This window comes from Nicotiana tabacum, chromosome 5, assembly GCF_000715075.1.
Source record: "Nicotiana tabacum cultivar K326 chromosome 5, ASM71507v2, whole genome shotgun sequence".
NCBI lineage: Eukaryota > Viridiplantae > Streptophyta > Magnoliopsida > Solanales > Solanaceae > Nicotiana > Nicotiana tabacum.
The window spans coordinates 78,174,579-78,246,667 of NC_134084.1; the positions used below are offsets into that span (position 1 = coordinate 78,174,579).

A 72,089-nucleotide genomic window follows, 5' to 3' on the forward strand; every position below is an offset into this window, starting at 1 on the left:
GGCATAGGGCTTGGTGTACCTCCTGTAAACCCTGAGGGAGTGCCAAACGTGGAGCCAGTTGATATCAGCTCCCACAATGCTCTAAACGCGGAAGCAGGTGCAAACCCTGTAAGGAATGGACATTGGGAAGCGCAGGTTGGAGGCCAAGAAGTACGAGGAATGGAAGAAGAAAGAGTCAGACTCCAAGTGATATTCGAGATGTTGCAGGCCAGCAAGTCGCCATCACTCAACTTCAAAGTCAGAATAGAACCCCTAACACCGCCAAACCAATAAACATGCAGCACGAACCAGTGCTAGAAAGACCCGATGAAAGCAGCTCGGGGACTGACCCCACAATCATAAAAATGCTCGAGGAATTGACTAAAAGAATCAAGTCAGGAGAAAAGAAGATAGAGGCCAACGATAAAAAGGTGGAGATTTATGACTCGAGGGTCTATCAGATCCCGGGCGCACCCCCCATTCTGAAGGGTGTAGATTCAAAGAAGTTCATGCAGAAACCATTCCCATCAAGTGCGGATCCGAAGCCCATCCCTAAGAAATTCAGAATGCCCGATGTCCCGAAGTATAATAGGACCACAGACCCTAATTAGCACATTACCGCTTATACTTGTGCTGTAAAAAGGAATGATGAGATTGAATCCGTCTTGCTGAAGAAATTTGGAGAAACACTGTCGAAGGGAGCCATGATGTGGTATCACAACCTACCCCCAAACTCGATGGATTCGTTTGCCATGTTGGCAGATTCTTTTGTGAAGGCACATGCCAGTACCATCAAGGTTGCTACAAGGAAGTCCGACGTCTTCAAGACCAAATAAAGGGAAAATGAGATGCTGAGGGAATTTGTATCTCGCTTCTAGATAGAGCGAAGGGAATTACCGCCGGTCTCCGATGACTGGACAGTGCAGGCCTTCAATCAGGGCTTGAACGAGCGAAGCTTGATAGCTTCGAAGCAGCTAAAGCAGAACTTGGTTGAGTATCCCTCCATGACTTGGGCAGATGTACACAACAAATATCAATCGAATATCAGTGTCGAGGATGACTAATTAGGAGCCCTCTCTGGCTCAGTATATCCAAGCAGGCTCTTAACAAAGGAACAAAGGTTTACATAGAGGGAGTCGAGGCCAAATAAGGAAAGATACCAGCCGTTTGTGGAAGATCGAAGAAATACCCCAAGGCGCAATATATCTCGAGGCGATCGAAGGACAGATCGATGTCAAAGTTCCCGGGAACTCATGAGTAAAGCCGGGTTCGATAGGCACACTGGCCGGTAGAGGCAACCCGATTATCTGAGTACAACTTCAATGTCGATGTCTCGGACATCATATCGGCCATAGGTAAAATCAAAGATATCAGGTGACCAAAACCCATACTATCAGATCCTTCACAGAGGAACCCTAACTTGATATGCAAATATCACGGCACTCACGGTCATAGGACCGAGGATTGCAGACAGCTTCGAGAAGAGGTAGCCCGACTGATTAGTGAAGGGCACCTTCGAGAGTTCCTCAAGGACCGAGCTAAAAACTAGTTTTGGGAAAGAGGGGCGAACAGGAAGAACGAACCAGAAGAACCACAGCATGTCATCCACATGATCATTGGAGGGTTCAACTCCCCACGAGGACCCGTTGTCAAGCGAACAAAAATATCCATCACCAGGGAAAAGCGAACTTGGAGTTCCATACCAGAGGATGCTCTCACATTCAGCGAAGAGGACATCGAGACCTTGTCTTAGCCTCATAATGACGCACTAGTAATTTCTTTTCTTTTGAATAAGTTTCAAATTAAACGTGTGCTCGTGGATCCAGGTAGCTCGGCCAACATAATCAGGTCGAGGGTGGTGGAGCAGCTCGGACTGCTCAACCAGATCGTACCCACCTCTCGAGTCCTCAATGGATTCAACATGGCGAGCGAGACAACGAAAAGGGAGGTCATCCTCCCGGTCAACGTAGCTGGTACAATCCAAGATACCAAGTTTCATATTATCAAAGGTGACATGAGATACAATGTATTACTTGGAAGGCCGTAGATACACAGTATAAGGGTAGTGCCCTCAACCCTTCATCAAATGATGAAGTTTCCAACCAAGGATGGAGTAAAAGCAGCGTACGGGGAGCAGCACGCAGCAAGAGAGATGTTTGCGGTGCATGACTTGGCACTAGCATCGATGCCCTCTACATCGAAGAAGCCAAAAGACAAGCAAACAACCAAATAGCAACCACAACCTACATTCTCGGCTCCACCCGAATGAGTAAATAAAGGACTGTGCCGCGTCCTCGGAGCAAGTAATTGAAACATATCGAGGCTCTAACGCTATCAAGTCTAAGGTATAACCTTCTCCCTTTTAATTTATGTTTTATGCTAACTTATTGCAGGCGTTCGATTGAGAGGAATCGAAGCACTCTCCAGCTTGAAGACCTTGGATTTTAAAGCATGCGTTGCGCTCTTTTTCCTTTAGACCAGGTTTTATCCCAAACGAGTTTTACCGGTGAGGTTTTTAATGAGGCAACATCCATATGCTACCTAAGGAGAACTCATCAAATATCCAAGGCTTCTCTTCAATCAACCTCAAATACTAGGGGGCATCACCCCGGGAGGTCACCTATTCAAAGAAATCGAACTATGCCTAGGAAGACCTCGATGGGAGAATGATGTATTGGGCCAAATGGTCAAATGAACTGTGTCCATGTAGAATAAGTGAGCCTCTAAAGGAAAAAAACATGTACACATATATCAAGTGTTTGGGGAAGCCTCTTTGCTTACCGAAACACTTTGTGCCTCGAAGAAATTCATTACTTTCTCATAAGACTGCTCAAGGGCCAAAAACTCTCGAAGACTTGGGGACTGTCATTGACAGTCAGCTCATCGAGCCATCGAAAACTTGAATTCGTAAGACCTCGATCATGCAACTTCGAGCTTGTAAGCGCTCAGTGAGGCAACATCAAATCTGTAAGACCTCAACGAGGCATGCCCAAACTTATAAGACCTTAAAACAGGCATAACCCTGATATTAAGGCCAATGTTATATATCTGAACTTGTAAGACCCTTAAAAAAGCATACCCTCGATATAGACACCAAGGTCATCTCACTGGGGGACTAAAGTCTATGGCCGAACATAAAGACTACGGTCATATCAAAAGGCTTCGGCCAAATTAATGCAGCTCGGAGACGTCCGACCGCCGCCATAAAATTAAAGGTCCTTAAATACTTTGAAAAGAACCGGTTAATCAGGCTACCCCCGACATAAGCAAAGGAGCTTCAATCATATCAGCTCCAAATAATGAAAAGGCTTTGAGACAATCAGCCTTCAGCATAAAAGCTTCAAAAAATCAGCCTTCAAGATAACCTCCGAGGTACTCAATTATCGTCATATATCGAGTCATAATCGAGGTTCTTATTTGAGCCGTCGAAGAGTCAGATGAACACAAAACATGCCAAGGCATAATCAAAACTTCAAAGTCTTTAGCTGAAATGGGGAACACTATAGCCATATTAGAGGTCGCATCGACCCAATCTAAAAGTGCCTAAGGGCCAATGTGTAAAAGCCTAAGGGCTAGCCTAAAGAGCCTAAGGGTCAATGCGTAAGAGCCTAAGGGCCAGCCTAAAGAGCCTAAGGGCAAGTACGTAAGAGCCTAAGGGCCAATATGTTAAAAACCTAAGGGTCAATGAGCCTGAGTCAAAACTTGATTCGAGGACCAAGCCCTGAACGGTCAACTATTATCAATTACTCATCAAGCACAACCTAAGGGTTCCTATCTTAAAGTCCAACATATCGGACTAATTATCGATAAACATCAACACTCAAAACATAAACAAAGACACAAGTAAGTGGAAATTCATATAAAGGAAAAACCAAAGGTTTCCTTTTTTATTATAAATAATGGTACAAAGTTACATTTGCAACACTCCTACAGGGAGCCCTATACGAAGAACAAGAAAGAAAAACCTAGTCTACCCTAGGGAACTTAGCCTTTCCCCCCTCGGGGACTATGTTTCCATCGGCTCTCTCGGGACCAGCTCCCTTATCGGCCTCCTCCTCATTGTCTTCAGCATCGGAAACGAGGAACTTAGCGTCGAACTCGTCCACCTTGTTATGCTCTATCTCCTCCGAGAGATCGAAGCCCATACCATGAATCTCCTCGAGAGCTTCCCTTCAGGATTTGCATCGAGTATATTCATTGCTTCTCCTCTCTCTATCGGAATCCCCCCTCAACTTCGTATGAGTTTTAGCAACATCTTTCAAATAGATGGCTACCTTCTTATCGGCCTTTGTTCGGACCTCTTCGGCTTCAGCTCAAGCATCCACAACTTCAGCTTTCATTTTCAAAAGATCTGTTTCAAGCTTAGCAACCTGCTCGCCTGGACCAAGTTTCTTTCTCGAGCATTATAAATTTATATCTCGAGGACGGAGGCCTTAGCCAAAGAGTTCCTTTTGGACGCAACATAAGCATCTATTTGTGCCTTCAAGTCGTTGCATTCAGAATTAACCTGGTTGGCTTCGCCCCGAAGGTGCTCCAGCGTCTCTATCTTTCTCTGTAGCTGAGATACCAAAACATTAGTTTCTAAAGATGGGAGAAGAAACATGTATTCCCTCAAAATAGATGTAACCTGTTTCTCGAGGTTGCCTTCATAATCACGACTTTGGTCCAACTCCGATCGAAGATGTATCAGCTCTCTTGTCTTTTTATCACAAAAAAGCCTGAGAGATTTCTCCTCATTCAAGGCTTTACGCAACTTAGCTTCACAGCGAAGCAGCTTAGACTTGAGCTTATCAAAGGCCTATGAGAAAGAAAAGTTCAGTTAAAAAGAAGAAAGAATGATGTTGGAAAAGTTATAATGACTTCAAAACTCACGATATAGCAATGTCGCTGAGCCTCCTCGAAAGTCAATTTTGCATCTACCGGCTCGGTTTCATCGGCCCCGGTAGAGCAAACCGAGGCGCTCTGATTGGCGGAGATGCGTCGAAGCCCATTTACCTCGGAGTACTTCCCGACGTCCGAGAACCAATTGCCAAATCAGGTAATGAAGTACCTTCGCCCCTCCTCTCTTGTGGAATCTCTCCCTCGAGACTAGGGGCCTCAAGCCCAACAAGCTCAACAATCTTGGGAGGCCTCCTGGTTCGAGCCATCAATGTGGAATCATCCTTTCCAGGTGCAGTGATGTCCACAGAATAACCGATAAAATGAGATCTTCATCAGCGGCAACATCCTCCTCACGTCCCCGGGCGGATCTTGCTTTGCTATGAGAATCCTCGTTCTCCGAGGACCTTTTCCTTTTATTATCCTTCTCTATATCAGAAATTGAAGGCCCTTCCTCCTCCTCGAAAGGGGACGATCTCACCTAAAAAAACTCACTGATGCATGCGACAAAGAAATTAGTGTACGAAAGGGAAAGTACTCCTCGAGAGAAGGACTACATAACACGTACCATGGTGCTTAGCCTCCCATTTTCCCTTCGACAAATCTCTCCAATTATGCTCGTCATAAGTTGAAGAGGCCGCCAGTTTATAGGCTCGGTACACAAGATCGGGAACCTTATTTGGCATCCACGGGATCGCTGTGGAAAAGGAAAGGAAATGTCCTTACAGAGTCTGGCTCCACCAAGAACAAAAATAATAGTGTACAATGTTTCACTTACGCTTGAAATTCTATTTCTCGGGAAACAGCAGGAACTCCACATGAATAATGTCAACAGTCCTCACTTGGACAAACCGACTCATCCACCCTCGATCCTTGTCCTCGTCATCACTGGCAATAAAGGGCTTGGTGGATCATCGTCGTTGTGTAATTAGACCTCGATGATGCAAAGACCGATACAATCTGATGAGATGGCTGAGAGTGAACTCGAGCTCAGCCTTTTCAGCGAAAAATCTCATCATCAACACAATCCGCCAGAAAGATGGATGGATCTGAGCCAAAGTAACTCTATATATTCGACAGAATTCGAGCACGAGTCGGTTGAGAGAACCCAACATAAAAGGGTACGTATACACTTTTAGAAACCCCTCTACGTGGGCCATAATATCCTCTTTCCGGGAGGGTACCTGCAGCCTCACCTTTTTTCCCCATCCGCAGTCTCTCCTCACAACCTCGAGGTGTCTCTCTTCTATTTATAGAATGAACTCGATGCATGTTCTTGATGGCCCGGAACGTTGAGAGGTTTCTCTATCATAAAATCTCTCATCGAGACAAAACAGTTCGAAGTTAGCTCACCAAATGCCAGCAATGTACTACCGGGCGGGCGGGAAGCAGAGGTGGGACTTCCCTCTTCCTGGTGAGCGGATTTGGGCATGTAGCCATAGATCCTTCAAAACAATAAAGGGAAGATAAAAACTCAGGCGAAAGCTTTGATCTGATGTGGCGCTAGAACTAGCACAAAAAATGAACTCTATAGAGAAAGATAGCTGCACAAAGCGGCAAAGCCCTCAATGAAAGGAAAACAAGTATATACAAGAAGAGCGACGACTATTCATTAACTTTGATAGCCAATCAGCTCTCACAATGCAATTATGACTTTTTGGAAAACATACCGACGGGGCCATTTTGGTCACTTCAAGGTTATGTCACAAGAATGATGTCACCACACCGTGTTCGTGGCATCGAGGAGTTAAATCGATTCCCTACCAACCTGACCTAAGGAAGGTATGTGATTGGAACCAGAACAACCCAATCTCAAGGGTCTCTAAGATCGAGCTCGAAGAAGTTAAATTCAAGTTCAAAGCTTAAATTCGGCATGAATACTAAAAGGCAAACTCCCACGCGGAGTCCACATATAGAAGAAGAAGAAGTAAAAAGAGCAAAGGTGGTCTAGTCTTCATCTTCGCCACTCCCCGAGTTGCTCGCAAAGCCCTCGTCCGAAGTAGTCGGAGTTGCTGACTCCTCTTCCAAAGCCTTCGCTTCTTCAAACTCGGCAGAGAGATCGAAACCTTTGGCATGCACTTCCTCAAAGGCCTGCCTCCGAGCTTCTAATCGAGCATGTGCAAGGGTGCGAGCCAGTTTGAGCTCAGCCTCTTCAGATATCTTCCTGGCTCAAGTATTCTCTTTAGCAGCGTCATCCCAATATGAGGATAGGAGTGCATCAGCTTTAGACTTAGCTATGGATAATGCGGCAACTGACTCAGCATGAAGCACCTTGAATTTGTGATCCTCCTCTTTAGCACCTTGAAGAAGACTCTGGGTTGAGGCCTGCTCCCCTCGAAGAGTATCCCTTTCCAAGTTCATGTTATCCTTGTACCGCTTCAGCTCAAGGATCTCGACATCTTTGGCCGCAATCTCTTCCTGAAGCTACTCCGCTAGGGCATCCTTGCGCTCAATATGCAAATTCCAAGTCAAGGTCATAAATACCAAGTTATGAAAACAAAAAGTAAGCTCATGAATACCGAAATACCTGCTCGATGAAGTTGGCCCACCCTTGGAGCACTTTCTCCGAGCTTGCTCGAAGGCTGCTCAGTTCCTCCTCCCTTCGGGCGTATAGTGTTTTTAGCTCTTTCGACTCCGAAGCAAGCTTCTCGAACTCATCCTCACAATGAGTCAATGCAGCTCTTAACTTGGAGAAGGCCTGGTCGTACAACATCGTGACCTATAGCACGGAGGAAAGAAGTTAGAAAACCAAAGATCAAAACTCAAGGCACAAAGGTTATGTCAAAAATCACCTATTTTTTGAGTTTTGCAGCCTCCTCGAGGACGACTGGGGCATCGAGATCAGCATCCTCTTCAAAACCAGTAAAAAATCTCCAAATGCATCATCCTCTCCCCAGGATGCCCCCCACATCGGGAGTCTCCCTATTCTGGGCGTCTCGTATTTGCCTTGGGGAAAACAACGGGCGTGGCTGAAGATCGCCTATGACATCAACTTCTATCGGGGCTTCTTCTTGCCCTCGAAGGGCCTCAGAGCTGGATCCTCCAAATGCGCCAACCAAGTGCTCATCGACACAAGTTGTATCCTATTCATTGGTCAGCTTAGGGACTGCATCCAAACCCTCCTCCGGGGTCTTCTCAATACGAGGTGGGACCGCATCGGCCACCTTAGACTCAGCAGTCTTCTGCTCGGCAACCTTCAAAGCATTAACACTTCATCTTACCCTATGTACCAGTGGAAAGCCATCGCCTTCTTCATCTTTAGCACGAAGACTCTCAGCAGCTTCCGAAGTTAGGATCGTTGTATCAGCCCTAGGCTTTAGAGCCTTATCTCTCTTTGGTTTCGGGGACTCCACCAGCATCTCCTTCTTTCTGTTTCTATCTTTGTCGGGTCTTTGTGTCTCCTCTTCGCCAGAAGGAGGAGGTCTCATTGAAATAGCTTCTCCGAGGCCTGCACAAGCATAAAATGCCAAACATACCGCCAAGAAATCTATTTATATGGAATTTAGAAGTGACAGTGGTGAGGGTGTACCATGATTTTTGGCCTCCCATCGAGTTTTGGCCAAATCACACCAAACACGCTTGTCATATAAGGAGGCAGAGTCTAAGAGTTTAACCCAGCCCGGGAGGTCCTTGACCGCGCTGGGGAACCATACGGTGGCTCCGTAACCGGAAGAGAATCAATTCAAATAAGAAAAGAATTAGTTCGAAAGAGGAAAAGAGGACATTCAGATGATAAAACATGCTTAGTGTAATGACATTTACGTCTCATATTCCATTCCTCAGGGAATGACATCTTCTCGGCAGGGATGAGATCCGAAGTCATGACTCGAATGAAGCGGCTCATCCACCCCTGATTTTTATCTTCGTCGATGCTGGCAAAAAATGCTTTGGTAGATCGACACCACAGTTTGACTAGGCCCCCTCGATAGAGACGAGGGCTATACAATCTAATCAGATGATCGAGGGTGAAATTCATCCCCCTGACCATGTTCGAGAAATATCTAATCAAATAGGCAATTCTCTAAAAAGAGGAATAAATTTGACCAGGCATCACTCGATACTGTTGGCAAAAATCGAGGATCACCGGGTCTATCGGTGGAGAAGAAGAATCTACAGGACCTAAGGTAAAGGGATGCGTATATATGCTAAGGAAACCAGCTCTTTGCGTGGTTATATCCTCATCCGATGAAGGGATCTCTACTTATACCGTCTCTCCCCAACGGCAATCTATTTTCACTTTCTTTTTGTCGGTTATTAGACTAATGTACTGAGACATGGGCTCACATCGACCCGGTGCCGAAGAAGGTTTTTCAATTTTGAAATCGGAGGATGTATCGAAGGGCCCAGGAATACACTCCTCAATACGAGGAGGCGCTATCTTTTTGCTCTTGGTCGAGCGTGACGAAGAAAGGGCTTCCTCTTTTTGAGGTACTGTCTTAGAAATTTTGGCTATGGTTACAGCAAAGTTTCAAAGTAAGCTGACGAAGAAGTGAACACAGAAGAAGGATAAAGACAAGAATATTAACAAAGATTAGAAGACTTGAAGATGTTGTAAGGTTTAAAAGATAGGGAATTGGATTTATAAGAATCATCTAAGTGTATTGGAGGAGTTAAAAGGGCGGCTAATAGCGGTTCTTAGGCTTTTAGAGAACCGTGTTTGACAAGACCTCTGTACAACTTTTTTGTCACGCCATTTAGTGATCTCACCTGGCTGACGTCACAATGGGAGTATCGAAGAGGCAAGAACTCAAGATAGTTTCTTATCACTTCGTTATAAGAACACACGGGGACTATCTGTATACGGCCAAAATTGGGGAGTTCGACTTTGTGGCTACTGTGGAACTCCACGCTCAACCCCGAGAATCTCGAAGGAGAATGCGAAGTGAGACCCCGAGGTGTGTCCCTCGAGGGAGCACATCGAAGGTTCACTATGGTCAATCTCGGAGCAGGACCAATCGATGATCGTCATTGAAAGGCGGGAAAGCCCCAAGTACACGTGGTTAGAACTGACCAGGTCTGCAAGAATAGTACAAATCCGTACTAGGTCATTACACAGCTGTACCAATAGCATTTCCTCGTCATTATTAGACATGTACTATGTTGGGATTCCCCCCTCCTATATAAAGGGGCCCCTTGTCATTTTGTAACAGACATGAATATTGAATACAATAGAACATTCTCTGCTTTTCTTGCCTAAACGTGCTCAACAATTACGTTACAAATTTATTACTTGTTCATTTATTGTTCATTGGTTCATTTATTGTTCTTCATTTATAGTTCATTGGTTCATTTATTGTTCATTATCATCCGTTAAAGGCCGCCCTCGAGGTCCTATATCGCCGAGCTCGAGGATCCCAGTCTTACGACCATATTGGTTTGCTTATCATTTCTTGCTCGTTTACACTTAGCATTATTCACATAACAACTAGTATTAAGATAAATCACGTATTTTTAGAACCACAAATCAAATATAATTGTTATTACCATTTTCAAGGTAAACAATATCTAAATATAAAGTGGTAACGAGTCTTTTTCTTGTACAAAATGCATAATTCCTTTTTTCCCTTTAAACATTTAAGAGAAAATATAAAAAAAATTCTTTCACACATCTATTCAAAGAAATCCCCATTGTTGCACTTTCCTAACTTCTACGTGATTTATCAATATATAAAGAAAATTTTTGTTTTCTCGAGGACCCAGCTCTAGAAATCTATTTGCAGAAAATCAAAATAAAAAAGAATCCTTGAATAAGTTATTGTTTTAATCAATGATGAAAGTTTATTTTGTTGTCAGATTGCTAAATCTAAAGCAGGACAATTGTATATAATATCGAGTGAGTTAATTTTCATAAAAAATATAAATTGAAAAATATCCGTAAACTTTCTTAATATTTAGAGTGCTTATTAGTATAAGTTGTTGCCTTAAGTATCTAAATATAAAGTGATAACGTGTCTTTTTCTTGTACAAATTGCATAATTTAGTTGAATTTTTATATTTTTTTCAAAGTTATCATAATTATTGCGTAATCGATTTGTTCATATTTACTTCAAAAATGAATATTTCGAATCGAAACCCAAATTGACCAAATCGATTAAATTTATATCTTATTTAGACAATATAAATTGTAATATGAATAAGTTAAAAAATTGTCACCGGAGCCTCTAAATCCTGCATCCGCGTGACATGTAATGTAAATATTTGCCTCTTTTGGTTTTGAAAATATACCCATACACATATGTCGTCTAGTACCGAATAGTTATTTTCCTTCTTAACAAGACTCGATGCCGTTTCGTCCACTTTTCCTTGATTTTTGAACTCGAAATCAGAACTTGATTCTTTGCACTTGCGATTTGCTTCCTCTCTCGATTTCACCTTCTCTGAACCCCGGGACACCAGCAAAGCCCTATTTCTAAACCTATATATGGCTCAATCCAGCGATAATGTAAGTTCAGCTCTTTCCTTTATTCTTTTTTTTTTTTTCAGATTAGGCGTTCATCTAAGTGCATGTGTTGTTACTTTAATTCAATTGATGTTAATGCTTGCTAAGTTTCAGGTTGTTGGAGTTGATAATACTTTTCGGAAAAAATTCGATAAAGAAGAGTATTTGCAGCGTGCTCGTGAACGTGAAGAAAAGGTTCTTTTTCTTAATCCCTATGATTAATTGCTGCACGTCTTGCTTATTTTTTAGCTTTGCTTTACTGGTTTATTTGAGTTCCTCTTAATTGATGTTGGGTTATTTACTATTTTGTGTAGGAGACAGAGGGAAAGAAATCCAAGTGTAAGACAATTGCTTCATCACTTCTCATCATTCTGTTTTATTTACTTCCTGCATTCATAGAGCATTGAACTCCTATAAACATTTTAACAATCAAATCAATGAATCAACTGTACCTCAATCCTGAATTATTCCAGATTAGGTAGGGTAGGTTATATGAATCATTTATAACCATGAATTCCTTATATCCATTCTACTCTATCAAGATCCAGTAGTCCGGAGATTTATCATAGTTAGATAATGTATACGCTGCTATCTCCCACCAGTGCTGGTGGGAGGTAGCACTTACCCGGTGGAATAGTCGAGGTGCGCTAAAGCTGGTCCAGACAGACACCACCATAATAAATAAATAAATAAGATCATTTAAACGTGTATTACCAATTTTGTGAAACCCTCTTCCTTTATCTGGACTTAGGACTGACTATCATTGTGAAACTCACATAGATGGAGTTGATATTAAACATCATACATTAGTAAAAGTGCACAATTATTGATGCAGCAAGAGGACCTCCAATACAAAGGAAGCCCTTGAAACAAAGGGATTATCAAGTCGACCTTGAATCTCGCTTGGGAAAGACTCAGGTTAGCAACTCTATTATCCTCTCCATCCCTCCCTGTGTTTAGTTTTTACTATGGTGTGTTCGGTTATCAGCGAAAATTTAATATTTTTATTGAATGGAACATTTACTTTGAAGATTTGGTGTATTCTTGTCTATGAAGTTCTGCATCCTGTGAGAAATATCCGTCAGAAAGATCATAGTACAACAGGTTTTGTAAATTAGACGAGCTGTTTTTTTGGTTTGGGTGTAACTTTTCAGACAACTTCAAGATTTTAGATATCTTTCATAATCTAATGTCACTTAAAGCTCTAATGGTTTGAATATATGATGGATAATACCTTTTCTTTCCATTTTCAAGCTACAGCGAAACCACAACTCATTCAATTGGAATGGAGAATAGTTGTGGCCTCTGGTGATTTTCAACTATCATTTTTTCATAGTGTTGAAGGGGAGCTTTGGAGCAACTATAAAGTTGTCTCTGTGTGACCTATAGTTCATGGGTTCGAACCGTGGAAGCAACCACTAATGCTTGCACTAGGGTAGGCGGTCTATATCATACCTCTTGGGTTACGACCCTTACCCGGACCCTGCGTGAACGCGGGATGCCTTGTGCACCGGGCTGCCCTTTTTATTTTTTCATAGTGTTGTAGTTCTGTTCAGCTTTTGGTTAATCTTAATGAAAGTCAATAGTATTTTCCCAAATTCTCTTCCCCCCCCCCCCACCCCCCCTCCAGCCCCCTCCTCCTGCCACTATTATAGAGATCTGAAATTGTTTTGTTGTTGACATAGGAATCAGTATCTTCTTAACCAATAGCAGAACAGCTGGTAGGTTAAACATAAATTTAAAAGGAGAGTTACTGAGATTTGGGACTACGAAGAATGTCACTCCACTTCCTTTTATCTTTTTTCATTTTGACAGTTTCAATTAAATCAGAAAGGAGACACAGAAGTCTGACCCTTGTATAAAACCTTGCTAGTGATTATATCTAAAAGTTTAAGACTATAGAAGCTAAACATAAAACAATCTACCAAAAGATAATTATCTTTTGAGATCCGTACATTCTCCAAATTTGAAGAGCAAAAGGAGACACAGAAGTCTGACCCTTATATAAAACCTTGCTAGTGATTATATCTAAAAGTTTAAGACTATAGAAGCTAAACATAAAACAATCTACCAAAGATAATTATCTTTTGAGATCCGTACATTCTCCAAATTTGAAGAGCAAAATAGGATTGAATTTGTTTCAGGTTCATTATGCTTTCTAAATACCTTCTTGGTATCTCCACCTAATTATCTCAGAAAGACACTAGTGATGTGTTCCTTGGATTTGTTTCTTCTCCTAAACAAATCTTACCAATAGAGTGGCAAAACTTGGACATAGAAGAGCATCTCCTGCTTATAGTGGCAATGCTAGTTTGATGATCTTACTAGGCAATATTTTCCATTTCTACAACAGCGAAGGGCCAAATATACCCCTCTACTTTCAAATATTGTTTACCTGTACCCTTCGTTATACTATTGGGCTATCCATACCCCTACCGTCATACTTTGGAACAAAAATACCCCTATTTTGGATGGAGTGCCACATGACACCAGATTAAAATGACCCATTTCTTTTTTTTACCCAACCCATTTTACAAAAAAAACCCACAACCCGAACCATATTTTCATTTTTTAGTTTTTTTAAAGAATTTTCTTTTTGTAAAACTTAAAAAAAATTGCAAAATATTTTCGTTTTTGTAAACTGAGTAGATACTGAAAAAATTTTGCAAAAAAAATTGTAAAAACCGAAAAAAAATCGTTTTTTTAACAAAATATTTTTTTTGTAAAAGCTGTAAAAACATATTTGTTAAAACTGAAAAAAATTGTAAAAACTGGAATTTTTTTTTCAGTTTTTAACAAAATATTTTCCTTTTTTAAAAACTGAAAAAAATATTTCCAACAAAATATTTTCGTTTTTGAAAAATGTTTTTTTTATCATTTTTTTCATTTTTTTTAAAGATTTTATTTTTGTAAAAACTGAAAAAACAAATTTGTATAAACTGAATTTTTTTTGTAAAAACAGAAAAAAACATTTTCATTTTTTAAAAACTGAAAAAATTATTTTCAACAAAATATTTTCGTTTTTGAAAAATATTTTTTTTTCAGTTTTTCAGTTTTTTAAAAGAATTTTGTTTTGTAAAAACTGTATTTTTCTTTTGTAAAAACAGAAAAAAAATATTTTTTGTTTTTTAACAAAATATTTTCATTTTTTAAAAACTGAAATTTTTAAAAAAAGCTGGGAAAAAATGAAAATAGGGGTCGGGTTGTGTTTTTTTTTAAAAACGGGTCGGGTAAAAAAAAAAGAAATGGGTCATTTTAATCCGGTGTTGCCACGTGTCACTCCATCCAAAATAGGGGTATTTTTGTTTCAAAGTATGACAATAGGGGTATAAATAACTCAATAGTATGACGGTAGGGGTATAGATAGCCCAATAGTATAACGAGGGGTACAGGTAAACAATATTTGAAAGTAGAGGCCTAGAGGGATATATTTAGCCCTTTGCCGTTTCTATAAATATTCTTACTAAGCAATATTGACAATGGAAGAATGTGAAACTCAACTTGTTTAGCATTAAAGCATAGAAAGGTTAAGGAAGTTAGTTTTCCTGCCTTTTCCTTGTATTATTGGGAGGAAAGTCTAATTTCCTCACTGATTCTTTGTTCAGTCAAAATCAAAAGTTTTTCTCCGTATTAAGTTGCACAAAGTTCTAGGGAAGTAATAAGAGCCTTACCTTTCCCCATGTCATGGCCAACTTAATTCCCTTTCCCTATGTCATGGCCAACTTAATTCCCTAGTCTTTCCCAAAAAAAAAAAAAAACAGAATATGAACAACTTTTTTCTTCAATTGATCACCAATTTTTGTGTCATGGCTTTTGTTACATCAGTTAAACAAAAAACTGACCCCATCAAATCTACCTTTTACCAATTCAATAATTTTATGTGCGGTGATGGACACTTAGCTAATTTTTGTTGGAAAAATATCATATATCAAGGTGAATAGGAGGGCTTAAGCAGTGTAAATTGATCCCTGGAATCCCCTACACTTTTGATACAAAAGAGACCTCTCACCATAGAGAAAACTGAGCAACAAAGAACCAACTATCAGGCGTCCCTTGCATTGTAGAACAAGCTTATATATGATTTCTTAAGAGTCTACACAAATGAAGGAACAACAGATGCTTTTGATAAAATGGAACATCAGTTAACATGCAGAACATCATTAACTTGCATATCTTTTTATTTTGGATATTTTGCCATTAAGTGTTGTCACTCAGGGAAGAGTAGCAGAATCATGGGGTCCATCAGATATGCACACGTTTTTCATGGAAGGATTTATTAGCTGCAGGAGACAAACTGTAGTTATTGCCTCATTGATGTCTGGTCCTTGCGGTTGAGTTAAGGAGATAGGCTAAGCTGTAGGTGGTGTCACACCTCCTTTTTACCACCCAAGAGAGGTACAAGGGAGTTTTTCCAATTAAAGTGACATTATTCGAAATGAGATTTTTATTTAAGTATCAGAGTCGCCACTTGGAATAGTTTATTTGGTGTCCCAAGTCACCGGTTTATTTTTAAATCCCAAATCGAGGAAATTTTCAACTTTATTTAAAAGTCTGCGAACCAGAAATTCTAAATAAGTAATTCTGTTAACCCGGGAGAAGGTATTAGGCATTCCCGGGTTCCGTGGTTCTAGCACGGCCGCTTAAACTATTAATATTGGCCTATTATCTGATTTACTACATGTTTTAAACCTATTGTGCATTTTAGCTTTTATAACCGCTTTTGATAATTTTAAAACCGCTTTTAGGAAGATTCAACGTTATTTAAAACATGCCTTGAACCACGCTACATGAAATGCACCCGCGGTTCGCAACACGTTCTATTCAACATTATTGAGGAATTGAAATTGGGTTACATGAAATGTACACCCGGAATTTAAAAATCACAACTACGTCACGGGAACCGTACCCGTAGCTATGTTTGAATTATTTAAAGAACGTGCCTAAAGCAACTACGAAGGTTCAAATTTAGAAGCAACATTTGTGAGGGCCATGGATAATTTAATTGATGGCACGCCTCGAATTTTCTATAAGAGTTAACTAGTTTTATGAGGGCCGTGAGTTAAGGGCTTTGTTTGGTTTGGCACACCCCAATTGATTTTAATAGAGGTTTATTTAATTAAGGGATTCTAAGGATGTTCTTATTTTAAAACTTACCTAAACTTAACAAGGAAGCTATTGATTATAAACTAATATTGGGGTGCATACATTGGACCTAAATCAATTAAAGGGAATTAGGCCAGCAGTGGCCCGCTAGGTCTTTTGGTTAGGGATCGACGTAGTGCCTGAAAGGCATTGGGCTTGAAATCAGCCCAGAAATGAGAAAACCTCAAAGGCCATCGACACCTTTGACCTTCAGCCAGGTCTGCCCATATTTGGGCTTACAATAGGTAGGCCCAGTTGTGGCTATTATTGACTGGGCCTATCCACCTTTACATTTATATGCATTGGTCGAAAATGCTAAAAAAAGAAAAAAAAACTCATTCTAAAAGATCGAAATACAAAGCTAGTCTAAAAATTAATTTCACTACATTGATTGGCAAGATTCATAAGACATACACTTGTAATTTACTAAAGAAAAAACATCTACAGCTGGGCTGAGCTGTTGAGTCCAAACTGTCCAGGCCCAATGGCCTAGATCAAACTTGCTCGAATGAACCCAAGACTTGGGCCTGTTCGCAAGTGCAACCCAGTTTATACAACCATAAACATGTTCATTACAAAAGGAAAATCTACTATTGAAAGTCCACTAACAACTAAACTTAAATTGAAATTAACAGTCCATTTACAATATTACCAGTTCAAGACTTTTTACAAGAAGGATTTTAACCCAATGAACCATTATCCTGACAGTCCCTCACAACTAATATTTAAAAAAAGTTCTAAAAAAAAGGTAAATAAAAGGAAGATGTCTTCTAGCCTTGAATTTTTGCCATCAAGCTCTTTACAACCAATGTACCAGCTTGCAAGAGATCAACTACAGAGCTGTTTCTCACAAGCTGGTTGTTTAAACACCACACCTGAAGCTTCTTAATGCCCAAATCAGCTCCTATTCTACTAAGGATTTCATGAATCTGATCACGTGAAAAGGTCAGATCAACAGAAATGCCTTTAATCATACCAAACTCAATATATTGTCAGACCCAAACATAAACACATAATGCAATAAAACAGTTATGATTCATGGGTTTAACCATGTTAAAGGTTAAACTCATGAACCACTATAGGTTTCAAGCCCAAAATCATGGCATGCTGCTTTGGTGAAATACTAGAATAAACTTAAAAGGAAGGAAAGAGGAAGTTCAATCCATGAACCTGACCATGTAAGGGTCAGGCTCCCTGGACAAACCTAGTTTTAGGGAGGGGAATCTAAACATGTTTTAATCAGTACAAGAAGAAACAGAGATGCATACATGGCATAAGATAATCAGTACTAAAATCTAACAAAGAAACAGAACATTATGACATAAGCTAGAGGTAAAGAAACTCATGCATTCTGAGAGAGAAAAAAAGCTTTAGCACTATTGTAGTTTCAGCATGTAAAACTTAAAAAGCATATACAGACAGTGTCAAACAAAAAGAAATAGCTCATATTCATCTGAAGTTTCAATTACAAAGCAATCAAACAAGGAAAGGGTCATATGTACCTTGAAACAGCAGTTAGGTAACAACTAAAATGAAGATAAGACTGTTGGAGGAATCTCAGAAGCAGAAAACAGCAAACAATGAACAACACAACTTCAGCAGACCCAAAGAATCCCAGAATTTCAAAACTAAACCAACACTTGAAAAACCAGAAATCCCAAGTAAATACTCCTAGGAAAATTCTTCATTTCAACTCATTTTTTAACTTGTTAACAAAGAGACGTTTCTTTTTTTAGAAGTTTTTCTGAGATTTTCTTTAAATCTGAAATTCAGAGAAGAGAGATAATTTTTCTGCAGAGAATGATACACTAATGATTGTTCATCCTCTTTCTTAGAATGAGGGAAACCTACCTATATAGGCTGCCTAGGGAGATTATCTTTTTTGGCATATTCCTTATCCCAGGGTAAAAATAGTACTGTCCTTGGTACAACTGTCCTATATTTCAGCATCTTTTTGTAATAGCTAGGACAACTGTACCGTTTTCTAGGAAATTTCTGATTTTTAGCCTAGGTAGAAACCCATTTTTAACCTTCAAGTTGCTGCTTATTTCAGTCTTAACCTAAACTTTTTCAGTTCAAATAGGTCCCTAAAGTTTCTATCTGTGAGCAGTTTAGAACAAACAAGGACAAAACTAAAAGGGGTGAAAATTTGGATCAAAATGCTTAAACAGGTCAAAAAGGTGCAGTCTAGACTTAATAGAAGGAAATGCTTGATCAATTAGAACTGACTAACACTGAAACTAAAAAAAAATGCATTTAAACAGTAATCCAAAAATCAGAAATGCAAATGCAAGGAACAAACTGGAATTCAAACTACATCAATTTGCAAAACTTAAACAAACGAACCTAAATAATTGCCGGTCCTCCTAAAATAAGCCTTTAGACTAGTTTAGGAAATAAGAGCAATCATTTTGAACATGCTGAATCTTAGAGATTGAGACCTAGGCTAATTGGAAACATGCTTTTCCTTTTTTTCTTTCTTTTTTTTTTTTAAAAATCTATCAAACAAAAAACCAACATCAAACAGAGCTAGGGGGGTCTGTGAATTAAAAGAAGGCGGGTATTTCAGCATCAATTTAAAACATGCAGTTAAAACAAGAACAATTAAACATGCAGGAAAGAAACAAAATAAAATCAGACAGTCAAAAGAAAAAAAAGGGATTTACCGGGTTTTATTTCAAAAACTGGATAGAACCACGAACTCGTCCAAACTCCCTGAAGTGTAAATGGACTTTGACTACCATTAAAACAATCGACTAATGGAGGTTCTAAGTCCACTTAACCAATTTTGACCGAAAAAATTAGAAAAGGGGAAAAAATTAGGGTTCGATGATTCTGAGATTCAAGATTCGAGGAATTTGGCTGGGATTTTTGAGGAATCAAGGGTGAGACAGGGGTGAGGGAAGGTCGAGGACTGTTTGGTATGAATTTGGGGGCTTTGGGGGAAATTAGGGTTTTGGAAACCTAAATTTCGATTCAAGATTCGAGCAGCTAGGCAGTGATTCGAAGGCAAAGGGTTGGGGATTTGTAAAGAGGGGATGAAGGGGAGTTCGGGGTGTTAATTTGGTTAAGATTGGAACAGTTAGGTTTTTTAGCCGGATTTTCGATCTAATATTCGAGGAGTTTGGCACTGATTCGAAGGAAGACAACTAGAGATATGGATTGAAGAGGTGAAGGGGAGCTCATGGTGTTATTTTGGGGAAGATTGGTCCACCGGAACCGCCGTGAGGTGATTTCCGGCGGTGGTTTGCGGTGGAGGCGGCGTGGGGATATGAGAAAGAGATGAGAGTGAAGACTGAAAGAGGTTAGACGGGTGGGGGGGTGGGTGGGTTTCTCTTCGGACAGTTTTATATAAAATAACTCCCTAGTTCTGAACCGTTGGATTGCTAAGATCCAACGGCTGTGATTAGGCGTTACAAAAAATGGGGTCGTTTGGGTTATGGGGGACCTGGACCGGGTATAATTGTTTTGGGCTTGGGTTGGGGGTAACAGATCTAGGCTGGTTTGGGTTAAATTAGCCCAATTTCAAAAAATCAAACTCTTTATTTCCCCTTTTCTTTTATTTTTCTTTTCTTTTCTTTTTTTTTTAATTAAAAATCCTAATAATTAAAATCCTAAATTATCTTAAAATGTGAAATTAAACTATTTAACTAATTATAAAAATTATAAACATCACTTAATTCTAAATTAAAAGAGAAAAATCAATAAACTAAAAATTAAAAGACAAAAAATGTAAAATGAGCTATTTTTGTGATTTTCAAATTTCTATGAAACAAATAATTACTGATTAATTTTAAAAAATGTAAAAACAAATCCTAAATGCAATGCATGATATTTTTGGTATTTTTTTCATGATTTAAATAAAAATTAAACATGCACAGAAATGCAAATAATTAAGAAAATTCTACAAAAATTCCTAAAAATAGCAAATAATTAAGAAAAAATCTATTTTCTTGGATTTTATAGGAGTATTTCGTAGAGGGCAAAAATCACATGCTCATAACTGCCCCTCTTTGCTCGGAAACACGAAGGGTTTTCGGGCAAAGACAAAATAAACAATTATGAGGGATTTTTGCCTGTTTGAAACTCTATGCGAAACATCTTTTGAAAAAGCCTGATCGAACCTTGCTTCAGAGGTTGCCTACCTATCCTTGGCTATAAAGGAATCAGGTCAGTGTAGTTTTGGAAGTTTTGGTAGTTGGGACTAACGAGAAACTATGATTTCACTACTGTTGCTGCTGTTTTTGCTTGCGGAGCTCCTTATTACACCAAGATGAAAGATGAAAAACTAAAACTAGCTAATCCTATCAGCTATGAGTTACAAGATTCCTATCTATAAACATTCTATGCTTGATCTTGAGTCTTGACGGGTTCTTCTTGTGGACTCTGATCTGAATCTTGATGCTCATTAGCTGCAAACACTAGTTCATTTTTCTTCAACTCTTCGGATCAAGGCGGGACACGCAAAGTTTGTGAGTTCAATCATATCTTGGGCAGTCCGCATCTTTTCTCCACTTCTGCACTTAGAGATCAACTCCTTTTCTTGTTCATCCCTTTTATTTGGGTTGAGACTTCTTCTTTTGGTCATCTCAAACCCTGTGCCTCACGTTGAAAAACCTGTTCAGGCACCAAAGCAAACAAACAAACGAAATTTTTCTGCCCTAGTTTTCACTAGGAAATTTTCGTGAGTTATTTTAACAAAATCTAAACTATTTCTTTATTGAAAGCAATAAAATCAGGATTGTGTATCCTTGAAAAAAGAGATTAGGGAGTGGAGACCCTATGTCTAAAAATAAACTCAACTATGGAGTGGAGACCCTATGTTGGAAAGGCGACTAGGGAGTGGAGACCCTATGTCTAAAAATAAACTCAACTAGGGAGTGGAGACTCTATGTTGGCAAAAGTGACTAGGGAGTGGAGACCCTATATCTAAAATAAGCTCAACTAGGGAGTAGAGACCCTATGTTGGAAAGACGACTAGGGAGTGGAGACCCTATGTCTAAAAATAAACTCAACTAGGGAGTGAAGACCCTATGTTGGAAAAGGCGACTAGGGAGTGGAGACCCTATGTCTAAAAATAAACTCAACTAGGGAGTGGAGACCCTATGTTGGAAAGGCGACTAGGGAGTGGAGACCCTATGTCTAAAATATACTCAACTAGGGAGTGGAGACCCTATGTTGGAAAAGGCGACTAGGGAGTGAAGACCCTATGTCTAAAATAAACTCAACTAGGGAGTGGAGACCCTATGTTGGCAAAGGCGACTAGGGAGTGGAGACCCTATGTCTAAAAATAAACTCAACTAGGGAGTGAAGACCATATGTTGGAAAGGCGACTAGGGAATGGAGATCCTATGTCTAAAGATAAACTCAACTAGGGAGTGGAGACCCTATGTTGGCAAAGGCGACTAGGGAGTGGAGACCCTATGTCTAAAAATAAACTCAACTTTGGAGTGGAGACCCTATGTTGGAAAGGCGACTAGGGAGTGGAGACCCTATGTCTAAAAATAAACTCAACTAGGGAGTGAAGACTCTATGTTGGCAAATGCGACTAGGGAGTGGAGACCCTATGTCTAAAAATAAACTCAACTAGGGAGTGGAGACCCTATGTTGGCAAAGACGACTAGGGAGTGGAGACCCTGTGTCTGAAATAAACTCAACTAGGGAGCGGAGACCCTATGTTGGAAAGGCGACTAGGGAGTGGAGACCCTATGTCTAAAAATAAAAACAACTAGGGAGTGGAGACCCTATGTTGGAAAAGACGACTAGGGAGTGGAGACCCTATGTCTAAAATAAAACCAACTAGGGAGTGGAGACCCTATGTTGGAAAAACATAAATAGAGATTGGGGATCCTAGGCTACCATTTTTTTTTAATTTCGTAGAATGAGTGAACGCGGGAAAGAATTTTGGAGGGGACTTTCCTTTTATGGATTGTTGCTGTAGAGCTGTTTCTAGCCCTTGCGCATTTTCTTTTCGGTTGCACCTACTTCTTGTAAGGTTGCTTTGGATTGCACCTATTTCATGTTTTTAAACAAAGAACAATTGTTAGTTTGAAACGATGGTTGATTTTGTGCCCTTGATTGTTTTTGATCACTTGATCTCAGCCCAACTCTTTTAATGAGAACCTCTGTTGCTTGCTGGCTTTCTGGGGATCGATCTCTCTTCTAAAACCGAGGACCTTGACTTTCCAAAATTTCACATGATGGTTCACCCGTGTGGGCCTTCGGCATTTTCATCTTATTCTGCCTTTATAGGCACTTGACTTTGGAGTTCTTTCATTTTCAATAATTTTGTTTTCGGAGCATCGACCATCATGGCCAGTCGGGATCGACTTGATGCACCCGCTGAGGCTGGGTGCTTTTCGTTACATTCGGCTTTTGTCAAACAGAACCCTGTAAACCGATCTTGCCATCTTTTCTTTGTATTAGTTTCGGAGAAGAATTAAACTGAAAGGGATTCAAAGAAAAGTAAACAAAGGACAGGAAAGTGAATTTAAAGAGAAGTGTCCCTTTCGGAGAGGAAAAAGGACTTATCTAGAGTGCATGCAGACTTCAATAGACATGACATGCTTCTTGGACTGGATGCGCTATCTGTGCAGCCATCCGATCTCGCAAAAACCCTTCATAATCCATATCTCAAAACCGAGGAACCTTGCCAGGACTCTTGTCCGTGCCGATGATCTTAAGGAATTCCCTCTTTTCGATCAATGGCGCCCTTTGCAGATTTTTGCCAATTGACCTCTCTCATTTGTCTTCTCACTGTCGCCTTATAGTGCTATTTACGAGTTTTCACTAACAAGACTCTCATTTTCAATTTCTCTGCTCACCATCGCCTTACGGTGCCCGTGAGTTTTCACCAATAAGATTCTCTCATTTTATTTCTCTCATCTTGATTGCATCGGATCCAAGCAGCCGCATTCTCCGATTCCTGAACATTCTCTCCGCTTGATCAGAAGGACTTGAACATGAACATGATTTAGGGTAAAAAGAGTTTGGATTGAATTACAACTTTGGAACCTTTCTGGCGAACCATCGCCGAACCATTTATAACATCTGCCCTAGTTTCACTTTTGGGGAAATTTGGATTTTTATTTTGGTGTGACTGAACCCTAGAGAGAGGCTGCCTACGTATCCTTTCAGAATCAAGTCGAACGTAGTTCAGGGAACTTTTGTTTTTGTTTTTTTTTTCCTTTTGTTTTGATTTTGATTTTTTTTTACAAACGTTTTCAAGTTCCAAAGAGGGTAATGAAAGAAAGGTAACCGGCTTAAAGGGTTAGCAAATGATTGGAGTGTTTGGGGTAGCGAGAGTGAAAGCCTTCTTCATCCCAGTCGGATAGTATCGGCGCTGCAGAAAGATTAAACATAATACCTTTTGACTGCGTCTGCATTTACTGCTGTTTCGAGATCATTTCCTTCAATGTCGCCCAAGTACAATGCCCCTTTTGGCAACAACTTTCTTATAATGTACGGGCCTTTCCAGTTGGGAGCGAACTTTCCTTTTGCTTCCTTGTGATGAGGGAAAATACGTCTCAAAACGAGTTGCCCCACTTCAAAGCTCCTAGGCCGTACCTTGTTGTAGGCACGGGCTATTCTTTGTTGATACAACTGCTCGTGGCAGACTGCGGCCATTCGCTTTTCATCAATCAAGTTTAACTATTCTAAACGGGTTTTGACCCACTCACTATCCTCAATCTCAGCTTCCACAATGACCCGGAAAGAAGGGATTTCAACTTCTGCTGGTATTACGGCTTCAGTGCCATAAACCAATAGATAGGGGGTTGCTCCGACTGATGTGCGCACAGTAGTGCGATATCCCAACAATGCAAACGGCAAGTTTTCATGCCATTGCCTGGAACTTTGGATCGTCTTCTTAAGAATCTTCTTGATGTTCTTATTTGCTGCTTCAACGGCACCATTAGCTTTGGGCCGATAAGGGGTAGAGTTCCGATGCGTAATCTTGAATTGTTCGCATATCTCCCTCATCAAATGACTATTCAAGTTTGCAGCATTATCCATAATGATGGTCGTAGGAATACCAAAACGGTAGATGATATTGGAGTGCACGAAGTCCATCACTGCTTTCTTAGTGACGGCTTTGAGAGTGACTGCCTCAACCCATTTTGTGAAGTAATCAATGGCAACCAATATGAATCTATGCCCATTTGAAGCTTTTGGCTCGATCGGCCCAATGACATCCATACCCCAAGCTACGAATGGCCACGGTGCTGACATAGGATGCAGTTCTATGGGTGGTGCATGAATCAGATCACCGTGCACCTGACACTGATGACATTTTTGGACAAAACTTAAGCAATCTTTTTCCATAGTTATCCAGTAATAGCCCGCTCGAAGGATTTCTTTGCCAGGACGTATCCATTCATTTGGGGTCCACACACTCCCGCGTGCACTTCATGCATGATTCTTCTGGCCTCTTCGGCATCCACACATCTTAACAAGTTAAGATCTGGAGTCCTTTTGTACAAGATCTCGCCACTCAAAAAGAAACCACTAGCAAGCCTTCTAATGGTTCTCTTTTGATCTCTATTGGCTTGCTCGGGATATTATTTCGTTTTCAGAAATCTCTTGATATCATGATACCATGGCTGAACATTTGGTTCCACCTCAACCGTATTGCAGTAACCATGCCTTTCTCGGATTTGGATTTCCAACGAGTCAATGTGGAGATTGCCTGGGTATGGCAACATCGAGGCCAAAGTAGCGAGTGCATCGGCTAACTCATTGTGAAAACGAGGAATGTACCTGAATTCGACTGACTTGAAACGTTTGCTAAGATCCTCCACATGTTGCCTGCATGGAATAAGCTTGACATCCCGAGTTTCCCATTCTCCCTGAGCTTGTCGGATAATCAAGTCCGAATCTCCCATGATTATCAATTCTTCCACATCTTGGTCGATTGCCATATTCATACCCATAATGCAGGCTTCATACTCGGCAGTGTTGTTTATGCAGAAAAACCGAAGCCGGGCTGTGCCTGGATAATGCTGACCAGTGGGTGAGATCAAAATTGCCCCAATTCCGACACCTTTTGCGTTCACGGCTCCATCGAATAACATTTTCCAAGCATTGGTGTCTTCTGATGTGAATTCACCTCCTCGTCGGGAAGTAAGTATTCAAGGGCTGATATTCATCATCAACAGGGTTTTCAGCTAGGTGATCTGCTAAAGCCTGGGCTTTCATTGCCGTGCGGGTGACATAGACTATGTCAAATTCAGTGAGCAGGATCTGCCATTTTGCTAACCTCCCTGTGGGCATCGGCTTTTGGAATATGTACTTTAGAGGGTCCAGCCTGGTGATGAGATAAGTGGTGTAGGCCAACAAGTAATGCCTAAGCTTTTGATAGCGCAACAAGTCCTTTCCAACAAAGTGTGTTTGGCTTCATAACTGGTCAACTTCTTGCTCAGATAGTAGATTGCTTGCTCTCTCTTTTCGGTCACATCATGTTGCCCGAGGACACATTCGAAGGAATTCTCCAAGATTGTCAAATACAAAAACAAAGGCCTCCCAGGTTCAGGTGGGACCAAGACTGGCGGATTCGATAGATAGTTTTTGATTTTGTCAAAGGCTTCTTGACACTCATCCGTCCATTTAATCGCTGCATCTTTCTTCAACAGCTTGAAGATGGGCTCACATGTGGAAATCAACTGAGCAATGAATCGGCTAATGTAGTTCAACCTTCCCAGCAGGCTCATAACCTCGTTCTTGGTTCTTGGAGGAGGCAAATCCCGAATAGACTTTATCTTTGTTGGGTCTAGCTTTGATGCCCCTCCGACTGACTATAAATCCCTAGAGTTTGCCGGACGGAACCCCAAATGCACGTTTAGCCATATTCAGCTTTAAATCATACTTACGCAGCCGCTCAAAGAACTTCCTCAGGTCCCGAACATGGTCGTCTTGTGTTCTGGATTTGATGATCACGTCGTCCACATACACCTCGATTTCTTGGTGCATCATGTCATGAAAGATGGTAGTCATAACTCTCATGTATGTTGCCCCGGTGTTCTTCAGAACAAAAGGCATGACCCTGTAACAATAGGTGCCCTAGGGTGTGGTGAAAACTGTCTTTTCCGCATCCTCTTCATCCATCAACACCTGATGATATCCTGCATAACAATCCACGAAAGATTGTATCTCATGTTTGGCACAGTTGTCAACAAGGATGTGGATGTTCGACAAAGGGAAGTTGTCTTTGGGACTTGCTTTGTTCAGATCTCGATAATCAACACACACTCGAGTTTTCCCATCTTTCTTTGGCACGATAACCACATTATCTAACCATGTGGTGTATCGGACCACTCGGATCACCCCGCCTTCAACTGTTTCGTGACTTCCCCTTTGATCTTGTCACTGATATCGGTTTTGAACTTCCTTTGCTTTTGTTGGACAGGGGGATAATCGGGGTAAGTCGGCAACTTGTGGACCACCAAATCAACACTTAGACCTGACATATCATCATAGGACCAAGTAAACACATCTTTGAATTCAAACAAAAGTTGGATCAATGCATCCCTAGTTCTTTCATCTGTGTGAATGCTTATCATGGTTTCTTGGACCTCTTCCGGACTACCCAAATTTACTGGCTCGGTTTCATTTAGATTTAGCTTAGGCTTATTCTCAAATTATTCCAATTCTTGATTTATTTCCCTAAAAGCCTCCTCTTCATCGTATTCTGGTTCTTGATTCATTATTTCACAATTAGACAGCTTGTTTGGATCTGAGCATGAAGTCCGCAAGCATGTCATGTTATTTAAAGCCGCATTATTAGAACTGAAAGAAGAAATAAGAAAAAGTAGCAAAAATCAGAAAGAATAAAGAGAGATTTATGAACGATGAAATAATGATTTCATTTCATTGAATTTTGAAGATAACAGGGTTTACATTGGAATTTAAAGACAATAAACTAAAAAGAAACATCCGAGTAACACCCTGAAATAACTCGTGATGTAGAAAAGGTGGCAAGACTGGACTACCGGGATTCCCGCCTGACTGGGAACGGAGTAGCCTTCTAGTTTTGCAACTTGGCATTGGGCCCCATATACAGCACCTCAGCGGTACTCGAGCTTTCTCCTGGCTGGACCATGTGAGTTTCATATAGCATCTGCCTCATGGCTCCACATATATCCTCAATTTCCTCGGCCGTGAATGCCTCATCTTCTTCTTCTTCTTCGTTGTACTTGGGCCTGACGAATGTTTTGTATAGATGCAGAACCGGCTGAGGTAAAACCCAACCATTGCTCTTTCGTTCATTTGCCCAGGTCACATCAGCTTCTGTGGCGCGAAAACCCACACCGAAGAACTTCTCGTTGGCGGGTAAAGTGATAGGTTCTGTGATACCTTGCAATGATGCCCCAAGTCCCTTCCTAGGCTTATAATCATGCTTGATCATTTCAGTAGTGACCATGATGGATGCATTTGACAGAAAAGGCTGAGGACAAGGGCTTCCCTCCTCACATTGATCTGCGACCACCACCTCGAAAGCTTGATAAACTATATGCTCGCTACCTTCCCTGGCTTCGAGACATGGGACTGATGGGTCCCGATAAATTGACTGCTCGTCTTCTCCATGAACCACAATTTCCTGGTCTTCATATTCAAATTTCACCATCTGGTGGAGAGTGGAAGGTACGACCCCTACCGCGTGAATCCAAGGTCTTCCCAAGAGGAAATTATAAGAAGTGTCCATGTTTAGGACATGAAATGTCACCTCGAAATCCACCGGAAATGCCGTAAAAGGCACGCACACAGACATTATTAGGCCTGATTCTGTCAGTCCCAATCTCCATTCTTTGCAAAGTTGAAAGAGGGCAGATATCAACCCCCGATCCACCATCCACCATGACTCTTTTTACATAGTACCCCTCACATTTAACTGTCAGATGGAGGGCTTTGTTATGGGCGGCCCCTTTCGGGGGCAAATCATTCTTGGTAAAGGAAATTTGATTGATTGCGAAGAATCTTTCTGCCATCCTTTCCAGTTGTTCGACAGTGATTTCAATCAGAACATAAGTCTCATTGAGGGTCTTTATCAACACTTTCTGATGTTCAGTTGAGCTTATCAGTAGAGACAGAAGCAAGACCTAAGCGGGAGACTTCCGGAGTTGGTCTATTACCTCATAGTCTGCAGTTTTCATTTTACGGAAGAATTCTTTGGCCTCCTCGGCACTGACAGGCTTCTTGAGTGGGAAACGCTTCTTCTTGGCTTTGTTCAAATCCTCCAAGTTAAGGTATTTCTCAGGTGGGTTAGTTTTATTTGCTTCTCCTGGGAGCTCTTTTCCCTTGTAGGTTGCTACCGCCTTGTTATAATTCCATGGGACGGTAGTAGGGTCGGTCATGGGCATCTGCGGTGCGCGGCCAATAACCACGGGCTCATTCAGCCTTGGTGAAATTACTGGCCCCCGTACCATATAGGCCCCTTTAGGCACGTACATTTTAGGTCCCTTGTTCAGCTCGAACCTCTTTGGATGGGCTTAATGTTATTTGCTCTTTCCTGTGACCCCGGGGAACATAGAGAATGGCATCTTTTGGGGGGATTGCCCCAGTTTTGGTTTCCACTGTCTTTTCTGCACTTTGAGGGGTGGGTTTACTTTTCTTCTCTCCCTTATCCTGCTTCGCGGCAGCCTTTGGCTTCTTCTCGACATCAGCGATTGCAATGATGGCTTTCAAAGCAGGATCAAACTCCTTATCTTCGCAAATCATTCCAATGACCGGCCTGTTGTTGTGAGCCGGTAATGGGTTGTTGGTCACATTAGGAATCTCTTCATCCTTTAGCACTATTCGTTTTTACTCTATGAGATTTTCAACAGCCCTTTTCAGAGTCCAACAGTCTTCAGTGTCATGTCCTTTCGCTCCCGAATGGTAAGCACATCGAGTACCGGCTCAACAGGAGGACGACTCTAGGTTTTGTCTGGTTTGGGGTACGGGCTGCAACAAACCCATTTGGACCAGTTTAGGGACAAGGCTAGAGTATGACTCACCAATAAGCGTGAAGTTTGTTCTCCTGGGTGGCTCCCGAGCACGAGCATTGTAGGGGAAGTTAATTTGTGGAGGTCGGGGATTATACTAAGCTTGGTGAGGAGGGTGATTTCTAGGAAATGGAGCTCGGTTTTGGTTGAACTGTTGTTGTGGCCGAGTGTATGGCTGGGCGTTCATTACCGCGTACGGTTGAGGAGCCATAACATAGGCCACGTCCTGATGAGGATAATAATGTTGTGGGGTGCTTGGAGGGAAGTAACCTCTGGGTGGACGGGGGTTTCTCAAACTTGAAGTTGCCATCGCCACCTCTTCTTTCTTCTTTCTGTTTGCTACACCTCCGGACCCGCTTTGAATTGCTTGGTATGTAGCTCTTATGGTAGATTGGCTCAATATGCACCCTGTTTTCAGACCATTCTCGACCATCTCACCAATCTTGATGGCCTCAGCAAACGGTTTCCCCATCGCAGACATTATATTCTGAAAGTAGTCAGCCTCTTAGGCTTGTAGAAAAACACTCACCATTTCTGTTTCATCCATCGGGGGCTTGACCCTGGCCGCTTGTTCGCGTCATTTAACAGCATATTCTCGGAAACTTTTCGATGGCTTTTTCTTGAGATTTGACAGAGAATTCCTGTCGGGAGCTATGTCTATGTTATACTGAAACTGCCTGACAAAATCTCGAGCCAGATCATCCCAAATATGCTAACGAGATATGTCCTGATCCATGTACCACTCATATGCAATGCCAACTAGACTCTCTCCAAAATAGGCCATTAAGAGCTCTTTTTTTCCGCCTGCCCCTCTTAATTGATTGCAATATCTCTTGAGGTGGGCTATGGATCTCGTGCCCGTCATACTTTTCGAACTTTGGGGTCTTGAAACCCAGGGGTAAATGCACATGTGGGAACATACATAGATCAGCGTAGGATACGCTCTTTTGTCCGCTCAAACCTTGTATGTTCTTAAGGCTCTGTTCCATGCTCCTCATTTTCTAGGTAATTTCCTCTTGCTCGGGGTTTTTTGTAGCCTTCTCCTGTCCCGCGGTGAACTCGTACCGGGGTTGTTGAGGGTAAGAATTGGTGGTGAACTGGGTAGGTTCTGGTGGAAAAGATGGTATTTGGAATGTGAAGGATGATGGATCAAAGCTTGGCCTGGGCACGGTCGGCTGTACCGCAGCCGAGGTTGGTGGTACGGTAAATATGTTGGAGGCCACTCCCGAAACTACCTGGGGGCGAACCTCAGAAGGTGTTTCGGCGAAGTGAGCTGAGACGGTGGGGTATCCAAGTGGGGTATTCCGGTAATTTATTGGGACATTGGAATTTCCACTTGCTCTGGGAAGTAGCTCGGGGAAACCGGGTATGGCAATCGGCGGTTCTCTCCCATTGGACCAGGCGTCCCACATTTCCAGCACTCGGAGGCATAGTGCCCTGTTCTCTTCAGCTGCCGCTGACTCTGAGGTTGGGATAACCGATAGTGGTCTATCCTCTGGGATGAAAATTGTTGGTGGATGAGCTTCTGACGACATTTCTACACTGCCCTTAGATCTTGTAAAGTATGGGTGTGAAGCCAGGTTAACACAAACCAACCACCTTAAAAACAGAACCTATACTCAACAGTAGACAACAAACCGGTTAGTTTGAAGCAATTAACAGATAGGAAATCGCACATTGGGGGTGTGATGCACCTATACAGTTAAATGTGTTTCTACATGTTTTGCAACGATTGCATGTCTCATCCCAGCTTTTGTTCATCTCCCCGATCTTCTCTCTTGCTCTCTTTTGCATTCTCATTTTCTCTTTTGTTCTCATTCTCTTTTCCTTGTTTTCTCTCTTTTCTTTTTGGTTTTCTCTTTTTCACACTCCTCTTTTATTTGAGTTATTTACAAAAATCATGACCGGATCCGATGAGGATTGCCTACGTATCACGACGCCGCGTGAATCAGATCATCACGTAGTTCAAGGAATAAATACGAAAAATAAAGAAACAATTTTTGGGGTTTTCCAAATTTTCATTAATAAAAGCTTCTAACTTTCTGAGTTACAAAAGACTCTATCATACTTTTCCTAGGAATTTAAAACTACAAACAGACTCGAAACATAATTTAAACTAGAAACTGAAATACAGACTCAAAATGAAAATCAAAAATACATAAGTGCTTCTACTCCAGGGGCCCGTGGGACATCAGTCGGTCTTGCCACGAGCCTATGTGCAAGATCCCCTTAAAGACGCTCCCGGTCACTTATTATTTGGCGAACGAAGGTCATTACTGCAGCAAAGAAAGTGGTTCTAGTCATGTCTTCACATGCATGGCACTTCATGATAATGTAGTCAGCAATTGCTCTAACCCTTTCCTTGATGATACCCTTTTCTTGGAGCAAACGCCCCATTTGCTGAGACCTAGCTTCTAGCACCTGGGTGTCATGATGGTTTTGATCCTGTAGCTGTTGCATATCTTCCTCTAGTTGGGACAATAATGCATAACAATGTTCCCTTTCTACTTTAAAGTTCTTAGCTTGGTTGGCCATCTCATTTTCGAGGGTAGTTAGCCTTTTCTTCAAATTTGTGACTGTTCCCTCATATTTCCTTTTCAACTGCCGTACAAACTCTGCCCGTCCCTCTGCGTTCTTTGTCAACTGTGCTCGGGCTCTTGCCAGATAAACCTCGGACTTTTCCAAGTCATCCTGATACTCAGATATTTTCCTTCTAAGAGCATTTATGAGCCTTTCATCTGCTTGGCTTCTTTCCTGATTCTCAGCAGCTATCTTCATTTTTTGGATCTGGGCTCGAAGGGCTTTGTTTTCTTGAGCCAACTTCTTCTTTTCCCCTTCATTAGAAGCGGTTTGTACACTATTGTCAAATTTGAGATCCCTGATTTTTCTCTCCAATTTGCTTATCGTGGCCCTGTAGCTTGCCTCTTTTGCCAACCAATCTCCCTCGAATCATCAGTGAATTGCTGGACGTGGGGTCTTTTAGCAGGCCGTTCGGGCTCCTAATGAACTTGAAACCTTTTACCAAACCAAGTCATGTAATTAGGGTCTAACTCGCCTTTAGATAGATCCCGCACCCGAGTCTTTGGCTCTAGAAATCTACACTCATTCCAAATCTGACGAACTTTTCCTTTTGGGAATACAACTTTTGGACCCAATTCAATGACTTGTCGGCTCAGATCTTCGTCATGTGGGATAGTTTGGAACTTGCCTAGTTGGCGCAGCACCCTGTGTGAAGCGTATGGCTGAATGCTCCGGAGACCCATTAAGAGGAAATAGCACACCTCAGCTGACATATAAATGACTTCAGTAACAGGGAGCCAACCGAATGTCCACTCAATTTTGTTTGAAGTTAAGGAACTCAAATGCGCAAACCAGGCCTCTGTACCTTCTGGAAATTCATAACCCACCATCCGGTTTTCATGTTCTTCAATGCAATTCAGACCAGTCATGCCATAGCTCATGTACCCCAAGCGGTGGCAGAGATGTTCTTGTATCCAAAGCTGTAGAAGCATGTTACAGCCCTCGAAGAATTTTCGCCCTTCTCGGCAGACAGTTAGAGCTCGATAAATCTCCGCTAAGATCATTGGAACAAGGGTGCCATTAGCTTTCTTAATCATGACGTCGACCATTCCCACAAGACCCAATTCTATGTTTCCATCCTTTCTTGGGCAGATTAAAACACCCAAGAATGCCACTATAAAAGCCAGTCCCCGACGAGCTTCCCATTTATCTTTGTTTCCTGAATGAGTTAGGCTAGTATCTGGAGCCTCAAAACCTTGGGGATCGCCATAACGCTGGTACAAGAAGTAGAATGTGCAAAATCCTTGAGATAGGTTCCCATCTTGAACCTCCCGACTAATGCTCAGAAGGTCCAAAAACCTATGAGGAGTCACTGTTCTTGGAGCCACTAGGTACCGACTTCTGAGATTCCCACTAAGTCCGGCATAACCCGCTATTTCCTCAAGCGTGGGGGTTAGCTCAAAATCAGAAAAATGGAACACATTATGCGTCAGGTCCCAAAAAGGTATCAAAGCCTCGATTACATCCAACCTCGGTTTGATTTTCAGAAGACCAACAAGACCGCCCAACACTTTTACCACAGTATCTCTGCTGAATTTTTCTAAGTCATTCCACCACATATGTAGTCCTAATGGGATTTCTTCAAGGACCGTGAAGGGTTCATTTTCAATTGTGCTCATCCTGCACATTTATTAGAGTGATTGGTTAAAAGATCAAGATTTATTTTGACTCAAGAAAAAGTTAGCAGTTTTTCAAAGATTTTCATTTCAAAACAAAAAACCGCCTTTGCAAATACGACCCTTCAACACCTCAGGAAAGAAGATTTTAGGGCTGTGTCCGCTAATTGGCCAAAATTTGAAAAAGGAACAATAGATGGCTATTCTTGCAAAAGCAGCCTTGCGGCGCCCTTTTGGGACATTTTGGCTATTTAGACAAGAACGGCATCACCTAATTTATTTATGACAAAACAGCAAACTTTTGTTCCTTTTGGGTTATTTTTGCAAAAATGGAGTTGGACCCGGTGAGGGTTGCCTACGTATCCCACATCCGGTGAGAATCAAACTTGCGTAGTTCGGGCAGTTCTGACATAATGAAAACAACACCAAATACTTTTTTTTTAAGCAAAAATTGTTCTTTTTTTTTCGAAATTTCGGCAGAGTTTCGGTACTTTTTGGACACTGGTTTTTCAAAGACAGGTAATTATCTCTCTCAATCCTCAAACTGATTTTTCTCAACTTTTCTTCATTATTCCAAAGCCGGTAAACATGCAATCCGAAGTAATAATAAATGCACAGGTAGCAAATAGAATGCATCAGGATGGTCTTTTCATTTCGGGTACACCTGTCCTAGACGGACCCAACCCCTGTGTTGAGTCCCCAAAGTCAAATGCACGTGATGCAAACAAGCGTTCCTACTAGGGATCCGGCATGAGGCTTTGTTATACTAGGTTTTAAAACCCTGAGTGTATTGTTCTAGACCTGGCTTACCCGAGCAGACAGCTCGAGCCGAGGAGGGGCAGCGTACCGGGAATACAGAAGCTTCACCGGCTTTGCAACTTGTCCGAACCTCGTTTTAAAATTGGAATATGACTAACAGAAAAGAAGTTACACGAAGTGCCCACTTCCCAGATGATTTAAAAGACTCAGAGAGAGGAGGGTTTTGTAACAATTTATATACAGTTTCAAACAATATCAAAGCGGTAAAAAAGCGGCATTTAGCACATTAGGCTCAAACATGTAAAAATCAGATAATAAATAAAGCCAAGTATAACAGTTATTCTAAGCTCGAATTCTTAAACCCTAAACAGAAAGTTCTGAGCTGGATATATATTTTGGACCTAAAAATACACTGATTCTAGACTACTTTGGAGTCTCTTTCTTTCACTATTAGCAAAGAACTCCTACTGTTTTTTCACACTATCTTCTGGATTTCTGGGTTTTTGGAAGTTGGTTTTGGTTTTCTGTTTGGATTTGCTGCTGTTTCTCACTCAACTTTTCAGAGACCTATTTTCTTTCTGTTTGTTTTCTTGCTGCTGTCAAGGTACTTTTCTTAACAAAAAGTGTAAAGTTTCAATCTTTTGCTGAATCATGATGGGAATTTGTTGATAAATCTGCAATTAGTGTGAATATTGCATGAACCATGTTAGTTTGAAGCTTGCTTGCTTGTTATGTTGCAAATTTGTTTACAATATTTTAGGCAAATATATTAGTTTAAAAGTGTTCTGAAAATTACAGAATCTGCTTAAAGATTCGTACATTTATAAAATTTGTATATTCATATGTAGTAGTATCACATAAATCATTTTCCAGAAATTCTGTTAGAATAGCAATAGGCAGTTTGGTTATTCAGTTAGCAAAAAATGTAATAATTTTACTGCATTTCCTTGTGTGTTAAACCAGCTTAATAGATTAGCAATTTACCACACTGTTTTTTAATAGTTAAATAATGTTGGATTATTATTAGCTTAAAGTCATAAAAATTAGATTTTTACAAAGTAACTAAATAATAACCATAATACATTTTCAGGCCCAAAGCCAATTGGGTTTATGAATTTGTGTTTTGATTTTTACTAAAACAAAATGAGTTGATCAATAGCATTTACACTTTAACATTTTTGAAATACAAATAAGCTTCAAAATCAGCATTTCGAATATAAAGACTTAGGCAAATTAGTAGGAAGATTGTCTAAAATTTAACAGATTTTGATTTATTCAAAACCCTTTTTACTTTTCTGTTTCAAAAGATAAACAAAAATATAGTTAAAATCCTGCATTTTGTCATTAGTTATATTAATTTCAAATTTCCTTCAAATATGTGTTGGACTAGAGTTCACTTGGACTCATTATTAAGTTTATTTATTTGTCCACAAATAGATTTTGGGCCAGAGTTACTTGTACTCATTAGTAGGCCCAAATCTTCTTGAATGCATTACGTTTAAATTGATTAATTGCTTAACAATTTATTTGGGCCAGATTCATTTGAAATAAGTCATGCCCAAGTTCTTTTAGAATTAATTTAGTTGTTTGAATAATAGACAATATATGTCTTAGGTTAGAGTTCATTTGGACTTAACCTTTGTCAGGCCCCAAACTTCAAAATCTGGGCCTGTTTGGCATTTAATAAATAAAGTTGCCACATTTAATTCAAATAAGTATCTCATGTAGTTTTGTACCTTTACACCTAGTTACCAGTGTTAAAAATAGTGTGAAGCGAGGAAAAACGACAACCCCCATTTCACGAAAAGCGAGAAGCGAAGCGCCCGCTTTTTTTAAGTGAAGCAGAATTTTTAAAAAAAAATTAAAATAAATACGGCATAGACAACACATGTAATTGTAAGCAAATATTCAATACTTCAATTAAAAAGCTAAAGAGTAGCATCAATTAAAGCACAAAATGAGCATCCTATTCTTCTACAAGATTGTCAAGAGTAGCATCAATTGGGCAGAATCTGGGCAGAATTTGGGTAGGTAGAATTTTTCTGAAAAAAATTCGCCAGTATTTCAGCGCTTTTTGGACGTTTAGAAAAAAGAAGAAGAAGAAGAAGAATGAAAATAAAAACATACCTGTTGAAACTTGAAAGCTGTTGTAATGTTGAAGAAGAAGAAGACGAAGAACCTTAGTTTGCTTGAACAAATCGTTGCTTCATGTGAGGAAGAAATCGCTGGTTTTTTGAGGAAGAAAAGGCTGGTTTAGAACCCTAGTTTGTTGCTGAAGAAGTGTCTAAAACAGAAGACTCAACGATTTGGGTCTTTTAATTGAAAAAGACTCGTTTGGGCCTTTTAATTCAAGAAGCGATCGCTTCTTCCGCTCCCGACCGCTTCACCGCTTCTCGCTTTTTAGAGAGAAGCGGTCGCTTTTCTGTACCTGAGCCGCTTTTAGTTGGGGTAACGACCAACCCATCGCTCCGCTTCGCTTCTCGCTTAAAGCGAGGAAGCGGACGCTTTTTTTAACACTGCTAGCTACATGATGTAGAATAGTTTAGTGATATAATCACTTCTTTAGGTGCACTTCAAAATTACGCCTTAATCAAATACTCGTAGAAATGCTTTAGGCGCGATTAATTAACTATCGTGACTATGAGTACGGTTCTCGTGGCATCGTCATGATACCTGATTCCCAAATTCGGGGGTGCATTTCATGTAACTCGATCATAACAATTTCGAATATTAATAAAATACACATGTCGTGAATCACGGGTGCATTTCATGTAGCGTGATACGCGGCGTGTTCCAAAACAAACAAGTGTACGACAATCGTAACTTGTTCTAACAAAATAATTCCATAAATCCTAAAAGCGGTTAAAATAATTAAAAGGCGGTTATAAAGCTAAAAATGCACAATAGATTTAAAACGTGTAGTAAATTAGATAATAGGCCAATGTTAATAGTTTAAGCTACCGTGCTAGAACCACAGAACCTGGGAATGCCTAACACCTTCTCCCGGGTTAATAGAATTCCTTATCTAGAATTTCTGGTTCGCAGACTTATAAAGTAAAGTCGAAATTTCCTCGATTTGGGATTTTAAAATAAATCAGTGACTTGGAACACCAAATAAACTATTCCAAGCGGCGACTCTGATAAATTAATTAATCTCATTTCGATTTATGTCACTTTAATTGGAAAAACTTCCTTGTACCCCCTCGGGGTGTAAATGAGGTGTGATTTTATGGTAAAGAAACTTATGCATTGTGAGAGAGAAAGAAAAGCTTTAGCACTATTGTAGTTTCAGCATGTAAAACTTAACAAGCATATACAGACAGTGTCAAACAAAAAGAAACAGCTCATATTCATCTGAAGTTTCAATTACAAAGCAATCAAACAAGGAAATGGTCATATGTACTTTGAAACAACAGTTAAGTAACAACTAAAGTGAAGATAAGACTGTTGGAGGAATCTCAGAAGCAGAAAACAGCAAACAATGAACAACACAACTTCAGTAGACTCAAAGAATCCCAGAATTTCAAAACTAAACCAACACTTGAAAAACCAGAAATCCTAAGTACATACTCCTAGGAAAATTCTTCATTTCAACTCATTTTTTAACTTGTTAACAAAGAGAGATTTTTTTCTTTTTGGAAGTTTTTCTGAGATTTTCTTTAAATCTGAAATTCAGAGAAGAGAGGAAATTTTTCTGCAGAGAATGATACTACTGATTGTTCATCCTCTTTCTTAGAATGAGGGAAACCTACTTATATAGGCTGCCTAGGGAGAGTATCTTTTTTGGCATATTCCTTATCCTAGGGTAAAAATAGTACTGTCCTTGGTACAACTGTCCTATATTTCAGCATCTTTTTGTAATAGCTAGGACAGCTGTACCGTTTTCAAGGAAATTTCTGATGTTTAGCCTAGGTAGAAACCCATTTTTAACCTTCAAGTTGCTGCTTATTTCAGTCTTAACCTAAACTTTTTCAGTTCAAATAGGTCCCTAAAGTTTCTATCTGTGAGCAATTTAGAACAAACAAGGACAAAACTAAAAAGGGTGAAAATTTGGATCAAAATGCTTAAACAGGTCGAAAAGATGCAGTCTAGACTTAATAGAAGGAAAAGCTTGATCAATTAGAACTGACTAACACTGAAACTAAAAAAAATGCATTTAAACAGTAATCCAAAAATCAGAAATGCAAATGCAAGGAACAAACTGGAATTCAAACTACGTCAATTTGCAAAACTTAAACAAACGAACCTAAATAATTGTCAGCCCTCCTAAAATAAGCCTTTAGACTAGTTTAGGAAATAAGAGCAATCATTTTGAACATGCTGAATCTTAGAGATTGAGACCTAGGCTAATTGGAAACATGCTTTTCCTTTTTTTCTTTCTTTTTTTTTAAAATCTATCAAACAAAAAACCAACATCAAACAGAGCTAGGGGTATGTGAATTAAAAGAAGGGGGGTATTTCAGCATCAATTTAAAACATGCAGTTAAAACAAGAACAATTAAACATGCAGGAAAGAAACAAAACAAAATCAGACAGTCAAAAGAAAAAAGAAAGGGATTTACCGGGTTTTATTTCAAAAACTGGATCGAACCACGAACTCGTCCAAACTCCCTGAAGTGTAAATGGACTTTGACTACCATTAAAACAGTCGACTAATGAAGGTTCTAAGTCCACTTGACCAATTTTGACCGAAAAAATCAGAAAAGGGGAAAAAATTAGGGTTCGACGATTATGAGATTCAAGATTCGGGGAAATTGGCTGAGATTTTTGAGGAATCAAGGGTGAGACAGGGGTGAGGGAAGGTCGAGGACTGTTTGGTATGAATTTGTGGGCTTTGGGGGAAATTAGGGTTTTGGAAACCTAAATTTCGATTCAAGATTCGAGCAGCTAGGCAGTGATTCGAAGGCAAAGGGTTGGGGATTTGTAAAGAGGGGATGAAGGGGAGTTCGGGGTGTTAATTTGGTTAAGATTGGAACAATTAGGTTTTTTAGCTGGATTTTCAATCTAATATTGGAGGAGTTTGGCAGTGATTCGAAGGAAGACAACTAGAGATATGAATTGAAGAGGTGAAGGGGAGCTCATGGTGTTATTTTGGGGAAGATTGGTCCACCGGAACCGCCGTGAGGCGATTTTCGGCGGTGGTTTGCGGTGGAGGCGGCGTGGGGATATGAGGCGGCTAGGGTTTATTGAGAAAGAGATGAGAGTGAAGACTGAAAGAGGTTAGACCGGGGGGGGTGGTTCTCTTCGGACAGTTTTATATAAAATAACTCCCTAGTTCTGAACCGTTGGATTGCTAAGATCCAACGGCTGTGATCAGGCGTTACAAAAACGGGGTCGTTTGGGTTATGGGGGACCTGGACCGGGTATAATTGTTTTGGGCTTGGGTTGGGGGTAACGGATCTAGGCTGGTTTGGGTTAAATTAGCCCAATTTCAAAAAATCAAATTCTTTATTTCCCCTTTTCTTTTTTTTTTCTTTTTTTTTTAAATTAAAAATCCTAATAATTAAAATCCTAAATTATCTTAAAATGTGAAATTAAACTATTTAACTAATTATAAAAATTATAAACATCACTTAATTCTAAATTAAAAGAGAAAAATCAATAAACTAAAAATTAAAAGACAAAATGTTAAATGAGCTATTTTTGTGATTTTCAAATTTCTATGAAACAAATAATTACTGTTTAATTTTAAAAAATGTAAAAACAAATCCTAAATGCAATGCATGATATTTTCGGTTTTTTTTTTTCATGATATTTAATAAAAATTAAATATGCATAGAAATGCAAATAATTAAGAAAATTCTACAAAAATTCCTAAAATTAGCAAATAATTAAGAAAAAATCTATTTTCTTGGATTTTATAGGAGTATTTCGTATAGGGCAAAAATCACATGCTCACAAGTGGGATACATTTGGTTCTTTGTAGTTGATGTAGGAGTTCGGGCTCTCAACTTTCATTATAATATTAAGTGATTCACTTTACATCTAGATAGTGATTTTCCAAAATTTCAGTCCATCCCCTGGTCTCTTTGTTGGGACGGGGGAGCGTTGAAGTAGTGCATGGTCAAAGCCCTACTTTTTTTTGAGTTTCTCTTGGATCGCCGATCCCGTTACATGCTAATGTGCTTTTACTTTTTGTAGTCAATTTCTACCTGTTGAAATGAATCTATCAGCAGTTGTTGCTAACTTACTACAATTTTTTCATGAAGAACTTACCTGTTCATTATCCCTTTTCTGGCAGGTGGTTACTCCAATTGCACCCCTTAGTCAGCAGGTATTGTCCAATGAAATTCTCATTTGTGTGTCTGGATGTATGTCTTTCTATTTTTTTGTTGATGATAAAGCATGGACATGTTCCACTCTTTGGAATAATTTGTACTATAGACAAGAAAATTTGCTGCAACTATGTTGGTAGATTGGCAAACCCTCTTTTCTTTAGTTCTGGCATTCAATCTTTAGACTTCCTGTCCTTTTGCAGTCTTAAACTTCTTTCCACCTTTTTCAGCACTCTTACTGGACTCTTTTGTCTTGTAGTTAGCTGAAAGTTAGGCCAAGGTACTTCGATTTGGTTTCATCATTGAAGAATTTGTCCAATCTGGAGAATGAATTTTGAACTGATAGCTCCCTAATCTCCTTAGTACTGATCATAAATTCTTTGTTCGTCTACTCCATTCACGTTGCTAAAATTGGAATCTGTCTCACCTTGCAAACTGTTACTGGGTTCATGTACCCTACAGTTCCTCTCATAAAAGAAATCCCATCTTTGGGGTAATACATCTGCCTACAAGGAATCTATAATATCTTATGGACGTTGAATTGTTGAGGAACATCTATTGAGAGTTGGACGATTCCCTAGAGGTTTTTCTGTAGTTTTATGCTGCCCCTGTTTCTTGCCCTTTCCTAACCAGCTTGTTCATTGTAGCTGAAAAAAGTATTAAGTTATTGTATAGGGAATACTTTGAGGATAAAAAAGCTTGGTGATGATTCTTATATGCTTGTCATGACGCAATCTGTAATTTTGTCATGCAGTAGTGGCAAGAAGATGTATCCCTTTCATAAAATGATGTTTTCTGTTGCATTTGCAGGCTGGATACTTTTGCCGAGTTTGTGAATGTGTAGTAAAGGATTCTGCAAACTACTTGGACCATATCAATGGGAAGAAGCGTATGTCATATGGCCATAAGTTACCTTCTCACTTATTGCTATGATTTTGCCTTCGAGATCTTTTTTCTTTAGCAATGAGGACTCAGTAAAAGATTTAAAAAAAAAAAAGAGATCTTTTTTCCTTGACGGCTTGCTTCCAAGGATTTACACTCAGTTGTTTATTCTTTTCTTTTCAGATCAGCGAGCATTGGGTATGTCTATGCGGGTAGAACGAGCCTCGCTAGAGCAGGTTGGCTGATCTATACGTCTTGCAAGAGAGTATAGTTTCTGCAGTTCTATACACGCCAGGAGTATGCTTAAAAATTTACATTCAGTTTAATGCATGTCATATCATAACTGAAGTAAAGAGAGAAATTCCACACCAACTAACCACTACCAAAATGAAAAGGGATGGCTTTACTAAGCATAACTTTCTGTAGAAGTGACTAATGTGTCATCCATCTTTCATTTAGTTGCTCGGTACCCAGAGTTTAAGTCATTATCTTTGTAGGTTTTCTGCAGTCTTCAGAAAGATTCAAATGAACTCACTTTAACCCGGGAAGAGGCACATCTTTTCCACCTTGTTTCTTTTCTTTAGCCATGTTATCCACCTCGTAAAGCTCATGGAAAGTGAGGAGAGATGGTCCCCTCAAACATTTAACTGTTCCACAATTTTGAGATTCTGCAACTTCTGGATGTGGAAGTTTGCCTGCATTCCTGCAGAATGGCGTTTAACAAGTCCTTCTGGGGAAGGGAGTGGTTCTCCTTTCTTGCTTTGGCACAAATTAATGGCTAACTGCTACAGGTCTAGAGGTTATTTTCCCCCTCCACTCGTAAGAGGGGAATAAGGTAAGGACTTGAATTTACTTGAAAATGTAATTGGGTGATGTCAGTTTCACTAATCAAAAAAAAAAAAAAATGGAAAAAGAGAAAAGGATGTCATAGTGTTGTCAAAGGGCTTAAGTCTTGAAGCTAGGTGCAAAGCAGGTTGAGCGCTTCGTTTAGCTGGCGCGTTAGTGCATTCACCAAGGGGTTAAGGCATACCCCTCATCACGTACGGGCTTTGTCCTTATTATGCGATGCTAAAGAATAAATATTTCACATAATTGTAAATTTTTAATTCCTTTTGTCCATATAATTGTTATGTGTGTTTATAATTTTAATACTTGAATCACTTATACAATTTTTTTTTTAATTCTTCAATTGTGCATTATTCATCAAACCCAGCACTTTAATTGCATTTGAGCTTAAAACCTCAACAAACCTTAGTTTTTTTGCGTTTTTCACCTTTGATAACACTGGGATGTTAGTTACAGAAGTGGGGGACTGGGTGACCTTGAATGGAGCTAATGGAAATGTGACATATCAATCAGTGGTGGAGCTAGAAGCATGAATGCGGGTTCGGTCGAACCCAATAACTTTTTGCTCAAACAATGTATTTGTGTTAAAAAATTCATTAAATATGTAGAAATAAATACATTTAAAACCCAGTGAGTAGCTCTTAAAATTGTTGTATTAAAATCCAGAACCCATAAAATTGAAATTCTGGTTCCACCTCTAATATCAATTTCATACAATGTCCAAAAAACTTGTCCACACAGTGTGCTGTTGGAGGGCACAGTCGAAGGTATCAACAAGAGAGGGATAGCCTAATGGGAAGTGCCTTCTGCATCCAATCATAGTTTGGGGGTTTGAGCCAGAACAAAGTGGGAAAAGTCACTGTTTGGCTCCTGGATTGGGGAGTGGGGTTTACCATTTCGAGAGAGGAAAGAAGGGGCAGAGTGGAAATTCAAGTGATCCTTGCTATATGTTGGAGGTTTTAGATGATAAGATTCCATGTCTGAAGGTTTTACTTTTTAATATTCCTATTTTTTAACTTCTTTCTTTTTTTAAGAAATAAATTTTGATTGCATTCCTTAGTTGTATTATTGATATGTCTAGATTGCTTAATATCATGATTTTCAGGTTCAACAACGATTTGAATCGCTCAAAAAGCGGAAAGATACGGGGAGCTTCACTGTTCAAGGTAAAGAGTTTTAAATAATCAGTCCCCCAGAATATTGATTGGTTATGCATTTGCTAAGACGAATGGATAATAATAGCAAAGCTCATTGGCTGTTGCTTCTTTGTTAGTAGCACAGCGTGTACTTGCTTTGAATTATGTTATTCTCTCTATTAACTATGTTGTAAGCTTTCCGGTTTTCGTTTCTTTATGACAGCTCTATTTTAGCTTACTAGACGCAAAGATGGGACTGCTATTTACCATCTTTTGTTTCTTTCTAGATTTTGATGAGCGGCTGCTGAAACAACAGCAGGAAGAGGAAGAACGGAAAAGACAACGTCGAGAAAAGAAGAAAGAGAAAAAGGTATGTAGCTCCGTGAAAGCTTGTTTTGAACGATAAGCTTCTCTCTCTCTCTCATAGAACTTTGTTTGATGGATAATTTGTTGATTTGTATTTCTACCCAGAAAGAGAAGGCTGCAGAGGATGAACCCGAAATAGACCCTGATGTTGCAGCTATGATGGGATTTGGGGGTTTCGGGTCTTCGAAAAAATGATCCGTTTAGTCATCTATCTCATGCTAGAGCATAACTCGATCTGCCTACTCTGCTGAGGCCAGTAATTGTTTTTGAAATCGTTCAAAGTGTAACAGATGGAGATGCCTCTTGATGCAGCCAGGACAGTTTGTCAAAATAGCCTTCCGAAGTTTCTGACCAAATGATTGTGAGTTGTGACTATGCATAGCCTTTTCAATTGTTCATTGCTGATTTCACGTCTCAAATTTCTGACCAATTTATTCGTTTTTGCATTATTCGTTTCGACCCGCCCATGTTCGACCTGATCCGTCCGTTTGCCACCCTTACGGCCCTACCCAACCCCCACCCCACCCACTTCACCCCTGCTCCCCAACCCCCACCCCTCGCCCCTCACCCCTCACCCCTCACCCCCAACCCCTACCCTGGTCCCCTCCCCCCTTACACATTTCGTCTTCCATACTATTTACCTAAATTATATTTGTCAAAATAAATATTTTCTCCACACTATCCAAATACTAAAAAATATTATACGGAAAAAGTTTTTCGGTCGCCAACCAAAACATAAGAAAATAAGTGATAAAATCACTCATTTTTCAGAAAAATATTTTCCAAGTAAAACAATTTCCTTCGTACCAAAATGCACCTTAAGTGAATGTCGTTTTTAACTTAGGGTGTGTTTGGTACACAATACTGTTTGCATCTTTTGGTGTGGGTTATTGCCACATACCAAACATCTTCGCCACAAAAGTAACAATGAATAGCGCATATGACAACTGCCTGTTGGGAGCAATTTGATCCAGAGTGACAAGAGCGAGGTTGAAAAGTATCTCGTTTGATGCATAGAACAAACTCAATACTGGTCACAAGCACAACTAAGATGGGGTGGTTTTATTGTAAGATTTGTCATATTTTTACGTTGTTAAAAGGTTGGGACTTCAAAAAAAACCCTTCAAGATATAATCTTTTAACTCGGAGAGAGAGAGAGTCTACAAACAAGTAATGAACAACCTGTTAGAAGCAGATGAAAAATTGCAAGCTTGAAAAACTTGGATAATCAATACAAAGATAAGAGGTGAAGCCTAAACAGGTTCATTCAAATGGCAAGCATCACTATCCTTCTACACGTGAGAGATTCAAAAATCCCTCTACCTCTAACCTGTCCATCGAGCTGTGACAAATCTGTAGAAGAAGAAAAAGAAAAAAGCTTCACTAACGATGCCTTCTCATGAGTTTGGAACCTATTTGTGGTCGTTTTGGACTCAAAAAACAGAAATAAGTGGAAAAAAAACTTAGTGACCAAACTATATAAAATGCGGTTTTAAAGTGCGCTTTACTTTAACATCCGTTTGGGACGTTAAGGTAAAGCGCATTTTAAAACCACGTTTTCAAAATATGATTTACCTATTTTGTGGGCCCACCAATAACTCTTCTGCACTTAACTGACATAACAATAATTCAAATATGTAAAACGCCCTTTTAAACCGCGTTTTCGACCCCCCCCCCCCCCGGGATTGGGCATTGCCTTATTTAAAGGAGTTAAGGGTTTTGCAAAAATCCATTCAGAAATATTCTCAACTCCTGATAAATTTTTCTTGTTAAATTCTCAAGCATTTTTTCATAATGTCTGAAGAGCGAAAAGTAAGGGTTTCATTATATTGGGGGAGGGGGGGATGGTTGAGGTTGTGGTGGCGAATAACTCAGTGAGGTATAGTTTATCTCCACAGAGTCATGTTAAGTTGCCACTTACAATGGAGTATGATAGACTGATATCGTTGTTATGTAATAAAATGAGTGTAAGCAAATGTTCGGTGAATCTTAAAATAATCGGAAGATATCCGTATTCTGTTACTCCGCAAGGGGTTGCTTGTTACACTGAGTTTAATATCGAGGATGATGAAACTCTGAGAAATTTTTTTCCGGGACTCCGGATGAATACCGTGAATTTATTTGATAACCATGTTGGAAATTTACGTGAAGGTTGAAGAAGTTTGCAATAATGAGGTTGCGCAAAGCAGTGATAACCTTCAATCATCAGGTGGTTATTTTGGAGCAATTTTAGCCGAACATGTCTCGGCTGAAAGAGTGTGGCCGGATCTAAACTTATCTCCACGGGCAAATGAGGAGCGAGAAAATAATTTCTCTCCTACTTTACATAATCCACAAGACGACTGGTAAACTTCAATTTTCCTTTGTGTTACGATATTTATTTTTGTTGTATTGAATTTGTATTAACACTTATATTCTCCACAGGGGGTACCGTCCAGATATGAATTTTACAAGTTATGAACCCACGCCCAGTTGGAATATGCGTAGTTTTGGTGAGTTGGATCATGGTGGTCCATCCGGGAGTCATCACCAACAGGATAATGTCCATAATGGAATGTCAACACATTACGACTTGTAAGTGAAGTGATATAGCTATATGTAAAGTATTTATCAATTTGAATAGCTTATTATTTTGTTGTTTGTGCAGTGAAAACGAGCAACTTGATGGTCTTGTCCTCACTCAGTTGCCGTAGACGACGTATTTACTCGGGATTTGGCAGGTGCGCAGAGTCAGGAAGATAATACTCCCTCCGTTCCAATTTATGTGAACCTATTTGACTAGACATGAAGTTTAAGAAAAAATGAAAACTTTTGGAATTTGTGGTCCTAAACAAGTCAAAAAGGGGTTCAGAGTATTTGTGTAATTATAAAAGCTTCTCATTAAAGATAGAATTGTAAGTTTAAACTAAATTATTTCCAAATTTAGAAAGGGGTCATTCTTTTTAGAACAGACCAAAAAAGAAATAGGTTCACATAAACTGGAACAGAGGGAGTAGTGATTATGACAACAATGCCGATGAGTTTGGAGATGACACACCCTTCCCTGACGAGGGTGATGATGATGAGGAAGAGAATGCCGAACCTGATTTGACAAGGGAGCATGCTCCACTTCCCGTTAGACCAAGAGTGTACGAGTCCCACGTGTCGTTTCATTCAAAGCATATTCCCTACCTTGATCATTTGCCAAGTATGCCAGATGTGGATGGCCACACAAAGGATTTTGATGAAATTCGGACAACAATGTGAGATGAGTCTAGACCAACGATATTGGCAAATGGCATGCTTTTTCCTGATAAAGCGCGCCTAAGCAGGGCGGCAAAAATATACAGCGTAAAAGAGTATCGTGAGATGACGGTATAGGAGACAAGTCTAGATGTATACAAGGTTGTTTGCCGTAGATGGTTACGGTTGTCATTGGATGTTGCATGCGGGCAAGAAGAAAACAGGTATCTGGAAAGTGGGTAAATATATTGGCACCCACATTTGTGAAATGGACACATTCAATGGGAATCATTTCAACTTGGATGTTAACTTGATTTCTCTTGTCCTGATTCCACACATTGAAGCGTCCATAAGGTACAAGATCATAGAGTGTATTACATCTGTCCACCAGGAATATGGGTGTACTATTACCAAAAGAAAGACATATCTCGGGCGCAAACGTGTATTTGAAATTGTTTATGGTGACCAGGATAAGTCATTTGCATATCTACCCAGGTACATGGCAGCATTGCAACACCTTAACCCCGGGACTATTGTTGAATGGAAGCTTGAGCGGAGTGCAGGAATACCAGAATATATATTCAGATACGTGTTTTGGGCATTTAAACCAGCAATTGATGGTTTTGTGCATTGCCGTCCGGTAATATCCATAGACGGTACTCATGTCTATGGAAAGTATAATATTAAGCTATTGATCGCTGTTGCAGAAGATTCCAACGGACAAATATTTTCCCTAGCTTTTGCCATCTGTGCCAATGAAAGCCAAGAGACGTGGATGCTATTTTTGAACCACTTGAAGGAGCACGCTGTCAAACAACGTTAAGGTATTTATCTAATATCTTATCGGCATAAGGGTATATTAAGTTCTATAGAGCATTTGCCTGAATAATAGGAACCGTATGCATACCACCGTTACTGTGTGAGGCATCTGAAGGCCAATTTCCAGAAGAAATATCCCAATAAGGACTTGCATGATTTAGTGTGGATGGCTGCAACTGATCACCAAGAGTGCAAATTCAGGAGACGCATGGAATCGATCCGGCAGGAAGACAAAATAGCCTATCATTGGTTGATGCGACATGAGCTTCACAAGTGGACATTACATGCGGATGGTGGCAGACGATGGGGAACCCTGATTACAAATGTGTCGGAGTCTTTCAACGGGTTACTGAAGTCTGTATGTGGATTGCCTGTCACTGCCATGGTGCGGATGTCATTCAAACAGTGATGGAGAGGTTTGTTGAAAGGCATAGATGTGCATCAGAATTGATGGAGAGGGGTGTTGAATTTATGCCAATACCAATAAAAAGATTTGAGAAATACAGGAGGCGAGCACATTGACATTCATTTTTACAGTATTGCAACGAGCGAAATATTTTTGAAGTTCGCACCGCTATCTATCAAAATCTAGGGAATAATATACACACCGTAAATGAAGCCAACAGGTTGTGTTCTTGTGGGAAATGGTCCATCTACCACATGTCATGCTCACATGCCATCAAGTGCTTTCAACATACATGTTTAGGGCCAACCAACTATGTTGATAAGCAATACAATGTTGCTGCATACTTAACACATATAGTGGGCAGTTGCAACCAGTGAGTGTTGAGCATTATTGGCTGCCGGAACCATTTAAAATGGTGTGTAACAAGGACTATTTGCGTAAGCTACAAGTGCAAAAATAGCGTGTATACAGAACCAAATGGATGTTGGTGATACCGTTTATGCGCGTAAATGTGGCATATGCCCGCAAACAGGACACGACCGTCGTAAATGTCCTTCAGCAGGTTTGGGTGGCGGTGGTAATCCAGCTCCTGGTGGAAGTTCATCTAATGTGCCCAACTATCAAGAATACACGTAGTGTTTTGTTTTCGTAATGTGTTTGTAATAAGTGTATGTACTTGTTTATCTTGCAGAATGTATGAAAGAAAATTATGTTTCCATTGCTGTTATATCTTTTTGATATTTAACATTAATACTTCAGTACAACAATCTAACATAAACCTATTTAAAATACCAAAAATGGCCATTCGCCATTATTTCATTGTCACTGTCTTTAACTTCTTCGTCAACATCGTGTATGTACCCTTCGGGACCGAGGGCATCGTAATCTAGGCCCTAGTTGACACACATTTCTCCCATTTCATCGCTATCATCAAGAAGACCACTTGCCTGATTTCTACAACAGTATGGGACACCCACGTCCAACGTCTGTGGTAGAAACTTAGGTAGTCCCTCCTACTCGACAACCGTTGGGAAAACAGGATAATCATTGTCTTTATGCAATTTATCATTTTCTAATAAATCCAGTACTGATCCTCCATTCCTCTCAAGAAGTTAAGATCATCCATTGAATGATGAACAACAAACGCCTTTTCCATATCTAGAATATCCTTTATCAAATGCCTAATCACTTCTGGTCATCTTTGTGTGTGTTTGTTTGGAAGGCTACTCACCTGGAAAAGTTGTATTGTACCGTAAAGAATCATTAGCACGCGAAGCATATCACGCTTACATACCACGTTATGTGTATTGTCTTGTCGAGCTGATAAAGCTGTCATTCTACAAAAGTTGCTCGCCTAGAAAAGCTGTATTGTACCGTAAAAAATCATTAGCACGCGCAGCATAGCATGGTTACATACTACGTTATGTGTGTTGCCTTGCCTATAAATAACGAGCGAATTTTAGTTATTATCTACGCTTAACCAAAACAAATAGCAACACTTTCCATAAAGCATGGTTTTTTTTCATTAACAAATGTCTGAACGCATTTATGTACCAATGTACTATTGTGGCAAACGTTGTATGGTGTTGGACTGTTGGGAGGATGGTCATGTTGGGTGTAGATACTGTATGTGTGTGAACATGTTTGGAGGCAACAACGGAAATTATTGCAATTTTGAGGTATGGCTTGATGAACCCTATAAGCAGGAATGCTACAAACGATCTTTGCAGTATTATCATGATATGAACAAGAGATACGAACTCAATGAGATTGAAATTAAACGAGAAATTGCGGAGTTGAAGGAGAAACTAAAAGAGGCGGAAGAAGAAAAAAATCAACTGGAAGAGAAATTTAAGTGGTTGGAGCAAATAATATTAGGCGGTTAAACAATGACATCTATGTGTTGAGTATAGTATTTTTTTCTTTATGTTTTCCGTATCATGTGTTTTCATTAGTTGTACTGAATTTAAATTATGTTAAGTTGCTATGTTTGTGTTTGTGGTGTAGTATTAAAATAAAGAAGAACCGGGAAAAGAAAAACATAATGCGTATATAATGTAAACATAAAAAATTATTGTTATTATTTACATAAAATAATATTTACATAAAATACAAAAAAAATCAATGTGTCCCACAGCCTGTGTGCTTCAATGCAGCCGCTGACCTGAGGCGCATCCCATCCCACCCGGATACGCTATCAGGATCATCCTCATCATGTCGCCTCTTTATCGTAGGATGCACTGCAGTATGATCGTCAGTAGTGCTGACACGATTGGTAGAAGGGGTCGTCGGTCCATCAACAACCTACATAAGAATAAGTCAGATCAGTATATGAAAACATATATTAGTAATGGACGTGTTAAGTCAAATTTTTTTTAAATTGTCTTACCATGGTCTCGTCGGTTTCTTGAATATAAACATTCATTGCATCCAGGTCAGCATCGCACAAAGTGGCCTCCGTGACGGGCGGGGATGAAGCCTTAATAGGAAAATTATAAAGTTATTTATGGCGAATCAATTAGATAAAAATAAATTTAAATTTAATAGTAATACAAACATACCTGCGCCTGTGAAAAATCCCTTGCACCCGTCGATGATGAGCCATAGCTCAGCCGGCGCCCACTATCCACATGTTGGGTCAGCCGATCCTCAACAGCGGTCGATGGGCTTGGAAAGTACTGATCCCAATCCTCTCCGGTAATGCTCGTGCCCGTGATCAACAATGGATCTGACGGGGTCACCTGTGAAGTCACTAGAGTAAGCAACAACTGAAGGCTGAATGGCGACATGCTGCTGTGATGCTTGTCTGGCTGATGGAGGTCACCCGACAGATCAGCTCCAACATCCTCAACAGGTGCCTCAATACCCCCTTGCTGGGGACCACCTCCTCACCGGCCCCCACGATCCTGTGGGATAGCCCTGCCTCGTGCTCCCCTACCTTGTAGGACAACCCTACCTCGATGGTAATACTCTAGCGCCACATAAGCAAGGTCGTATACAAAGCGCTCATCCTCTCGGGGTCACTGCAGTGTACGGGTAGCCAGCTTTGTAACCTGCCGGCCATACTCGTGCAAAATGGCCGCTCCCTCACCGGCATGCTGCTGCATCTGCATTCCCAACTGGTGAAATAAATATAGGCCAATAGTCTGCACATCGTGTAAAATATAAATTACGGAACGTTAGGTTACAATTATAAGTAAAAATACCAAATAATATAGCAGTGCCTCGTGCCTCCCGATGTATGGAACGTACTGACCGCCAGCTCGATGAATGGGTTTCCCGATGAAAAGTCGGGTAACGCTGTAGTACCATCCCATATAATATGATCAGTATCCAGCCGACTCGGTAAGGGGGGGAGGGGGAGGATTCAGGTCAAATCGTCGGTCCCAAGTATCGATCTACTCCTCTAGCCATGCCAAATATGCATCGTCCACTCTGGAACGATCATCCCATTGGAAATATGTGGTCTGCCAGGTGGGCGGTATCGGTACGAGCTACGAACGGCCAAACTGGCGAAGTACCCACTCGGTGGCATGTTGCTCCACAATATCAAGGTACATCAACGGGACGGAAGAGCCCCATAAGTCGGCCGGTCGAGCAATAATCGGGCAAGCCAACTATCAGCTCGTTGCTGTATGTCATCCAGATGAACTATTAAGTAACAACAAAAACGTGAGTATACGTAACACATGTGAAGCTATGACAAGTAAACTTAGGTATACATTTACCTGTGCGCCTTCCAGCAAATCCAAGATATCCATGCACAAGGAGAGATTATGCCTAGCCTCGTACTCACACGTATATCCCCACCGGAGAACCCACCTCCTAGCTAGAGGGAGCAACGGAGGTGGTACATCTGGAGCTAATGGTGGTAGAGGTGGCTGGAACTACAGGAACCTCTCCCAGGCCCAAACCTAACATAAAAAGTTGACGTAAAATTTAAGATATATTTTTACCAGGTATATTAAAATAAATAGAGTATTCGAATATGTTGTCACCTGTAGCAGCGGAAAAAATCCAGCAACGTCACGTTGGGTGCCCATGCTCGCCCGGCACATCTTCCTGTACAAGTAGGCGAGAGCAGCAGCACCCCAGTTGTACTGGGTAAATCATCTAGCCGCTCAAGATGATGAAGAAATCTCAAGCTGACTAGGTTTCCCAAAGTGTTCGGTAACAAGACCCCTCCAAACATAAGGAGTAACAACAACCTCGTATATAGGTAAACATGATAATCCGATGTATCACCATCGATGTCAGGATGCAATATCTCCAAATACTCTCGAATAGTTGTCAACGAAAAATGATTGGTCCCAGTCAGTACATTCTCATCTTGTGGCCGGAAACCAGTGAGTTTCTGCAGCATGTCCAGGTACTGCACACCTGTCATCTCTCTTATGGCATGCGACAGAGCAACGGGGTATCCATTAACGGGTAGCCCATATATAACCTCCACTTCCTGCAGTGTGATGGTGGCCTCGCCAATGGGCAAGTGGAATGTGTGCGTCTCCGGTCGCCACCGCTCTATCAAGGCAGTGACCAAAGACCAATCGAGCTGCAGCCGCCCGTTCTCCAAAATCCTGTAGAAGCTCGTATCCCGCAGGCGTCTAACTATACTGGGATGGAGAACTTTTCCCTTTAGAAAGTCCCACATGTCGTCCACTCTCCTTATGCAGAGAGTCTGGGCCAGTAACTCTCCCTCCCTTATTTGGGAGGACCTATAATCGCCCTGTAACGACAGTAGCTCATCGCTGGAAGGTCCAGGATGCATAGGCGGAACCTCCATGTCATCTACTGTAAATTAAACAACATTAATTACATGTTAGTTTTATAATTTTATATGTTTGTTTGTAAATTAAATAATTAATTTTTATAATTATATAATATTTAATTATTATATATTCACACAAGGGTTCTAAGCTCGATATTTGAGGCCCTGTAGCATCAAGATATCCTGAATTCTTATAAGTGTTAGTTTTCTTATTTTACATGTTAGTTTTATAATTTTATATGTTTGTTTTTAAATTAAATATTTAATTTTTATAATTATACAATATTTAATTATTAAATATTCACATAAGGGTTCCAGGCTCGATATTTGAGACCCAGTAGCACCAACATATCATGAATTTTTGTATGTTTTATTTTTATTATTTTACATGTTAGTTTTATAATTTATATGTTTGTTTGTAAATTAAATAAGCAAAATCTTTATAATTATATAATATTTAATTATTAAATATTCACATATGGGTTCCATGCTCGATATTTGAGGCCCAGTAGAAAGATAGCCTGAATTCTTGTATGTGTTAGTTTTCTTATTTTACATGTTAGTTTTATAATTTTATATGTTTATTTTTAAATTAAATAGTTAATTTTTATAATTATACAATATTTAGTTATTAAATATTCACATATGGGTTCCAGGCTCGATATTTGAGGCCCAGTAGTATCAAGATATCCGAAAAATATTGTTCTTTTCTCATGTTATTTTTTTACGATTGTTGGCTATAACTGCGCAGAGTTTGTGTTTGATCTATCAATTTTTTTGACGTATTTTTGAGTATAAGAGATACTTAAACTACAAGGATACTACAGTAAAAGGTACTACATTTTACTACCCTAAAAGAGTACTATATTACTAGTTTTTAAGCAAATAAATAATATAAACCGGATAAAAAATAACAAATATATTTAATTACAAAACATTCACGAAAATACATATACAACAGTAAAAAGTAACTTATTAACATTTTTTTAAACAAATAATAATAATTTCTCAATTGAAACATATTTTTTTAGCACACTAATATCTAAGTCCGGATAAAAATAAAATACCAGTTTGATCGCAAAAAAAAAACACAAAACAACATAGATCACATGTAAAATAACTAATATGCATTTTTTATACAAGTTTCGACAAAAACTAAATCGGAATACCTCGATTTATGTTTTTTGGAAAGTTGAAGAATTAGAGATTTTAGTCCGAAACGAGCAACCATGACGAGAGAAGGCCTTAACTAGGATGTGGGACCAACACTCTTTACTTTTTATGGGACGGGTGAGATTCAACTCGAGTTTTTTATCTCGTTAATGGGGGAGGGGATCACCGCGGGTTCGAATTTTAAAATTGGGGGGGGGGGGGGGGGTCTGGTTTGAACGTGAGGGAAGGAAAGAGGACGGGTATTTGAAGATGAAAAGCGTGGTTTATTAAGGCGTTTTATATAAAACGCTTTATTAAACTACGTTTTATCTAAACATCCAATCAGCTTTAGGTAAAGTGTATTTTGAAAGCGCGGTTTAAAACCGCATTTTATATAGTTTGGTCACTAAGTTTTTTATCCACTTATTTCGGTCTTTTGAGTCTAGAAATACCACAAAACGGACGTTAAAGTAAAGTGCGGTTTAAAATCGCATTTTATATAGTTTGGTCACTAAATTTTTTTCCCACTTATTTCGGTCTTTTGAGTCCAAAAAGACCACAATTGGGTTCCGGACTCGCCTCTTATTGGTATCATCTGAATATATATATATATATATATATATATATATAAACATGGTGACTTGGTACCTCTCTTTGGCCAAGGATCCTATTTATCCTTTTTCTCTTTTTTTTTTTTTGCATTTTTCTCTAATTTTTATTTTAGTAAATTAGCTCAATAATAGCTTGAGTCTTTTTGATTCCCCTACTTTTATTATACTCAAAATGACACCTTCTTAAACTTTCTACCGTTTCAAAATGACACCTTATTAAACTTTTTTCTATTGTTTCAAACTCTTTCCCTTCCCCATAATTGCTTATTAATTTGATACATTAACATCTCATATATTGTGTTTAAATAAAGGGCTAATGTGTTTAGACACCCATTGTAAGGCTATGTCACCTTCTTAATAAACCAAGCTTGATTCGTAACTCGTCTTTCCTTGCCAAAGTAGTGCACAATCTTCATTTTCCTATGTTATATGTCCTCCTTTCTAGCTCATTGTTTATCTACATCCATTTTCTATGTATGTGATTTTTATATTCAATATTTGTTTATTTTTTATTTCTATTCATCTAAATATTGATATCTTCAACCATAACTTTAGTTAAAGTTGTGATTTTTGGTGCTGGTGTAAGCAGTGATGCTAAAGTTTTGTAGTTGATGATGCAATAAGTGAAGCAGCCCAAAATGAACTTCTGCAAGTGGTATTAGATTTTCGGGAGGTAAAATTATTGTCTCTAACATGCAAAGGTGATATGGTATTAATCAATATGCATGCGATTTGATTTATTTAGTATAAAAAGAAGTTTCTAAGAGAATTTATATTCTTATGTTTTTTGCACAATAAATTTGTCCAATATATTGATATATATATATATAAAGGAGGGACAAAGAGATAGCTAGGAAATGTATTTATTTTTCTCAAGTTTTTGGGATTTTCTCTATTTTAATACAAGATTCTATATCTATTAAACTTAAAAACGAGATTCTAACTGCAGTTCCATAATAAATATAGAAAGAGAAAGGCGTTTTTTCCAAAACGAATAAATGCTACGATTGTAACGGTGCAAGCATTACACAGTATAATGATGCAACGATCATAACGTTTTACTGTTTTTGAAACGGTCTATTAAAGAAATATTTTAAGCAGCCCATTTCAAAGAAAAGTAAAAACAACTTCTTTGTTTTTAGTAGAATACATGTATAAAATGAAAATGTATCCAAAAAGACAAGAAATACCATCTATTTATGCACAATAAATTCACCCTACAGCCAGTAAGCCGATATACACTAGGAACAACCAAAAGCCCAACATCCCTTAGGCTTCCATTCGTTCTTCTTTTGGACATCATTAGGAGATGCTTCGAAATTGGCAATCATATTTTCTATTATTTTCTATGATGGTCAGACTTCTTTGAAATATCAGGCGTCCAATGTTTTCTACAATAAAGTACTTCTAAGCTTGGTATTGTAAATCTATAGATTTTTTCTTGTGTTGACTTGATGAAATAATACTATATTTTATTGTATAAAGTATATAAAATGTTAGTGGATCGGAGTAATTCTTTTGCAATTTATGATAGCTTTGAATGGTAATTAATTTGATATCTAATGATACGTGGTTAAATCAGTTTAATTACAAAACTGAAAGCTTGCTATTTCACTGTCTTCATCAATGAGATGTAATAGCATATGACATATTTTCTTTGTTTCTACAGATTTTTACTGTTATGACTATGTCCAGTTATGTAAAAATTTACATTTGAATATAGCAAGCTTCTTTCGTTCGTTCGTTTTAGCAACTTATGTTAAAATATCCAAAAATCCTATATTAAATGTTTAGAGTCTCATCCGATTCCTTATAGTGAATGTTTATTTATATGTAATGTCTCTCTGCTTGAAATTTCAGCTCGTAGGAAAGTTTAATTCGAGGGCGTTTAGTGCTATATGGAAAGCAAGTTTGGAGAGAGTTGTACTTTCATGGAGAAATTGCAAAGTGTTAGAATCAAAAAGTGAAGCAGAAATTGGAATATTTCTTCGGGTTCTAAGGAGGTTGATAGTAATGATATATCAAATTACACATGGGTTTGAGAGGGTACTTGTGACGAATTTATTTTTTCAGAGAGAAAATTTAGACTTAGAAATCTGCCGACTTGAAATACTCAATAAAACAATAATCAATACTCCTATAAAAATTTGATACTCCAGCAGTTTTCGCTACAAGATAGCATGATAAACTCTTATAACTACAGAAATATTAACAGTAAAACTCATTTCCTACTGTGAAAGGACACCATCTCCAAGCAAAGGATATAAAGGTATGCAAAAAATAAATAGACAAATGCAAAGAAAAGAATAAATATAAAGAGAAGATATGAATAAGGAAAGAGAAGGAAAAACCAAAGGAATAGATGTGTGAATTTTCAGTTTGACAATTAATTCTGTTATTGAAGACGTTATTAACATCGTTTTCTTCTTTAATTTTGTCGTAATTTGATTAATTACTTTTTCCCCCTATTTTAAAATTTTAACGAGTGGAGAAAATTATATATTCAAGACACTTCTGTATACACATCTATCTATATTATTAATAAAAATACGAATAATAATGTTGGTATATGAAAATATCCTTGAACAATTGAAATTTAGTTCTACCGGTGAAGGCCATAATTGTCATTACAATGAAGAGTTCTATTAAATAGGGAGTTATCCGACTAAAACATAAAGTTTATAAAGAGTCCGTATCAAATTGCACGTTATTGTTACCCTAGAAACATTAGGCCAAGAAATTCAAGAGCCACTATTTGTTTAATTTTATTAAAAAGAATCACTTTAATCAAGTACTACTCTTTCAACTGAATATATACGTCTAATAAAGTATGTATTTTCAAATAAGAATTAGGACTATCATCTATCAAAAGGAATGAGATAGATTTTCAAATACAGTTAATTAAAAAAAGAGACCTATTCTGAGCTTTTACTATCAATAATTTTCTTTGCTTCCACAATAATTTGCAAACCACAAGGCTATAGACACTACAATGGTATGACGAGTAATACAAAACGTTACCAATTATACCATAGACGGCAATCGTGAACCGCAAAGAATTTGGCACTCGCTTGATTCGAAAAAGAAATATGAAGTGCAAGACAAACGTAAATTTCATTGTCTATTAGAATATGCAATTCCGTCTATTATTGAATTTTTATAGTCTAAAAAAGTTATATACAAAATTATCCTCAAAACATTGATCAACTGTTATTGAACGCCGGATAAAATTGTTATATTTAAACTTACCTAATTTTAAAAATTCAATTAAAATTGTGCCTAACTTTGGTGAATCATCAATGTACTAAATTCAACAATAGTCATATCCTGTTCCAAATGTAAGACTTCTATATTTTTTTACATTAACTATATTGCTAACAAATTAAGCGATTGAAATTATTTTATCAAAGCAAAGAAAAAAGCCTAAATAAGAACTGCTTTTGAAAGTTGATTTGCTACTCAAACAACTTAGGATTACGTTAAAGAATTATATGTACATGCTAATAACATAATTATATGGAAACAGCCTCTCTACCCTTCGGGGTAGGGGTAAGGTCTGCGTACATATTACCCTCCCCAGACCCCACTTGTGGGATTATACTGGATCGTTGTTGTTGTTGTTGTTGTTGTTGTTGTTGTTGCTAATAACCACTATAAAGAATCAGATTCTGTTTGCTTTTAAATATCCTTTTTTGTCTAGCAACTTGGTAAATCATTGTTACCTTAACAATTTATTGATAATTTGGAATTTTATTGAGAAAGAATGGAAAGTTGTTGTTTTGTCATAAAGTACTTTCCCTAAGACAAGTTCCATTGAAAGAAAATAAATTAAAACAAAGAACTTGCTTTTGGATTACTTGATCCTATTAGTTGTTAATTTCATTATAATAGGACTTAGATTTTGAGGAGCTTGATGGATGGAAAGAAACTAATCATAAGAATAGATATGCTTTTAAATATAAGTTTATTTTTAATTTTTGGATAAAACAAATAAAAGTGCCTTGAAATTTGGTGATGCCTGATACCATGGAATATTTAATAAGAACTTGATAGTATTATAATTTTAAAAAATAGAATATACATGTGATCAAACTTCTTTTACCGTTTAAGCAAATTTTATAAAAGTGCTATGTAATTATATTTCATAAATATGAGAATCAAATGAAGAGATGACATTTGTCATCTATTCGCAACTGTGGACGTGTTCTTGCAGAACGCAGATTGTTTGACTTCCTCATTCAATTTAAATTGGAAACCTATTAAAATTAATCAGTTTATTATTATCATTAATACACTAAATCTTAATCTAAAATTGACCTCCTTAACATGAATCATTTAGGTTGAACTAAAGTAAATTTTTGCATCACAAAAAGAAGGTACCGTTGCATTCTTAACATGAATTAACAACTGAAATCTAAAACTATGCGATTTCAAAATGTTTAGTTTCATTTTGTTTTTTGATTGCGTCAAGAAAAAATTAATGAGTTTGTTTACACTATATGTTATACTTTGTTATTTTTTATTTTAAGGAACAGATTATTAAATAATTTGAGAATATATATGCAATTGAAAGTGTTTTACTTTTGGTATGCGTTACAATATTTAACAACAAATATTCGTGCATCGCACGAACATAGAGACTAGTATATATAAAATAAAGAACCATTTTTTCTAAACAAATATCCATGTAACCAAATTATTTACTAAGCAAAGAAAATATATCAATTGTAAGTTTATGATATAGTTTAATAATTTCGTATGTATGTCTTGCCTATATTTTTTAGTTTTCTAACTTTTATGTATTCAGAGATTTTTTCCCGTTAACAAGAAATTCAATATATGTAAGAACTGCTTTTTTTGTTCTCTAAAACCAGACATACAGTTTATGATATAGTTTTCAATATATTTAAATAAATACCAGACAGATATGATATTTTGCCTGAGTAAGGAGCTTCTTGGGGTTCGATTTCTTTTCATAAGAGAAAAGAATATTGTAAAAAAGTGGAGATGCGGGGTATCGATCCCCGTACCTCTCGCATGCTAAGCGAGCGCTCTACCATCTGAGCTACATCCCCAATTGCTTTACATATTGTAAAGTAATTAGTTAAATTTCATGTTCAATTTTTAAGGATCGTCCCACGTAATTCTTTCTTGATAGATACTTGTCAGTCGTCTTAAAAGATTTGTTTACTTTTTTCTGGTTATAAAGAGCTTTACTGTGGGTTAAAGGTATTTTTCCCAACTTTCTCATACAAAATTCGTCCAAGCGAAGTGCAAACACTTCAGTACCCTTTGTAGAATTGATTAGTCCTTCCATGGCTATTATCTTTCTTCCAATTTAGAATTGCTTTATTATATTACTAGTATTAGTATACGTGTGTTGTACGTGTGTAGTGTTATTCAATTAAAATTATATACATTAACGTTAATATAAAATAAAATATTTGTATAAATGATGAAAGTAAATATTATCACATTGGCACAATAGTTGAATTCAATATCTTCTGACTATGCAAAGATGGTAAATTTAGTTAAATTAATTGTGTATTATTTTATAATGATACATATCTTATAATATGTGATACTCTTTAGGAATACATTTTGTCTTCTATTATTTCATCATCATTTCTTTAAGTTTGCATTTTAACCAATTTAATTCTTAAAACTATAACCGATTTTGTTTTATTTTCTAATTTCTTTCATCGCTAATATCTTTTTTATGTAAAGAATTTTGTATTCCAAGATTGTGTAAACTTGAAAATTTGTTTTACCTATATGATGAATTTTGGGAAGAATGAATTAGATTACTTTGCTAATTAGTTTATTTAAATACTTAATTATTCTTTAAAAAGATTTAAAAAATTATTTAGAGGATTTAAATAGTTAATATTAGGTCATACAATATATTAAATATTTACTTATAACAGTTTTTATCCACACAAAGATCTATTTTCAAATGATAAATATTCGAACTTTGGCACTTTATATTTGTCGAAGCATTAGTGTAAATGACTTTTGTCAATCATTTTTCTTTTCTCTTTCTCTTTGCTATTATTAAATATTTTTGTAATTATATATTTAATTATGTTTTAAAATTTATCTAAGCAAATTATTGATCGAAGAATAAAATTAATATTCAGTGGACCAATCTCACATAGACTACTCAGAGCATTTACAATTTAATTAGAATTGGAATAAACAACCAAGCAAAATGCTTTCTCTTTCTTTAATCTTTTCTTTATTTTATTTTGTATACATAATAATTACTCCCCTAAAATTTAGCACAATTAAACAATCTCTTTTGAGCATATAAATAACGTTTAATTAGACACTATTTATAGGCATAAAGATTCCAGTTTTACTCAATCATACTTTAATTCTAGGATTTATATAAGGTAAAATTTTAATGATTTTAAAGCTCAAATTTAAGGACTTCTCACTTAATTCAAATAAGGAAAGATTAAAAAAATAAATTTTGATTTAATTTTAAACTCTTAAATATTAGCTAGGAGAATAATCAAATGACTATTTTTTCTAGTGTGAACTATATTCTAAAAGGGTAAAAAAGAGTAGCGACATTTCGCTAAAGACCTTCGTACTTTTAATATAGCATAGATATAGATAGATGGTTTCAATATTATATTGCTCTTGTCATTCCATATGATTACTTGACAGATAATTCTCAGATGTAACAAAAAATTTGTTAGGATTATTTTTGTTGTTATTTTCCGAAAAACAACTTTTTTATTACGTTGGCACTGTTCAAGACAGCAAAGAATTGGAACTTCCCTCTGAGTTCAAAATAAATAGATTAATGTCTCAGCCGAGGGTGTTCAGTATTGTCTGTTAGCCAAACAAAATAATGGTTGAGAGTTTCAGTAAAACATTTTGTTATGTAACAAGAAAATCTTGAACATCCTTTCGTTCACCATATTCCTAGAAAGCTAAAACAAGAGAAGCATAATCAACTGTGCTTTCAAACAGACCTTCCAACTCATATCCAGTACAAAAGCACAAGTAAAACGGAATAACAATATCTCACTTCCTACATCTGTTATTTAATGTATTGAGAGAGCCATTTGAAGCCTTCTCCATATCCCATTTTGCGGACTATGCTGCACATGAATACCTCAAGGGGACGAACATTGGATTCCGCCAGGTTTACCTTTCCCTTGCCAGTTGTGATGCCCGTTAAGCCCATGTGGTAACGCAATTCATCTTCTGATGCAGCATACGGGATGTCTATCTTGTTACCCAGTATAAGAAAAGGAACACTGGCCAACGACTCATCAGAGAGGAGAGCATCCAGCTCTTTCTTAGATTCTGCAAACCTTTCTTTGTCATAGGCATCCACCAGATAAACAACAGCATCCACCTTCACATGAAATTGCATGTTTAAAGCACTATAAGATTAGCCAAATAGTTCCTGCAGCTTGTTAGAGAAGGACAAAAAGAAGAGCACGAGACAAAATGACATATTTTCCAGATAAGTAATTTTGCATTAACAGCAATCAGAATACACAAATAATCCTAAAGTTTCCTGCATAGCACAAAATCCTAAAGAATTGAACTTCCTTATAGTCTGCGCACTCTCTCCTCTCCCTCTCTTTGGTGGTAATACTTCTCAAACATAACTTGGTTATTTCGATAGAGAAGTTTGTAATTTAGGTGTGATAGGTTACAGATTATTTATAAAAAAAATTGGATACACAATACCAATCAACAAAGTTCCATGTAAGACTTCTCTTTGATAGTTTTCTGAAACTAACCAGAAATTCATACTTCGGAATATCTGCTCACACAAGCTTCAACGGCAGAATATTGAAACAGAGCACAAGTTATACCAAGCTCATCACGTGGCATCAACTGCTGGCAATTCAGAGAATTTCATTATCTATCAAAGATCAAATGTAGACCTATCATACCTAGACACAAGCAAGACTCTAGAATCGTGACAAACAGAACAAGTAGAAAACAAAGAACTCGATGAGCTACTTTGCGCTGGTCCAGAGAATCTCTTCTGTTTGCCATTCACTAAGCAGATGGACATAAAGTAGAGGAAGAGGAAGTAAATAGGAAGGAGAATAACTTGTCATGTCTTATTCGACAGTGGAACTTCTTGAAGAATCATTGCTGTCAGCCCAATCACAAGCTTTTAAAACAAGGCACAGACACTCATATACTTGATAAAAAAAGAACATCGACACTCATAGATCCCGTATTACTATTCTGTCATTCTTCCAATGAATACAGATGCATTAATTCGGATACTGGGGAAGTGTGTGGTAAGGTACTATTGAAATACCTCCACTGGAACCAAAGGCAGTATCATCAAACTTGTGAATTTTGTCTAATAGTTACATTATCCTCTTTATATATGTTATTAGTGTTAGTATTCTTTGTAGATGCATGTCAAAACATTTCAAAACAATGTAGCAGAGGGAGCAAAGCTCTGGCAGTGGAATTCAAGAAAGTTATGTTTTGCAATGATAAGACACACTCTAACAGACATGAAATTCTTCCACCACAGGTAGCTAAACACTTGTCAAGCGTTAACAGGATCCCCCCCCCCCCTTATCCCCCCACCCCCCCCCCCCCACCCAAAAAAAAAAAAAAAAAAGATACACCATTAGACTTATCCCCCCCAAAAAAAAACGATACACCATTAGAACTGCAATCACTAATGTGATACATCACTACAAGTGGCATAAAGTAAAATACCTTAGCGTAATAATCTTTCCACACTCGACGAGCAATCTGATGCCCACCCAAGTCAAATGCCTTGAACTTAATTTTCCCGATACTAAGCTCCTCAGATGTCGGGTATTGTGTAGGCTGATGTTGAACCAATCTCTGCCAAATTCCAAAACATTAACTTTTTCAGGCTCAACATCACACTGAGGTCCACCAAACAAAAGCAAACAGCTCAACGTAATTAAAATACTAATCCTGACTCTTTAAGAATAAGGCTCAAAAAATCATTGACAAGACACAATTAAGAGAGATAATAAATAGGAAAGTTGAAACAAAAATTAGAATTGGATCTTGAAGTCCTTCCTCCCGCTCAATGAAAATAATAACATAGCATGAAAACAACAACAACAACAACAACAACATACACAGTAAAATCCCCCTAGTTGGGTCTGGGAGAGTAGACCTTACCCCTGCTCCGAAAGGGTAGAGAGACTGTCTCCGAAAGGGTAGAGAGACTGTTTCCGGGAGACTCTCGGCTCAACAGCACGAAAAGAAAAAGAAAAAGAAAAAACAACTACCACGCCTCAATCCTAAACTAGTTGATGTCAGGCTACCTTTAATTGGTTCCATATCATTCAAATATTCAGTAATTTGTCTATAAGACAGAATTACACGTTCTCTTAGAATATAACGAAATGGGAATAGAACATGACAACCCTATAAAGGCTTGATTTCTGACACAAAATCAACTAATTACACGTGTGTTTCCCTTTCATCAACACAGGAAAAGATGCAAAATAGAATTTTGATTGCAGATAGTTACACTAAAATGAATGCAAAAAGTGCAACAGACCTCGTCTTTCAACATGTGAAGCAAGGTAGTTTTGCCGGCATTATCAAGGCCTAAAAACAAGATCTTAGCCTCTTTCTGCCACAGACCAAGCGATGCGAGAACTCCGTAGAACCAATCGACCAAGAACATTCTTTTGATTGACTACAAGCCCTAAGATACAGATTTAAGAAAACAGACAAAGGTGCTTGATGGATCGAATGATATAAGAACAAAAAGAGTATCGCAATTTCTCGATGGATTCGAGGGAGAATCTTTACTCGAAACGGTAGACTTTATCGCTAGTGTGCGAACGTACAGGAGCGCGGTTGTTTGTTTGCGTATGAGAGAGAGAGAGGGACTAAATGCCCATCAGTGGTGGCCCGTCTGTGTCTGCGCGTATTTTCTAGTCATACCATAACATGTCAATACCCCAGCCGCATTCCAAAATGATTTCTTTTCTTACCTTAAAAAAATACTCTCTCCATTCTATTTTATTCTTCTTCAATTCTAAATTAGTTATCATATTTCGCTTGGGGAGTTCAGACAGTTTGAGATTGGATATGAAAATTTCAATTTGAATTTTTGATTTTTAGATTAAAGAAATGACAATCCAAATTCAATTCAAATAAGTTCGGATTGAATCGGATTTTTTAAGTTCGGATTGGATCGTATTTTTTAAGTTCGATTTCAGATTAATTGGTTTGGATATAATGGATTTCGATTTTGAGCATATAAGTTGATATTTCTACTTTTTTACAAAAAGGAATATCCAAAATGAAGTACTCGTGTTAAATTATATGAAAAGTTCCTCATTCTTGCCGCAATCATCAAAATAAAGTATTCAAGTAATGAAATTATTATTAAAAAAATACAACAAAGACATTAATACGGCCGATAAGAAGTAGCAATAGTAAAATCATGTCTAAATAGAAAGTATTCTGACAGTAACTTAGTAATAAATATTGAATATATGAGATAATATCTAATGGCTAGGGTGTTGAACTTATTATTATTAGAATATGGGTAATGGACTAAATATAAAGTATAAAAATTTTGAATTTTCGAATATCCAAAAATCCGAAGTACCAAATCTAATATCCAATTTTGAAATCCAAAAAAAAATTAAAATTAAATCCAAAATCTAATCTGTAATCCGAAAATCCAAACCAAAACTTCAAATAATTCAAATTTTGGTTTGGATTTCAGATTTGCCCAAACTATGCCCCTCCACCACCCCTATGTTTCGTCAGTATTTTAAAAGGCATTTTTGGAACTCACCTCGGGATTCGCTCTGATACGATGCACTATCAAAACACCTTAAGTTCATTTCTGAGGCTTAATTATGTAAGACTTACGCCCCTAAGCGTCCGATTGTACGCCCTAAATACGCCTATCGCTTGGGGCTCGCGCAACAATTCATGTGCAAATCATGTGTCGAATTCACTAATTAGCACTGTTGGCTATCAAAATTCTTTAACAAATGAATGGCTAAAATTCTTTCCATCTATATGAATATAAAAATTGTGAACAACTCAAATAACGAACCATAATATTGCATATCTACTAATTGAGAATATTATGAGGGTGAATATCATTTGAATATTTTTTCTGAAAATAGATAAATCAAATTTTATATCTTTACTTGGTAGATCTTCTTTATATTTGTTATTTTACTATTTAAAAATGATTTTACATTTACCATAAAGGAGTAATAATTTAAATTTTAGGATTGGTAAAATTTAATAAGTATTAATACTTTTAGAAAGATAAAATGAGCAGTTTGATAATATTTGTAAAGAAAATATAATTTTTAATTGTTTGAAAGTTAAGACGTTATAGTTGATTTAAATTTCAAAGTAAATTTAATAGTATTGCATTATCTATACTTGTAAAATATGCTAAATCTTTTATTTTTATGAGTTTATTTAATTCTTTTTTTAAATTTCTTGACCTTTTAATGTTTTTATTATATTTTTTATGTTATAATGTTAATTTATAAATTAAAAAATTTAAATATCCGTTGAGCTTACGCCCATGTCTTGAGGCTTAAGCCTCGTCCCATGTCAAGTAAAACGCCATGTCTATGCTCTTTGTCGCGCCCCTTTTTCTGGCAAAAGTAGGTTTCGACACGTGACAACTCTTTTAAGGAAGGTATTAAAAGAGGAGAGTCGCCACCTAACGATTTTTAAAGTTCGTTAGGGCACCTATTTGCAAATGACTCTGGTTTAATTAGTCTATATCGCCAAAGATCGGGTAAGGGCTCAAGTTACCTCAAGGAGAAGGTGTTAGGCACTCCTTGAGGCCCACAATTGTGGGTCCCGACCGAACTTAAATTATATGAATTAGTCTATGTGATCAAATAAATGAAGAGAGAGCAAAAAATTTAAGAATTTCATAAAAAGATCTTGAACAGAGGGGTACAACTATTTTTTGATTCTAGTAGGAAAAGAAAGAAAATGGGGGGTCGGGGTGGGGGATAGGTCCTAAGTTTTTTAGCCTAAAGGATCACCCCATGCAACATAAATAATAACTCCCTCGAGATAGGGTGTTACTCATATTATTCAGCGGGCATAGACTATCATCTCCTGCTACCCGATTACTATGTTAAAGTTGTTTACCTAAGAGCGCTCTAATTCAATTCTAAACCGTGCCATATGCGTGCACTACCCGTCCTATACCTATGGTATAGGAGGTTTTGGACCTCTATTTTGATGGTTCTAGAACTTATCTAGGTTGCTCAAAAATGCAAAACCTAGGCGACAATCAAAACATCCAAAGACTTCACATAGACGCAATTAAAGGCTCACATTGACCTCCACACTTAAGCAGTAAATGCACGCAAACACGTATATCAATTAGGAATTGGCAGAATCCAGAATCTTAAACCTACGGACATGTTTTCTAGGCGATCAAAGTATGTAGGTAAATTTCAGATGCAGGATATTGTTTATAGGCGAAATTATGCGGGATTACAAGCTAATTGTTAATAGTTTTAAGTTACCGATCCCATATGTGATGCCTAGGTGATTTATGCAATTAGGTAAAATAGAATTTGCCGGGAAGAGTCCCAGAATTATCTAGATTTTCCTAACAATGACGCTTAGAAACAATGTTTGAGTAGTCTAATGCTAATCAATTAATAAGCAATTATTTCCTATAGGCAGGATCTCTAACAGTTGATGATTAGAACTCGATTTATTTATACTTAGTCCTATAAACAAGATTTCTAGTGATCAATGTGACATAATAGCGAATGAAATGATCAAAATCCTATAAGCATGATTTCTAGTAAATAACTGAAGAGAATTGAGAGAAAGTTCGTTGCCATTTGTTCCTCTAGGCGGGTTTCTAATGCATTTGAAAGTAGTCATGCAGAGTGCTCACTTCCTATAAGTATGCTGTCTATAAACACGTAGCAGTATACATACATCTGAACTCATGATTAATGGTAAATAAGTAGTGTGTGTGCATGTGTGTGTGCGCGCTTCTCCTAATGTCATGAACTCTATAGTGCTTATGCAATCGGCCACATATAGCAAACACATTGTCAAGTTCTATAGGCATGTTATCTACACATTGTGCATGTAGATATAGAATTCTATCCATTCCCTTTTCACTAATACCCAATTATTTATACAAAGGTTATTAAAGGTCCAAATCTACATGCATGACTACTTTATTAAAGGTTATTAAAGGCCTAGGTAGCCTTGGCTTTTAGCCGGCTAAGAATGAAAAGTTCAGAATAGCATAAGTTGCAAGTAAGAAGAGTGGACAGAAGTTAGGGGATACATTCATATCCTAAAGTGGACACAACCAAATTGAGCATATAAAGTAATTAATCAAATAGGCCTGTAGGTTCAGCAGGACAATAAAGCACCACATAGATAGCCTCATATTGAAAGAAATTGGGGAAGAAACAGGTTTGCAAGATATACATAGATTATCATTCATGATACTAAACTAATTGCAACCTAAGAGGTTCAGATTAAGCTAAGCATAGATTCTAGGGTTATGCTAATTAGTATTTAGACATGACGGGGGATACACATTATGATAAACACTGAAAGACATATGGTATCAAATGAACAAAAGACAGACTGGGAAACATATTAGTATAGAAGCAAGACCATAGTTGATAGAAAATGGTTTTAATACAAATTGCAACATATTGCACATGCAAGACAGACATTGTAGAGATTCAGGACAGTGTGAGATAATAGACACATGTAGGTATTCTGTGATTGACACAATAGACTAATCAACTAGAGAAGATCTAAGTTATGTCATAAAGCAAAATTGTTCATACAGGGTTGAGAGATCAAGTTGAGATAACTGTCAAGATCTCAGTCAATCACTAATGGGGTAGGGGGATCATGCTGAGTGATAAAATAGTAGGTGAACATGTCACAATTAACATAGGAAGTTCTAGCACAAGTATGAAACATTCACTATAGAGATTAAGGACAAAGCAAGTAAGCATGTATTAGGGAACATCCAGACACCCATACACTTAAGAGGATCAGATTATCCAAGTTAGACTTAGGCAAACTCAGAACTAGTAGCATTAGGAGGAAGTTAGATGCTATCAGACTTAGAACAAGGTAGAATTAACAAAATTGTGCACAAAAGTAATCAAGAAAACATATTAAGCTAGGAATTTTAGAGGCGAGAACACATGCAAATCAAAGGCACATGGGGATGAAACTGCAAGAGTCAAGTAGCTTACTAGTTAAACGGACAACAATAAAGAACAAAAGATCCACAAGAACCAGAAACCTCGACGCGTCAAAGTTCCCAAGAGCTTCAATGAACTCAGGGTAATGCTCGCACTAAGAACATGTAACAAGATGCTAAGGGCCTTGGCTTTCAGCCGGCCAATACAGAATACCAAGCAAGAGAGTAGCAAAAAACTCAAATTTTAGTAAGAATCAATTTCAAAAGTCTCTCCCAAAAGGGAAAATGAAGGGGTTTATATAGTATCCAAAAATAGAGAAAACATATAAGGAAATAGAATAATTTAAACGATAAACAAGAAAAAGAAACATGCAAATCAATTTAAGAGAATAATCTGTAAACCCTAGTTTTTTTAGGGAAAGTGTAAACCAGCAGAATCCAAACAAAATCAGACTCACACAGTGTAGTATTGAACGTATATAGACAAAATAGTGCTCGAAATCAAAGATTCGAACCACTTTGGTTCGATTTCGGAAGATATTGCTTGCCATATTTAGGCAAGTACCTAGGTAACACCACAAACAGACAACCAGTACCAAAAGAATTCAAATATGGCAAGAGAATAGTAGTCGAATCCCATTATCAGTGGGATTGAAAGAGGGATTTAGGGAAGGCGGCTAGGGTTTAGTGAAGAAGAGAGGAGTGACAGAGAGAATAGAGGCGGCTCTCAAGGGAAATGGGGTTAGGGATAATTAAAAGAAGAGAATGAACAAGGGACGTTGATCTTGAGAGATCAACGGCCATGATTAAAAAATGAATGGGGGGGGGGGTCAATTATAATGGCTACCGACTGGGTTTTGGGTTAAGGGGTTATCTAGTTTGGGCTAGGATTATTGGGCTGATTCTGGCCCTAAAATTGGTTAAAAATTGGGTTGTTATTTAAATACCCAAAATTTATCAAAACAATTTATAAAAATGCTTAATAAATAAATAAATATTATTTATGCACTAAAATAATTAACAATAATAATTTAGCATTACAAAAATATATAAGGCTTTATTGACACCAATAGTATAGATAAAAGCAGTTATATATGAATATAGGTTATTATTGCAAAATTAGATAAATAGCTTAAAAATGCTAATATAATTGCATGAAATGAAATAAAAATATATGAGACATATATTATAGGTGAAAAATAATAATTTAGGTAACTAAGTCATCACAAAATAATTTAAAGGGATAATTAATAAATATTTATATAATTTAAATGCAAGAAAATTAATTTAAGAGCTCTAAAAATATGGAAAATTATAGGAAATGGTTGTATAGATTTGTAAACTAAATAATGATGCATAAAATGCTATTTTGAAGGCATGTATATATTTTAAAGAAATATGAGGGCAAAATTGGGTATCAACAGCTGCTCCTCTTTAATCGGGAATGATGAAAGAGTTGTTGGGTAAAGAAAATGATGACCAATTTTGGTCGAATTGAGTGAGGGAATATGTACTTTTGAAAAAATGGGGGCCGAACCCTGGTTCCTGAGTTGCCTACATATCCTTGGTGTTACGGGAATCAGTCCGTGTGTAGTTCTGAATCCAACGGTGAATGAAACCGACAGAGTTGTTATAGAAATGGCTGTATGTTTCGGAAAATGTTCTTTCGGGTACAATAGTATCAGATGAATTTATGCGAAGTCATGAATGTGAATTTAAGACGTTATGAATGTATCACAGGGCAGATATTTGAATGGTCATAGAGTAAAATGTGGGCAATTACTGGTGAACCAATGACTGTGACATATTTTAGAGACATTGCGACCTCCTTGATTTAGAATTTTGAGGGTCCTCCTCAAAACTTTTCCCCAGTTTGAAAGCAATTCTTTGACTGTTCTGCGTATGATAAAATTGGCTGGACTTGCTTCAGTTTCTGACCATGGCAAAATGAAGATTTTATTGAGATGTGACCGAACCCATAGGGCTGCCTACATATCCCCTCTTAAATGGAAATCAGGTCAAGCGTAGTTTAGTTACATCAAATGAAGAAGTGTAAACAATCTAAACATAGTATCTCTTGACTGCGTCTGAGTTGATAGGTTTTAGCCAAATTTCTCCGTCCATTTCTGCAAGTATGAGTGCTCCTCCTATTAGTACTCTGTGAACCATGTAAGGCCCTTGCCAATTGGGTGAAAATTTCCCTTTGGCTTCATCTTGATGCGGGAAGATCCGCTTTAGCACTAACTGCCCTGGTGCGAATTGTCTAGGCCTACCCCTTTTGTTAAAAGCTCTAGACATTCTGTTTTGGTAAAGTTGACTGTGACATACTGCATTCATTCTCTTTCCATAAATGAGGGTGAGTTGTTCATAGCGGCTTTGCATCTATTCTGCATCACTGAGTTTGGCCTCTTGTATAATTCTCAAAGAAGGAATTTCTACTTCGGCGAGAATGACGGCTTCAGTACCATAGACCAGCAAATAAGGAGTTTCCCCGATTGATGTGCGAACCATGGTATGATATCCGAGTAGGGCAAATGGTAACTTCTTGTGCCATTGTTTGTGATTATCTACCATCTTCCTTTATATTTTCTTGATGATCTTATTGGCATCTTCCGCAGCTCCATTCATTTGCGGCTTGTATTCCGTGGAATTCTTATGCTTGATCTTGAAGGTTGCACACATGGATCTCATCAAATCACTGTTAAGGTTGGCGCCGTTGCCGGTAATGATTGATTTTGGTACCCCAAAATCGACAAATAATACGATCCCTAACAAAATCTGCAATGACCTTCTTAGTTACAGCTTTGTAGGATGCGGCTTCAACCCATTTTGTGAAATAGTCTATGGCCACTAGAATAAACCTGTGCCCATTTGAAGCGGCAGGTTCGATTGGTCCGATGACATCCAACCCCCAAGAGGATAAAGGCCACGGTGCACTTGTTGCATTGAGTTCATTGGGTGGTACTCGTATCATATCAGCATATACTTGGCATTGATGACACTTTTGGACATACCTGATGCAGTCTGTTTCCATAG

General features: G+C 38.2%; 3 protein-coding genes and 1 non-coding gene across 4 annotated transcripts; 2 read left to right on the plus strand and 2 right to left on the minus strand.

Annotated features, from left to right (window-relative positions):
• Positions 1-11,078: 11,078 nt before the first annotated feature.
• LOC107801717 (uncharacterized) lies at positions 11,079-44,294 on the plus strand. The gene is made up of 10 exons (XM_016625087.2): positions 11,079-11,299; positions 11,411-11,491; positions 11,611-11,635; positions 12,132-12,214; positions 40,612-40,644; positions 41,456-41,534; positions 41,711-41,763; positions 43,479-43,539; positions 43,797-43,879; positions 43,981-44,294. Exons 1-10 carry the CDS (start codon positions 11,279-11,281, stop codon positions 44,068-44,070), a joined length of 609 nt encoding a protein of 202 aa, XP_016480573.1. The 5' UTR covers positions 11,079-11,278; the 3' UTR covers positions 44,071-44,294.
• Positions 44,295-45,800: 1,506 nt separating this feature from the next.
• LOC142180613 (uncharacterized) lies at positions 45,801-49,040 on the plus strand. The gene is made up of 3 exons (XM_075252673.1): positions 45,801-46,220; positions 46,300-46,449; positions 46,523-49,040. Exons 1-3 carry the CDS (start codon positions 46,006-46,008, stop codon positions 46,566-46,568), a joined length of 411 nt encoding a protein of 136 aa, XP_075108774.1. The 5' UTR covers positions 45,801-46,005; the 3' UTR covers positions 46,569-49,040.
• A 10,815-nt stretch (positions 49,041-59,855) lies between these two features.
• On the minus strand, positions 59,856-59,928 carry TRNAA-AGC (transfer RNA alanine (anticodon AGC)). The gene has a single exon. It is a non-coding gene; the product is annotated as a tRNA-Ala (tRNA).
• A 1,791-nt stretch (positions 59,929-61,719) lies between these two features.
• LOC107801718 (small COPII coat GTPase SAR1A) lies at positions 61,720-64,761 on the minus strand. The gene is made up of 3 exons (XM_016625089.2): positions 64,401-64,761; positions 63,575-63,706; positions 61,720-62,228 (listed from the first exon to the last, which is right to left on the minus strand). The coding sequence occupies exons 1-3, from the start codon at positions 64,527-64,529 to the stop codon at positions 61,908-61,910; spliced, it is 582 nt and encodes a 193-aa protein (XP_016480575.1). The 5' UTR covers positions 64,530-64,761; the 3' UTR covers positions 61,720-61,907.
• Between the last annotated feature and the right edge of the window lie 7,328 nt (positions 64,762-72,089).

Bases quoted from the DNA above. Each gene is read 5' to 3' on its own strand.
- LOC107801717 (XM_016625087.2), top strand. From the start codon at position 11,279: ATGGCTCAATCCAGCGATAAT. The intron at 12,215-40,611 runs GTTAGCAACTCT...CTTTTCTGGCAG, and splicing joins CTCGCTTGGGAAAGACTCAG to GTGGTTACTCCAATTGCACC. The intron at 43,880-43,980 runs GTATGTAGCTCC...ATTTCTACCCAG, and splicing joins AAAAGAAGAAAGAGAAAAAG to AAAGAGAAGGCTGCAGAGGA.
- LOC142180613 (XM_075252673.1), top strand. From the start codon at position 46,006: ATGTTGGAAATTTACGTGAAGGTTGAAGAAGTTTGCAATAATGAGGTT. The intron at 46,221-46,299 runs GTAAACTTCAAT...TATTCTCCACAG, and splicing joins CATAATCCACAAGACGACTG to GGGGTACCGTCCAGATATGA. The intron at 46,450-46,522 runs GTAAGTGAAGTG...TTGTTTGTGCAG, and splicing joins ATGTCAACACATTACGACTT to TGAAAACGAGCAACTTGATG.
- LOC107801718 (XM_016625089.2), bottom strand. From the start codon at position 64,529: ATGTTCTTGGTCGATTGGTTCTACGGAGTTCTCGCATCGCTTGGTCTG. The intron at 63,707-64,400 runs GTCTGTTGCACT...GGAATTTGGCAG, and splicing joins TTCACATGTTGAAAGACGAG to AGATTGGTTCAACATCAGCC. The intron at 62,229-63,574 runs GTATTTTACTTT...TTTCATGTGAAG, and splicing joins GGAAAGATTATTACGCTAAG to GTGGATGCTGTTGTTTATCT.